Source organism: Cupressus sempervirens, chromosome 2 (assembly GCF_028749045.1).
Source record: "Cupressus sempervirens isolate cs-2001-9-10 chromosome 2, ASM2874904v1, whole genome shotgun sequence".
NCBI lineage: Eukaryota > Viridiplantae > Streptophyta > Pinopsida > Cupressales > Cupressaceae > Cupressus > Cupressus sempervirens.
The window spans coordinates 166,896,713-166,968,801 of NC_143119.1; positions in this window are offsets into that span (position 1 = coordinate 166,896,713).

A 72,089-nucleotide genomic window follows, 5' to 3' on the forward strand; every position below is an offset into this window, starting at 1 on the left:
GAGTTCTTATAGATAGTTGGATAGAGAGAAAAGAGTTTGACAAAATGTATATCAGTCCAGATCAAGAAAATGTAATATTTAGATTACTGGGTACATTAGAGAAGGGGCAACGGATGCAACAAGAGAAAAATAGGCGAATGGATATGATGCAATAGGAGCAGAATAGGCGAATAGATATGATGTTGCAACTTATGGCTAGAAAGATGGGCATCAATATTGACGATTTGTATGTTGCTCCAAAGTAGAAGGTTGTTGATTCCTCAGGTGGGATCAAGACATGTATAGAGCTAGCTAGCTATGAAGTTGGTGGTGATGTGGGCATTTCAACAGAGTTAGTAGAGACATGCGTGCAAAGTTAGGAGATCACATATGAAGCTTTGTCGAGAGATGGTATTGCAGTAATAGTGGGATTAGGAGAAAATGAGGATACTATCATATCAGCAGTTGCTTCTATGTCAGTTGAACCATCCAATGAGGAGTTTAATGGTATAAATGCAGTGGTTGATGTATTTTCTAATGAAGCCACACATGTTGATGATTATGAGTTTTCATCAACTACAAATTCAGTTCAGTTTTCTGTTGCAGAATTTAATGTTGTTCCTATGTCCATATATTTCGATGCGACAACACCTATTGTTGATACAGTTAGCATGAGTACATATGGTTCACCTGCAGCTACATCTTTTTCAATGCATGATAGTGATAATATGCATTCCAGTCTAATATATATTATTTGGATGGATACAGGGAAGAAGATGTTTCATAAATCTTCTATAGAGTTGCCTTATGGTGACATTCTAACTTCATCAGCACACGTTTTGAATGTTAGGCTACAGGGGTTGGTCCTGATGATGCAGGTTTGCAGTTGGTTTAACTTCCCTATGGATATCACATATTGGGATCCAGGTGGAGGTTGGAGTCCATTATGTTACTTAATTGCTTGAGGATAAGCAATTTCAGGGAGGGCGGATTTGTAATGATCCCATTTTTTGGCCTTCACGTTCTCCAAAGTCTAAGTGGAGGATAAGAAGAAATTAAATTAATTTCTTATAAAGTCATTCAATTAAAATTAAAAAGTGACTTTGTATTTAATTGATTTAATTATTAATTACAAGGGAGTAGTTTCTAAGGTATGTATTAATTATTGGAAGGATGGAAGCCTCCCGTGATTTAATCTATTATTGTCAGGGAGGAATTTCTGGGGTATGCATTAATTATTGGAAGGAGAAGCTTCTAGCTCTTGCAATTAATTAATGTTTAGTTCCTTCTAGAAGGATGAAAAAAAGGATAAATAGAGTTGAAAGTCCCATTGCTGATCATGGGATGATTATGACTTGCATTTGATAAGAGCTTGGATATGTGAATCACACTCATTTTTTTGGCAATAGAGAATGTTCATTCTCTATTGTAAAATTTTAAACGTCATTCCCTTAAGATTTGGCCTTTGAAATTATTCACAACATTAATATAATTTCAGCCTTGGTTCAGCTTTTGGGCATTCCTCGGTGTCCATTACAGTGGTATCACAGACTTGATAATCGACTAAAACTCCCCAGGATATGTGAACAAAATTTATGCATTCAAAATATTTGAAATTAAGAAGCAAAGGAGAAGTGCTAATGTTTTCCTACTGGTTTGCTGCAGCAAGAACATTGTCGTAAATACAAATCGTCGATATAAGGCTATTGATCTCTCTCCACCTTTATATCTGACTGTAACTAGAAAGAGTCTCCAAACTCTTGGGATCTGACGAGCTGATTATCTGTTGAGTCCATTTTGCAATGAAGTGAGACGAGTTATATAGAGTTAAATTGTTTAAAAATTGAAGGAAATGATAGAAGATGTTTGAAAGGCATTAAACTCCACAAACAGTTGTTAGCAGTTTAGATAATCAAAACCTTGTACATTAAGCGTAATAGAGAAACCAACAAACACTTCCGTCTTGAAGTTGAAACAAGAGAAAAACGACCTTGAGATAGTAACTGCCGCAAGTTTTTATGAGTGTAAACCAAAGGAAAAACAAATTGCTTACATTAGAAGTACATTGAGACAATTCACCACATCATTTTCGTCTTTATCATCACTCTTGAAATGTGTTGGGCGTGCCTTAACAAATCCATTTTATTTCGTACGGTGCATTTGGGAGGCACCTCCATTTTAGTTTTAAATCGTAAATTGCTAATCGTTTATAAATAATATATCTGCATGTTCTCACATACATTTGTACACATCTACAAGGTGTCAGACCTTGTTGGCGGACAATGATTACACATTGGAATTGGTAAACCGACAGCTTTGGGGATATTTTCTCGCTTCCAGATGGAGGGTGTTGGGATACGCGAATAAAAAGTCACTAGGACAAAACTCAAACTTCTTTTAATCGAGGTCTAGGAATTGTAATTGGTCCGTATCTTCATCGAAAATTATACCTAGGAGATTGAAATTGTATGGACGTGTTTAAATTTTTTTAATGTAGTATCATCTTAAATTCAATATTAAAATGCTATTTACTATATTATGTCTTTTTTGAAAATAATTATAAAATATATTGAGAGGCATTATTCTTAAGGTGTCTCTATCATAAATCATATTGATCTATAAAGAAATGATAGTTTTAAATTTCATGCTTATCAATATTCATATATAAATGGGAATGGACATAGTACAACATAACTAACTTTTGTTTTTAGTTGTTATGATTTCTATTATTTTGAGGGATGTGTCGTTATTCTAAATATATGCATAGATATAATTTTTTTTTACTAAAGATAGATATGCTAGTAACATTTGTAGGCACACCTATAAATAAAAACGACTTAGTATTCATCAATATTTTAGTGGTAACATGTTATTTTAAGATAATAATTATACATTTAATTAGTTAAAATGTCACATGTGTACCCTTAACACACAAGTCCTTGACACAAGTTCACAGTTAATTGTTTGATTAATAAGTTTTTGGTAAACCACCATCGATACATCACACAAAATAATTTTTTGACATAACTTTTCATTTTGATTGTTTGATTATTAAGCCATTGATAAGCCACCCTTATATACATGTTAACCCTTACCCCTGCAAAACACCATTGCAACTTTATATTAATGGGGTGAGCATTTAGAATATAAGCAACAAAGTAATAAAAATACAGTCGAATTTAAATGTTAAAGTTTAAAGTCGAAACATATATCCCTTAAAACTGTAAACAACCATTGCACCTTTATATTAATGAGATGACCACTTAAAAAATAATTAATGAAGCAAGAAACACATAATAAATAAGAGTATTAAAGATTAGGGTTGAAACATGTATCTCCTACACTTGTAAATCATCATTGTATCTTTACATTAATGGTATGACCACTTGCAATACAACCAATGAAGTGACAAATAACAAAATCAATGAAATCTTAAAGATTAGGGTTGAAATGTATACCTAATGAAATTAAGCTTCAAGATTTGATTCTTTATATTCTAGCTTATAAAATATTTATATATTATCTTAATCTTCTCCATATTTTATCATAAAAAATGTCAACATTTATGTTAAGATTGACTATACCAATAAAAAATATTCTACGAAAAATTGAATGTCTATATGTACTCGCACGTGTATGTGTGTGTGTGTGTGTGCGCGCGCGCGTGTGCGTGTGTGTGTGTGCATGCATGTGTGCGTGCATGCGTGCGTGCATGCATTTACACACACATGTGTATATGTGTGTGTCTGTACATACACATACATACATACATACATGCATATTATTTTAGAAATGAAATGTGTGTGCATGTGTCTGGGTGTGAGAGATTAATATTATTCTTATAATATGAGGGAAATATTATCAAGGCATATGTGATGTATATATAGATAATGGTTAAACATTTAGAAAATCTAATAATAATTTCATGATTATGGTATTAAATATATTGACACAAATCTACATTTTAAATTGTACAATTATAAATGATTTGAAAACATACTTTTACATATACGTCTTTGTATACATGTTTGAATATCCACTACCCCTCTATTTATATAAATAAGGTGGCCACTTACACTATAAATAAAGAAACAAGACAAATATAGTCAAACATAGATTTTTAAGGATTAAGGTTAAAATATGCATCCCTTACACTTATACATGATTTTGTACCTTTCTATTTAATTGGATAACCACTTGAAATATGGTTAACAAAGAAAGAAAACTATTTTAACTAAAAATTAAAAAATTATGGTTAAATAATATGTCTATTATAATTGATCTTTAAGATTTTTCTCTCTTTGTAACTTTAAAATATAGTTGTATATTCTCTTGATATCATCCATTTAAAAAATATATATATTCACCTCTTATGTTGTTCAAATTAGTTGTCCTAAAGTTTACTTACTTTCCCACCTTCTTTTAGGAGATTTATAATGCCTCGTTGCATTTCCCTTTAAGTTTATTAAAAACTTGCATTCATTCATTAGAAATAGTTTATATATATATATAAAATCTAGACCGATTCTTAGAAAGAGATGTTACACATAGAAAGAATTAGTAGATTAGTTGTACGACACTATTTATTAAAGGCAATAGTTATTCATAATAATTATATGAAATGAAATATTTCTTCCCTATTTTAACTTATTTGATGCACATTAGAAAATTAATGTAAAATTCCACCCTTTCATATAATATCAGAGTCAATGAAAAACTATGGGAGATGAAAATCATAATTGACGAAGATAATATTGAACATATTACGATTTGATGCAAGGAATATAGAGGGTCCTTTTTGGCTCAAATATCATATGTGGCTTCATTATGAGAAGTTATTTATATTGTTTAGTCAAGCCCAACTTTATAGTTGGTCATTCTGACATTTTTGAGAGTTGAAAAGTTTATTTGGGTATCCAAGATTAGCCAAGTAGAAGCAAGAGGTTGGGTCTCTTTCCACCGATTGAGATCACACTCTTTTAGAAAGAGGTGCCAATTTTTTAAAAATGGGCACCCATATTAGGCTCAGATGCCCAATTCAAATTTCATAAAATGGGCACCTATTTTATTAAAAATAGGCTACCCAATTTTATTTTTATGTTTGAGGGCTCATTTTTGAAAAAATGAAAAAAAAAGGGATTTTTTAAGAAATGGGAACCTATTTAAAAACATTTAAAAATAGGTACCCATTTTTAAAAAATCGAGTGCACATTTTTAGTTTTTAAAAAATTGGTGCCTAATTTTTTTAAAAATAAAAATTATTTTTTTGGGATTTAAATTGCGTTTTAAAAGTTGATTTTCCTTTTTTAAAATCAGCATGCACTTTTTGAATTTCAAATAATGGACACCTGTTTCTTACAGCATGGCGTGAGATTTGTTTTATCCCACCTCAGATTTTGACTTGGGATAGGCTTGGTGACACCAAGCCTATGTCTTGACCTCTCAAGGCATTGAACGAAAAAATTTAGACCTTCACATTATTTTTAAGAGGGTGTTCTTGATCAAATTTTTTCACAAAACAAAAACCCAATAGAGTTCTCAATGTCCTAATTTTAGAAATAATTTTTTTATAGTGTTATGATTTTATTGACTATTTTTGTATTATTTTTATTCAAAGGTGGTACCTAAATGTAAAATAGTGAGGTTCACTAAAACTTTAATAACTTTTTTATTTTATAGTTTTTCTTGAATTAATTTATATGTCATCAATCTACATAAAATTCTTTTTAAGTTAGAAAAAGAATATTTGAAAAAATTGAAATTTTGATTACATTATTATTATTACTTTGATTGGTAAATGACCAAAGCCTTTATATTATATTCAAATGATAAAAAGAAAGTTACATTGTTTTCCATTCAAACAGGGACTGGTAGGAAAGAACGGAGCATGAAAATCTCCAGTCTTGCCCAAGACCAAAATCTTGTATTATATAGATTTTAAAAGGTGCATTCCCCAATATATTCAAAATTAATGACATCTTACAATGTCCATTTATTAGATCTTATATTGACATGAATAACTTTTCTTGTAGTATTCAACTTTTCTTCCAAATTTAGACTTATGGTGCTAGTCAAAACTAAATATATCTCCTAAGATAGTACTTTTATACTAACCTGCATATCAAAGAAGACCTTTCCTTCCACAAGGGGTTAGTAGTATTAGTCCAAAAAGAGTAAATGAAGGGATTAAAAACAAGATTGGGTGAAAGAACCTTTTCTATAACAAATTTTAACACTTTTATTCTTATCTATATGTAGATTATTATGATTTTGTAAAATACCAAGTAATTTATCAATTTTTAATGTTAGTGTCCTTATGATGTTTATACGAGCCTAAACTATCTAGTTTAGTCAATAAACCAATCATACTATACTGTAATATATTGGGAAGGGTTAGGAGTGATTAAAAGTTTCCATAAAAAGATTTCATTGCCTCTTTGATATTGTTTACTATAGTTGATTGATTTATTTCCTTATATGTTTCTTTCAAATTTTGCACTTCTTAATTTAAATCTAATTGTTCCTAAATAAGTTGAAATATGTGAAATGCAAACTTGCAAAGCGATATTATCAGTTTCTGAAGGTGATAATCAAGATTCTGCAATTATTGATACATTTAGAAGAAAACAGATATGAAGAGCCTAAATGCATCATACAGTTGTTGACAAAACTAAAAGAAAAATTCATTAGGAACTATAATTCTATTCTGAAATGAGATGAATAAGGGTTACATTAATTGTGTGTGCCCAGGGAAAGAAGATTCTATCAGTACTTGATAACAATAGAAGCAAGGGGAAAAAGAAGGGCCCAAAAAAGAAATAGGACCAAAAAAATGAAGAAGGCAAAAACTTAAAGACATAATCTAATATCGTCTAAAATACATAGAAGCCAAAAAGCAGGAAAGGGGGAATAAAAAGAGAAAAACCTCCATCTAGCAACAAAGATGATGAAAATTTGGCATCCATAAAAAATCTATCAAGTAAGAGAAGCCAACAAACATAACCTCTCTTTTTCCCATACACCATGATAATTTTTGCTATGTCCTTAGGGTTCTCGGTTTGGAAGTTTGACAAAAATTTGAAGGAGCTTTTCTCCTTGTTGGACTTTTCCATATTTAGGGTAGAAAAATCCAAATCTTCTAGATTATCGAGCTCGACTCCTGGTTAAATATAGGAATTGAAGATGTTGAGATAGTGCTTGAACCATGCCTTGCTATGGTCTTCTATAATCCCTCTCCATCTGAGAAGAAAATGGATACTGGCTTCCATTTTTGGCCACTCTTGAAAAACTAAAGCATTCTCTAAAATTACTAGAGAGGGTCATCTAGGGACAATGGATAGCTTGAAGCTTCGAGGTGGATGCGTAATGTAAAGCTCTAGTAGAGGGATTCTAAGCTTCTCATCTATACTCTTAATAGCTTCTTCAAGACCTACACACTATATTGGATTGAAAAGCCTGATATTCACCCACTTCTCCACTTTTTCTTTGACCAGATGCCCTATAAAGGAACCTACAATGTTTGTTGGTTCTCGAAGAGAAGGTATAATTGAAAACACCTTCCCCTAAGACATGGTTAACAACAAACCTAGTCATGTCATCCACTAGATTTAAAAGATAGTTCCATCTTTCTGGTTTAAAGTTACCTCTAAGTGCCATGGTATGAACCTCTAAGGAATGAAATAAAATAACATTGGTCTCCATATTGATACTATAGCTAAATCAAGATTAATAGAGTCAAGGCAAAATAAGTAGCAAAAAAAAGATGAAGTTTAATAGAAAACTAAAAATCTCAAAGGAAGGATCTAGAAGAGTGGAGATTACTTGACGTCATCTACTGATACTAGCTAAAGGAAAACTGTATAGTGATGATAAAAGATGATACCTAGTGACAAGAAATGATGAAAAATAAAGGGGAATAATAAAGAGGTTACACAGGTTGGAAGTAGAAAAATAATTTTGCAAAAAGAGGCTGAGAGAAAGATTGGAGCTAGGGATAAAAACTTATAGGATTCAAAAATATGTTCCCAGATAAACTTACTAACTTCCTAATTCTTAAAATGATTTCCTTTTAGATATGGAAGTACTACTATCATAATTGTTTTTATTTTTAAATTAAAAACCCTTTATTATTATTATATTTGAATTTACAGTTTTAAATCTTTAGAAGTCTTGATTAGTAACTAATAATTCTTCTCCATCGACCCCTTTGTTTGCTAAATGATTGGCTTTTCAATTTCCTTCTCTAAATATGTATTGGATTTTGGTTTCCTCAAAGAGATAAAAACTCTTTAAAAATTCTTCTAATATTGAATTTAATAGGTACCCAAGTAGGGGTGTTTCATTTTTCTTAGAGAGTTAAGAACAATTTGAGAGTCTCCCTCAATAAGGAGTCTTTTGATACCTAAATTAAAGCATAGTTTGAGTCCTTCTTGGAGGAGTTCAATTTTAGCTAAATTATTCATCATGTTACCCATATATTTAGCTCTTTTGATAATCCATCTCCCTAAATCCTTATTTATTATACACCCTATCCCTACAATCTAGATGCCCCGTCAAAGTTTAGTTTTGACCAAACTAAGGGGGGAGGTTCCCATTTACATTTATCCCTTGCTTCTTGACTCCTTTTTTTCAAGCTTGTCAATTCTTTTTCATAGAATATCCTTCTATTTCTTTCTTTCCAGATTTCCCACAAAAGGATCAAGGGGAAAATGTTCCAAAGTTTATACATGCAGCTAAAAGTTATATTTGTTAGTATCCTTATTATCTAAATTATTTGGCAGGGATAATGTAGCTAATAAGAACGAGAGTTATATTATCGAGTTTCAGTGAAAAAGACTGTTGAATTTCTAGTTAAGTTACTTATAATTATAGATTAAGATATTTTCACCATCAACACCCTTATTTGCTAATTGATCTGCCACTTTATTACCTTCCTGGAAAATATGTAGAATCTGAATATCTTTGAAGAGGTCCAGGAGATTTAGAACTTCTTCTAGTTTAGAATTTAAAACCTAGTTTGGTGTCTTCCTTTTTCTAATGGCATTTAGGACAATCTGTAAATCTCCTTCAATAATAATTTTTGAGATACTTAGATTTAGGAAAATTTTGTGACCTTCTTGAAGGGCTTCTAATTCAGCGAGATTGTTAGTGTTTGATCCTATAGATTTGGCCCTTTTAGTGATCCAATTGCCAAAATCATTATTAATGATGCATCCTATTCTGGCATTACTAGGATTGTCTCTTGAGGCTCCATCAAAATTTAATTTTCTCCAACCACTAGGGGGTAGAATCCATCTACACTTGTCCCTAACCTCTTTATTCTTTTTTATATACATAAGTGGGGGATTAATTAGGTTTTTCAAACTATTTTTCATTAGACCATCCCACTTTGAAAAATGATCCTTCCTATTTTGGGATTTTCCTAAGGTGAGAGTTTAAGGTTTCAACAATATAGCCCTCATTTTTATTAGTAAGCTCACATACAGTCATATCCTGACCATGAAATATTCTTCTATTTCTTTCTTTCCATACTTCTCAAACAAGGATATATGGACAAATATTTTAGATTTTACCATAGATACAACTACTATTACAAGTTGGCCATCCCCTAAGAAGATCATCCAGAGATTCTAGAAAATGAGTAGTCCAACCCAACATATGCCAGAGCCATTCCAAATAATATTGTGTATATAGAAAATTATATAAGAGATGATCAATATATTCACTTTCATGCTTACATAGCATGCATCTTGAAGGACCCTCAATGCCCATCTTTCTGAGTCTATCAGCAGTTAGAATCCTATTCTGGGAGGCAGTCCATAGAAAGAAGCTTGCATTTGGCTGGTAGGAACAATCCCAACAAATTATATAAGGGGAGTATTAACTTCTTCCCACCTTTGCGAATGAGTGATTATTCTATATCCATTATTAATGTTATACCTACCATCTTTTGATTGTGCCCATATGAGTTTGTCATTTCTTACTAAATGCTTTATTTTCCTCCTATGAAAGATGTTTTCATAAACCTTTTTTTGCTGCTTGTTCCAAGTCAATATTATCCAAAGTTTTCCATTCCCAATTTATAATAGCATTAATATCTTTTTAAGTTTTATAATTGCTAACCTTACACACCTAGAGTTTGACCAATTGATCTTTAAGTATAGCTAGGATACCCTTGTTATCTACTGGGGGATGCCCATCCCAAGAGTCCTCCTAAAAGAGAGCTTTATCACCATTACCAATATCTCAAGTAAGATATTTACCAATCAGGGATCTTCTTTTTACCATAAAATTCAAGCTTTCAGATCCTTTAGGAAGGATCCTCATTCTAAACATGGAGTAAGGACTGGCTGTATTTTGGTATTTTTTATACAAAATTATTTCCCATTTTTTATTCCTTTCTATGAATAATCGCTAACTCAATTTGGCCCCTAATGCTTCATTTTGCTAACTTAAGTTTTTGATACCTAGACATCCTAATTCCTTTAGTTTACATAAGTTCTCCCATTTTATAAGAGCCAATTTTTTTTGTTCTTTAGTGTCATTCCAAAAGAAGCTTTTGAGTTTTGCCTCAAGATTCTTATTAATACTTTTAGGTAGAGGTAAGCATGGTAGGGGGTAGGTTGGGAGAGCAGATAAAACTACTTTGATCATTGTAACTTTATTGGCTTTTGTGAGGCATTTATTTTGCCAGCCTCCTATCTTTTTATCCATTCTATCAAGGATACTATGCCATCCCTTGTTAGTTTTACTGCCTTTTTCGAGCTCTATTCTTGAGTAATTTACATAGGAATGTACATCTTTTATGTCCCATAATATTACATATCAATTTTTCTATTTTAGGTTTGGTGTTAATGAATTTTTTTTCTAATTTTTCAACATTCACTCTTTGACCTGAAGTTTCCATATAATGTTCAATGATTGAATTGAGGTTTAGGGCCTCTTTTATTGAACATTCTCTTGGTAGAACGGTATCATTTGCATATTGTTAGCATGTTACATTAGGAACATTCTTAGTTATGGTAATTCCACTTATTTTTCTATTAGTGTGAGCTTTGGGAATTTCTCTATGAATGGTTTCTGCCATGATAATGTATAGGAAAGGAGATAGGGGATCTCCTTGTCTTATACCTCTTGATGTGTCAAAGAATTCTTTGAGAGTTCCATTAATAAGAACTAAAATTTTAGTTTTTGAGATGCATTGATAGATAAGATTAATCAATTGGTGCAAGAATTTGAAGGCTTCTAAGGTTTTGCATAGAAACCTCCACTCAACCATGTCATATGCTTTCTGAATATCTAGTTTCATGAAAATGCTTGCCATTTTATTCTTATTGGCCGAGTGTAGTGTTTCTTGCATAATGAGTATCCCATCTAGAATCAATCTTCCTGGTACAAAACCCATTTGTTCTTTTGATATAATCTTAGGGAGAATTGGTTTCATTCGATTTGCTAAAATTTTGGATATGATTTTATAAGTGGTTTTGTAGAGGGCTATAGGTCTAAACTCCCTTGGGTTTTTCAGGATTGTCTTTTTTGGGTATTAAGGTGAGAAAGGTATTATTAATTTCTGATAGTAATGATCCACCATTTCTTGATGCTTCAATGACTTTCCAGAGATCAATTATGATAATATCCTAATATTTTTGGTAGAAGAAAGCCTAAAATCCATCTAAACCTTGAGAACCATCAGGATTCATGTTCAATAGTACAAATCTGACTTCTTCCAGAGATATGGGTGTATTTAATGCTTTATTATCTTCTATAGACACCACCTTTGGTATGGCTTCAAGCATATTTTCTTGAGCTATCATATTTGAACTATCAAAATTATATAATAGATTATTGAATTGATCTACAAAAATCTTTACTATACTGTCAGGATTTTTAGTGATAGAGCTTAATAGTTCTTTAATTTTTGTAATTTTTCTTTTAGCTCTATTGTACAGAGTGCTATTATGAAAAAAAATTGTATTACGGTCTCCTTCTAGCCATTTTTCTCTTGACTTTTGCCTCCAAAAGAATTCTTTCTTTGTTAGAATGTTTTCCTGCTGGGCAAGTAGTTTTTTTCTAGAAAAAAGTTCTTATTATTCATACCTTTTTAAATTACTTTTGTGTTTAATTTTTTTAGGCTTTCTTTGTTATCTATTTTTTATTTAAATATATTTTTGAATTGTTCTTTATTCCACCTAATTATATTTTATTTAATCATTTTCATCTTAGATACAAATATATACATTTTGGAGCCTTCCAAATTGCCTTGATTCCACCATTCTCTTATGAGTTCCATAATTTTTTTTCTAAAAACCACATTTTTCACATTTAAAAGAATTTCTAAAAGGTTTAGTAGGTTTCATAAATTCAATTCTAATAGGATAGTGATCCAATCCTACTATAGGTAGAATTGAGGCTTGAATATCTAAATCTAATTCACTTAGTTCACCTTTGAGAAAGAACCTCTCAAGTTTCTCAGCGATAAAAGAAAAGTCTTTCCTTCTATTATTCCATGTGTACTTAATAGGAATACCAAATAGATTATTAAGGTCTATCCATTTTTGAAATTCCGTAGATGCTTGGGAAACTTGCTAGATGCCTCCAAAATTTTCACCTATATTCATGATAGTATTAAAATCTCCACTTATAAGAATGTGTTTATTGCTATTATTTTTTATAAATAGACTTATTTCTTCCCATAGAAGTTTTTTTTATCTATGTTATGGATCAATTCATATATGTTTATTAAAAATAGCTATAAGTTAGTCTTTATGCTTTTAATCTGCTACTCATCCATGAATTATTTGAATTTAGTACATGTAAAGTTACTTTCTTGGGATTCCAAAACATTCCTAATCCCCCTAAGGCTCCTCTTGATTCATGTAAGTTAATGTTCCAACTACCTAATATCTTTTCTAGGTTAATTCCTTCTTCCTTATTCAGTTTTGTTTCTTGTAACATAATAATTTTATAATCAAATTGTTTTAAATTATGTTTCCCTAAGCATTTCTTGCTAGGAACATTTAAGCCTCTAGCATTCTAGGTAGTGATCTTCATGTTGCCTTGGGAGGGTTCTTCCCCTTAGATTAAGTAACTAACTAATCTTTTGCTAATTTTTTGCCTACCCATATGCTTCACTGAGTTCTTTACGAGACCTCCTTCCTCTTTTAGCTTTCAATTCTTTTATATTTAGGGGTATTTATCCCTTCCTGATTCATCAGAATACCCAATTGCTCTATGTTCTCCTTTGCATTTAAAGAACTTTAAGATTGTTTTCCTTCTTTCTCAACTTTTCCTTCATTTTCTAATTGTTTCATTGTTTTTTCTACAAGGCTTATCTAATTATTTGTATGTATATTATCTTCTAAATCTGTTATACTCCATGTTCTTCCCAAATTAGTACCATCTCCTTGACTTGTTATTGTCCTAGATTTGATTGTCTGTAAAGCTTTACTGCTATTATCTTCATCCTCAATGATTAACATATCTCTTCTCAAATCTTTAAAAGTGTAATTATCTCTGCCTATTTTCAAAACTAGTTGTATTAAATCCTATTTCTATAAGTCACTACTTTTATCAATATTGTCAAAGTTAAAAACTTGGATCAATTCATCGATTAATACTTCCAAATTCTCTTTCTTTGCCTCATCTAAAATTATAATTTCCATATCTTCATTCTTTGATGAATTATTATTTAGGGAGTCATGAAAATCTTGTATTATAATTCCTTTTATCTTACTTTGATCCTTTTCCCTTGCATTGTGCCCACTGATGTTATAAATAGCTGATTCTTGTGTTGTGGGTGGTGTCTACCAAAATTTGGTGAATTGATTTATTACCTCTTTTCTTGAGTCTACATGGTCTCCTTCATAGGCTCTTCCATCTTTTGCAATGGAGTTTCTATTATTTCTTTTATACATTTAACATTTCTTTTCTTTGGAGATTCATTAGAGAAAAGACATTTGTTTTATATTTCTTCAAGAGTGCTATTGATATCAGCCAAGAGCTTTTTTTCTTGAGAGATGAATTCCTTTCCTTACAATTTTTCTTTCCCACTTATTGCTTTCATATTCTTAGCTTTCTATGCTTTCTATGCTTTCTTCTATTTCTTGTTTAGTCTTTTCCTATTGTTGACTGTCCTTAGCATCCTTATATTAGACGTATTATATTTTGTTATTTGTTCTTCTCTTCTATTGATTTCTTTCTATCTTTGATCTTCACTAGTAAGATCTAAATTCATTTGTAGACTAGTGCCTTTACACTCTTTCAAATCTAGCAAATGAATAATTTCTTTACTATTATTTGGAATTAAAAGCTTTTCCTTTTCTTCTCTTTGAGATTCTTTTTCCTTTGCATCTTGTAGTGTCTGTATTTCTCTCTTCCAATCTTCCTTGTAGATAGGTATGAAAATGTTTCTAATCCTTATAGTTGCAGTTGAAGATGTTGGTTTTTCTATTCTGATTTCACCATCCTCCAATTACGTAACTACTTTCTAGTTGTAACATAAAATAGCTATCTCATTTATGATCTTCCCTTGGTTTTCTTTTTTGGTTTCTTATGTTCATCATAGGGAATGTATCTTTATGATTTGAAGTAGGTTGAAAAGTTCTAAATGTGATCTTTCTATCATTATTTAATCTAATTTTTTTGGAGATTTTTCCTTCAAATCTATAATAGCTCAATTTATAGATAGATTTATTTGAAATTAACTTAATAGATTTGAGTTATATATTTTTATTCTCAAAGTTGATAAAAAAATTTAATAGTATTGCAATATTTATAAGAAGCATCTATTCCTATCAAATTACCAATTGAAAAGCCAATTTTCTTAAGAATCTCTACATGCATAAGTTCAGGAGGGAGGGATTGAATGGAAATCTAGGTTGGCATAGGGAAGTTTAATTGTTCTTAGTTACAATCTGGAATCCATTCAAAGAATTTAATGTTCAACATACCCTTTAAAATAACAATCAGAGATAGTGAGGAAAACTTTTTTAACATATTTATCACTGCAATTTATAGATAATATCAATCTATCATATTGATGAGATATACTTACTTGATTTTTATAGAATTCTTTTAACTAGTTAATGAGATTTATCATCTCTTATTTTGGCCCATTCCAAAATGTGAATACACTGACATTCTAGCAATCCTACTAGTGATCTTTGTTGTCTTGATTGCTAATAATCATGATTTATTCTTCAGTTTTATTATTAAAGGGGTGAGGAGCTATGTGGGTTGACTATAGGAATGTATAGGGGACTTGGGGATATGATTCCTATGGTGAGGGGGATATATGTATTAGAAGTGTTATCTGGTGATCCAGGATTTGAATTTGAACTATCCTTCAAAGATGTGCTTCACAAATATTGAGGGAAATCACATCAGGTTGAAATAGAAATCCTATTTGCTAGGAAATATAGGGCTAATCTATTTTGGGCTGCATATTTAGTAAGATTAGAGAAGATAATTTTCTTGTCTAAGGTTGTAGAGGAGCAAATGATATTAGGGCCAAAAACTTTCTTAGTAGAGGAGTTGCCTAATTTTGGGAAATTCTTTCTTTTAATGGTTTGAGGAATTAATAGAAGCTTACCTACCTTATTATGATATGATGAGACCTGGAGTGTAGTGGCCTAATTCATTTCCAATTTGACTCTAGCTCTATTGTTCCATTGAATTTTGCCACTAGCCAAAACCTTAACCTCTCAATAGATTTCATTAATATCTCTTGATTGCTAGCACCTGCCATTTTATTACTAATATGATTATTGTAATTTGCCTAAAGTGTAATAGGATTCTCAAATTCACTATGCCCAATTAGGGCCAAAAAGCAATTCGATGTCTGTACTACAAATTGTAAATCTATAGAATGAAAGGAAGGAGGATCAATGTCGTGATTCCCAAACTTATCTACTTTACTACTAGGGCCTCGTGGTGATGGCCATGGCTGGGGCAGTAGATGTTTACAAGGCACCTGAAAACTAGGGTTTGGACTAAACATGAAAAAATTTAATTTCTTGGAAGGTTGGGAGTGTCTACGGTGTTGCTTATTTTAATTCGCAAAGTTCACATGTTTCACATTTTAAAAATCTATTCTGATTTCCATTTTTTTTGATAGAGCTTATTTGTGAAAATAATTTTGAAATTTTAATCAAGTTATGGTATCCATAAATAAGAGGTTTTAAAATTTACCTTTATAGCCAATTAAAGATTAATAATAAAAACATCATTCAATGAAAAATCAAGGAAAAATATTTTCATCAAACTTTGGTGTGTTAGGTAACTTCCTTTCAAAGGATTTACAAAAATTCATCAATTTGTGTCAAATTATGGTGTTCATACACAAGTGTGGTATTGTTATGAAACATGCATTTTGAAAAAAAGGTTGTTAAAGATCCATACCAAAAAAAAATTTATCATATATGTATACAAATAAATTACATATTCAAAAAATAGATTTTGATTACTACAATTTTTATTTCTAATGTTTTTTAAACTCAATCTCTAAATGTCTCAAAATTTGAAATTAATTATCAAGAAATTTCAAAAGCAAGAAAAATACTTCCACTTTTTGCCCAAAAGTGAGACCCAACTTCTTGCACTTACCCATCCTTTTAGTATATTTTTTGAGTTTCTACAAAGTAATTTTTTAAATAACTTCTAAATCATATCTTAAGTTTAAATTTCATTTATTAATTAATAATATATATATTTTTAGGAAGATTTAGGGAAAAATCTAGGCTCATAGGAATAATGGGTCACAAATTAAGTCTAAAGTGACTCACACCAATCGCCACCTCCATGCCTCCTCTGATCACCACCTGAGCTAGAAACTAGGTATCCTAAAAATTATAGTCATTCAATGCTATTGCATTTGTGATGAGGAGAACCTTGACCAAGAGTTGGCCCATCAATGATTTGTGTTCTTACAAAATGGGTATAATAATAAGAAAATTTCTAGGGATTTCAACCTAGCCAAATGTCCTTTGGTCTCCTCTCCTAAACCTTCCCAACTTCTACCCCTCTCTATCACTTCCATTCCTTATATTGAGGGCATCTTGTATAAAATTACAAAGTTTTTTCTTTAAAAATCCCTTTAATATTCTTTCAAACCTTTCTCAATGTTAATGAAATGCATTCCTCCCCTTAAAGACCATAGGGACATCTTGCTAGACTCTAGGGTCTACAAGATTTTCCATTCATGTAATACTCCCTATACAAGTGAGATGGTTCACTCATTCATCAAAAGGCCTATACAACATAATGCTAAAATTAAATGTGAGATAACAAACAAATCGACCCTAGCTAAGCACTCCCTCCCTACCAAGAACCATATTTTCTTAGAGAGCACCTAGGTTGTTTTTAGAGAAGACAAGTTTATCAAGAGAAATCTTAAGGAAGATATCAATATTTTAAACCATCCCTCCAACCTCAATTGGAATGATGGGTGGATCATCAAATCTTCTTGACATATATTAAATTATCTAGGATTATATAGGCTCTCCCCATTGCCTCCCCCCCACACTCTTGGTTCTATTATTATGTAGAATTGCACCTGATCTCCATTCCTTCCTTTTCTTTCTCATGTCCTTTGGGGCCTCGTACTAGCTGCTCGATGGTGTTAATTTTTTCAGCTTGTTGGTCATTTTTTGTCTTCTTCTACTTTCTCTCTTTTTTTCCCCTTTGTTCTTATTTTTCCAATTTAGTAGCCTTGTGCTAGTGTGTGTGTGTACGTGTGTGGGTTTCCTTGCATGAGTGATTTCATATTTCTTTTCTTTTTGATATTTTGATGTCTTGTTAGTCATTTTTTATTTTGATGTTTTAATACATAACCATTTTTCTTCATTTTTACTTATTTTCTACATATATGTAAATTCATTTTCTCTAAGTCATTTTTTTGTTTTATTTTTTGTATATATGTAGATTCATTAATAATAAGTGTGTTTGTGTATATGTATATGTCCATATATATGTGTGTGTGTGCATACATACATACATACATACATACATACATACATACATACATATATATATATATATATATACATATATATGCACATGCATACATACATATACATATATATTCACATACATATATATACACACATATACATATACATATATAGATACATACATATATGCATATATAGATATATACATATATACACACACAAATATATGTATACATGTGTGGATATATATGTATATATATGTACATATGTGTATGTATGTATATATACATATACATACATATATACACACAAAAATATATGCATGTATATGTATATGTGTCCATGTATATATACATATACTTATATATTATATATACATATGCATATATAAATATGTACAAACACGCACATATAGACATATACATACACATATACATATGTATACACATACATATACATATATATACATACATACATACGTACATACATACATACATATACAAATACATATACATACATACACAAACATACATATGTACACAAACACAAATATGTGTGTGTGTGTGTGTGTGTGTGTGTGTGTGTGTGTATGTGTATATGTATGTATAAAAAAATATGTATGTTTATATATGTATGTATGTATACATATGTATATATGTATATGTGTGTGTATATATATATACATTTGCATACATAAATACATAAATACATATATAAATATACATATACATACATATAAATATACATATACATATACTTATACATACATACATGTTGTTCGAAAACATATTGATAAAAGTATGAATAGGTGTTTCAATCATTGTTTTTTCACTAATGTCAAACCTACTACTTGCTAGTAAGACAATTGCTTAGATGATTTGAGTACTATCATTTGTTTGATTGATGAAGAGGATTTGATCAAATGAGGTAACAATAGCACCTAGAGGAAAGGTAGAGTTATATATGGAAAATATGTTCAAGGATCAGTTAAGACAATGATGTTATAGTGCATTGATAATCTACTTAAGGTTGCAAACGGTGGTTGCACTGATTAAGTTTAGAAGAAGAAGTTAAAGGAATTGTGTCTGCCAAGATTAATAATCTGCACATTACGTGCTAAGAAAAGTTATTGTAAGCCAAGCAAAAAATTAGTTGTAGCCAAGAAAAATTCAATTTCAATGTAAGTCAAGTGATATAGTGTAAGCTGAGTAAAGTTTAGTTGATGCCAAGTACCAATAAACTTGAGTTCATACCAAGTGTTTTGATAGTGGATGTCAGGCAATGTAGTATGTGACTAGTGTCAGCATTAGAAAGATTTAGAATTTGATGAATCTAAGACGACAATTTTTATTTCTTGGATTGTGTGAACTGTGTGGAAGATAAGCTTGATGAGTCAGTGGCACTGAATTTAAGATAAAGCATTTTGAGGTAAATTCAAAGAGGATTGTAGGAGAAGCTTCTAGAAGAGGATAAAATGAAATGGTGGGTAGATTCATTGAATCCTACCTAATCCAACCAAATCCAACCTAACCCTAAAATGGACGATGGAGGATGAATGATAAAAGATATTAATTTTATATTTATAGTGATGGCTAGTTAGAAGAAAAGGTTGTCATGTGCAAGAACCTAAGGAAGACAAGGAGTCTAAGGTATTGCTTCATTTAGTGACCTAATAGAAGTATCTGCATAGGAAAGAAAAGAAAGAAGGCTTAAGGGTATCGATGCTTGAAGGGTAGAAAAGGTGTCATAGCTGAAGTGTTCGAATGCCAAGTAGAATGGAGGACTGAAATAGCAATCTGTAACCTACAAGTGTGTTGTAAGTTGTTATCAGATCAAGCCTTATTATTACATTCCAATCATTGTATTAGTCTAGGGTAAATCTTTTGGATTCAAGTTGACATAAAGGTCATTTGTAAATCCTTTAACTACATAAAATTCCAAGTGAATGATCTAAAGTCCTCTAAAAATGATCACTCCTAATAAGGTGATTTAAATCCTTTAACTAGGTCACATTTAACAATGTGCATGGTAACCTTTAATAGGTTTGGCCTTTCACAAGGTATCACTTCAAAAGAGTGAGAATTAGTACCATGTTACTAGTGGTTTTTCCCAAATTGGGTTTCCAAGTTGAATTAGTGTGTCAAATGTGTTATTGAATCTTGTATGCTTCATATTTACATTTCTGTAAAGTTGATTTCTGTAAGGCTGGTTACTTTTGGCCAACAATTTTTAAGGATAGTTATCACTTTGTCAGAAAATGTGAGGAATGTCAAAAATTCTCTGGAAAATTAAAATTTAATGGTAATTTACCCATGATACCTATGCAGTCAGAAGAACCATTTCAAATGTGGTGAATAACTTGATAGGTGAAATTATAGAGAACTTAAGTGGATGATATAGATGGATTCTAGTTGCACTAGACTATTTTTCAAAATGGGTTGAAGCTAGTATACTACGATAGTCCACTCATAAGGTAGTTATGAATTTTTTGATATAGAATATTATCTGTGGATTTGGAGTACCTCAAAAGATTATTCTTGGAAATGCTATGTATTTTATATCAAAATAACTTCTTGAATTATGTAATACTTATGCTATCACCATGTCTTATTATGCCACTAAAAGACCACAAGGGAATGGGCAGGGAGAATCTAGCAATAAAATCATATGTAAGATCATCAAGAGACTTTTGGATAAGAATGAAAACGGTGTGGAATTCTACGTTGAATATGGCTATATGGGAAGATAGAGTAACAGTTAAAAGGTCCATTGATTTTTCTCCTATTGAGTTAGTATATGGAAAACAAGTGCAAATGCCAATACATAATTTATTTCCTATTTATAATTTGATAAAGGATGAAGGTTACAATAACTAGATCAATTAGATAAAAGATTGAATGTATTAGTTGAGCTTGAATAGAATATGAGGGCAGCTCATGAGAAAAACATGAGGCAAAAATAGAAAGTAAAAGTATTACATGAAAAAGAGTAGAATGTAGAAATTTTTAGGAAGGAGATTGGGTTTTAAAATGGAATGCAAAGGACCAAGACAAGGGGAAACATGGAAAATATGAAGCTTTGTGGCTTAGGCCATATGTTATCACTAGTAAGAATGATGAGATTTCTTATTACTTGTAGGATATTAATGGGTGTGATCAAGAGTTATTTACTCATGGTCAATAGTTAAAAGTTTCTTCTTTCAAAATTGAAAATTAGGTGTAGTCCTAAATTTTTATCCCTTTTTTATTCATTTACTTATGTTATTATTATAATAGTCTTTTTAGATCTAATTATTGGTCTTCTTTTCCCAGAGATAACTGAATTCACATTGCACCCACAAGGTGTACATGTCCCCAATTTGAGCCACTAGTAGGACTCGATATTTTATAAATATTTTCTACCTATTATTGCTTTGATTATAGATTCAATCTTATTGACTTACTTTCATGTTGGAAATTATTTATCATTTCATGGATATTATTCATATCCTAAGTTAATTATGGTTGTGATCAAATAAAAGAATTACTTAGTGCATTTATTTTTGTTTGTAGGAAATCATGATTGGACATCTAAATTAAAGTTATCTATCTCAAGATACATTCCCAAGGCTTACTCATCACATGGCAGCAACAATATACGGATCTTGGTTAAGATTTTTTTGAAAGTCTATGAGATATATCATTTTTTCATATATCACTAGAGTTATAGTGATGAAGCATCAAGTATCGGTGTATACTTTTGTGATAGAAGTAGGGTCATCTTCAAAGTCAGGCAAGATATCACTACAAAATATAGTGATCAAGTTTATCACTATGCAGAGAAGACATATTCTCAAAATGGTGATGAGCGATAAAGACAAGTGTATCGTGATTACCTTAAGCGATCATTGGTAAGCTAGGAAATGAGGTTTTGGTTTTGGTGATCAATAATGAAATGAGTTGCATCGCTATATGATATGGTGATAAATTCTTTCGATGATTGAAGAAACAAAGTTTTTTTTACAATGATTAGCAATAAGATCGGTTGATCACCATTTGTTTCAGCAATAAAGTTGTGTGATTTTCAAAATAGGTCACTATTGCCTATAGTGATAGATCAAAGTTGATCATATATCACATTTGGAGAATAATGGACATAGTGATGAGAGATGATCATTTTTGTATTGCTATGTATTATAGCAATAAGATGAAAGCTATCAGTAAAGACTAAAATTTGTAATTTCTATAATCTATAGTGGCAACATCTATCTAAGGTTGTAGAAAGGGGATTTCCTATATAGTGATGAGTGATAGGGTTATTGCTATTTCTATAGTGATAAGTGTGAAAGGTAAAACAAAAGCTATTGAAGGAATGAGACATAGTGATCAAAGATGTGTAGTTATTTTTTGCCAGGAGCTACAGTGATAAAAGATTGAAAATATTTTATTGATCAGGAAAGCAATGACCAAAAGTGACTGCTGAAAATCTATGTTCTATTAAAATGATCAAAATATTTATGACATCAATTTATAATAGGAAATAAATGCATGATCATATAAGGAACATTACCAAATGAGTCATCATTTCACATTCCAATCTTAAAGAATTTCATACAAGCCATAAAGTTTTTCATTAGTGCACAAAGTTTGCAACAATTTGATTTAGAAAGGACTTTTAGAGAAGCATGGAAAGTTGTAGCTCAACACCAAAGGGGAAGGCTAAAAAAGAAAAGAAGGCAAAGACCAAGAAGAAGCAAAGAACAGTAGATGAAGTTCCTCCTAGAAAGTTGAATGAGGACTTGACCAAACACATGGATTTTACTGGGTCTAAATCCAAAAGGAGTAAATTCTCTTCTCTTGGTAAGTTGAAAGATAAATATAGTGAAGTAGGAGATGTCTGGACAAGGACAGGGGCTTATGATATTTTCTTATACCATTATTTAACAAGATATTGAACAAAGTATGTATATTTCATCCATGGGAAATGAATTTAGGAAAATTAATTGTGCCTAATGTATTTGTGAATGTTGAGTTGGTAAAAATTTCAATTGATTCCTTGAATGAGGTCTTTAAATTGATAGATAGGCTCATAAAGAGGTTGCAATTTATTGAGTTGAAGAATGAGTACAAGAGTTTAGATATAACATATATGGAATGGAAGCTAATGATACATATGACTATTAGGGAACCATTGACTAAGACAAATGGACCATCATTTAAAATTAATATGTTCCAGACATATCTTGATATGAAAAATCAATCCTATGGGAAAGTTGGAGGAGTAGGAATTCTAGACCTAATGGAAATTGGACCCATGGTATAGGCATCTAATGTTTAAATGTTTGAGCCTAGCCTACCCTATGACTATGTTGAGTATGTTGCTAATAATATTCATTCTTCTTTTGCTAATTTCAATGATACTGATTGTCATACTTTGAAACATTATTATTTATTCATGCACATGATTTTATATTATGGTCAATTGATAAATCTATGGAATGAAAATTTTAAAATAAATGTGCAGGAAACAAATGGGGACACAAAGCTAGTTCAAATGTGAACTTCCATATGAGATTTTAGTTGCAGTGCATCTTGTTACCTTACTTTTGAGGATGATTTTGTCCAACCCCTATATAATTTGTTTGGGTATCAAGCCTTTCCTCTATCAACCCTAACATAAATAATTTGTTTAGACCTCAGAATAATGGATTGGAGGAAAAGATCAAGCAAAATTGGGGTGAGTTGTATTCATATGATTATTTTACATGTTTTAGAGTATTTGAATTTGAGGGTATGTCATACAAATTTCTAGTTTTAGTACTTGGTAGGGTTTCTTATTAGGAGATTGTGAGGCAAATGCCAAAATCTAGCAAGCAACATTTTGGAGGGAAACAAAGGAAGTGAACCTTTGTTCCTACAAATTTAAATGTTTTGTGATTTTACAATTTGTGCAACTAAATCATATGATAAAATTGAAGAAAAATTTCAAATTGAATATCATATCTACACTATGAATCCATGGAATCATTATGATCATGAAGGTTACATCAATACTTGTAGAAAATCATAGAAATTGGGTGACTATGTCCATCACAATGTTGAAGATGAAGAAAAATTCAAGAATATGGAATGGCTAGAGATTCAACACATGATGCAAGAACATAACATAGAGCTAGAGGAGAAGAGGCAACATGAGTTGGAATAATTTAGAAATGATATAGAAAATCTACCATACTCCCTTGTTCCAATGACTAAAACTCTAGAAAGACCAAACATTCAAACATTAAAATATGATTTCCAGGTGGTTGATAGAGTAGATGCTGAGAAGGATCATAGAATCTTTGAGTTAAAAAAATTTGTGAGTGATGATGATTTTGTTAAATAAAAAATAATTTATTTATTGTTGGTACAATTAAAGAAGCAAGATATTAAGATAGAATGTTCAACATTCCACTCCAAAAAATGAAAATGAGTTGATGGCTAACCTAAAAGCTTGGATATCAAGAAAGAAGTGGAGAATATGACTCCAACAAGAGGGAGATAGTTTCTTAATGAAGTAGGAATCATGGTTTTACATGGATAAGATTTAAGTTCATCCTATATATTTGACAACATAATCGAAGCTGGAAAGAGATACATGAAATTGGATGTGCAAGGTGTAAAGGATGTAATTATTAATTCTAGATTTGTTGAAGATGAGAAGTCTATCTTGTTATGGGATCTCTATCCTCTATACAAGAGGCTTCAAATTATTGATCAAGCCTTTGGGCACTTGATGACATTAAAAGTGGGGGTAAGAGACCCTAATAAGTTAACTACCAAGCAAGTGGATATGACCTTGCTTAAACAAGCATAGATGAAACATGTCAAATTTGAATGAGATAACTGGAAAGCAATGTATTAAGGCATGTTAAAAATAGGAAAGCCACATAATCAACTTATAATTTAGTCTCTTGATGGTGCCTTGAAGATTAAGTTGAAGAAACTATAGCAGGAGAATAAAAGGTTGAAAGACATATATTTGGTAAGGAGGGAAATATCTAGCTCTATATTGAAAAATTGTTACAAAATGTTATTGACCAAGATAGGGAAAGTTTGGGACTTATAACATGCATACAAGCCCTTGACAATCTAGCATAATCAAATATATAGAAATCTTGTTAAGGAAAAGAATAAACCTATAGAGGATGAAGATATTCAAGAGGCAAACAAATTGATCCAAGATTAAAATTTTTACACCTAAGAATTTAAAGATACTTTTAAGTTATTTGAGAATTTGGTAGTAGAGCATGGAGTTCCAACATGAAAATATGCAAATGGATAGACAATCAATCGAGAGATGTGGATGGGGATTTTCAATGTGATGTAGGAATAGGCCCTGGGAGTAGCAATGAATGATGATCTAGAGATGAGAAGGACCAGGGAGCATATTGAACAAATGATTGAGATGGAGATCAAGGCTCATGAGGTGATCGTTCATGCAGACTTTCTTGAGGATGACAAATATCACAAACACATTAAATAGTGTGATGATTTTATTGAGGAATCAAAATCAGATTTATCTCAAGAGATCTACTTTCTCTTGTAAATTTATTTTCATTAATTAGCATATGATAGTTGGTTATTAGTTACCTGATTAAGATCAATTTTGTATACAAAGGGTCATACCTTTTTCATTTTGTAACCAATTTGTTGTCTATAATTATAAGGAATGAATTTGGAGATGAATCATCACCATATATTCTACGCATGTATTTTAGAGAAAGTCAATCCTTTTGTAGATTGTGTTATCTATATGCATCAGTAACACATACATTTTTGGTGAAAGATTCCAAAAATTCAATACAAGGGTTTCATGTGCTTGATTGATATTTTGGTGATATCATTTATGTCTCATACATTTTTTTTCCTCAGATCAAGTCTCAAGTTTTCTTAAATTCAATGATCAATTGATTCAATGCAGTAGGTCATTTCAATGCTTGTAAAATAGTAATATTGTATTGATTGATCAATCTATATTGTTTTCTTATTGGGATCTTTAGGAGAGTTAAAAATTCAATAAGACTTAATATTGAAATTTACTTAAGCATTCAACAATTTATACATCATTAAGGTGATAGAAATCTATCTTAAAGGAATTTATTGTATGTCTCCAGGGATTACTCTAAACACTTTGAGTGATTGATAGAGTAATGATAAAGACTCCATCAGTTAATGCACTGGTCTTTAATTATTATTTTCTGTTTTCATGTTGATTGTAGAAAGGACACGTATCCAAGTGAAAAAGATTGTTGATCCATTTATTTATATATCACACCAAAAAATATTTATCAACATTTTATTTAAATTCTTAAGACACCTAAGTGTCACAAATTATCTTCTCTAAAAACCCTCTAATGTGTGAGGTATAGGCCTACCAAGCTTGGTTCTATAGAGCCAGAAATGCAAAGGTTCACATTTAGTTGGAATGGAACCTATTACTTGGAAAATTACTAATAAGAATTCTTAGAATTGGATCATAATTCCATAGGAAACCCAATCTTCTAATTTGGGCACCAAACAACCACTAAGGAATGTTTGCATTGAAAGATAGCTTGTCTTGTATATAATGAGGCTAGTAATCTTGTTGATGGTGAAGAAGAGGTTGAGGAAACTCAACAAATTAACTCACCTTCTCATGTAGTTATTGGTATTGAATCCATTCAAGTGGATAGTATGCATATAACTATACATCCTAAAGAGAACACTTTTGTGTAATATGAGACCAACATTGTTGGCAATATTAGTGCTTATTCTAGATCAAATGAAGACGACGATGAAGAAGAAAAGAGAAGTGTAGTGAAGAAAAGATAGACTAAGAGGAAAGAAAGAAAGAAGATATGAGAAAATAAGGGAAAGAAATAAAAAGAACTGAATATGAGAAAAGAAAAGAGGAAAAGAAAATAATATAAGAAGAGAGAAAAAAGCCAAGGAAGAAGAGAAGGAGGAGAAGAGACATGAGGAAGATAAGGAAAGTACTAAACCAAACGAAGTCTCACTCATTCCCGTAGCTACCCCAATAGAAGCAACAATAGTTACTATATTGAGTAAAGTATTTGATGAGGATGATCATTAGAAAGGTCTAATGAGCTCCTTTAGTAAGCTACTTAAGAAGAATAAGTTTGTGAAGACTTTGGAGAGATCATTAGTAGAAGTTCTAAAAAGAATGCATAAGATAGTGCCGACCACTATTATAGAACATGATATTCAAAAAAAGGAAAAATAAATGGTTAGATAATTTGATGTAGAGTTCACTACCTTGTCTAACATTGCATCAATACAGGCACAAACTAAGCAAGATGCATCACTATTGTACACAGTATGCACTAATGTCAAGGAATGACCTATGGACTTTGAATGTTTTCATAAAAGAGCTAAGAAAGAGCTTAGACCAAGGGAAGAAATTGTACTAGCACAATTCATAGTATCATACAATTATTCAATGTCATAATTTGATATCCTGATCAAAGGAATATTGAATGAGCTTCAAACACTCACAATCAGTTTACAATAATTTGATACAAGTATTGAAGTCACTAAGCTGATATGGAGTCAATTGAAATTTCTATCAAAGGCATTGAATTTGAAAAGGCGAAGTTTATAAAGAGGTTTTCTATCTTTAGAGAATATTTATCTCCTAAAGTTATCATTTTGTAGTGGCAAATGGAGGATTGTCTTGTAGCTAAGACATCCTATGAAATTTTTTCCTATACTGACTTGAGCATAATTGAAGTGGAATCCTATGTAATTTTAACACTCATAAGTATTCTAGATATAGTTAAAGGGAACTGGAAGAAGGATCCAAAGGCTGAAAGTTAGTCTTGCAAATTGTGTATCCAAAATGTCAAGTTGATCAGTAGAAGGTAAAACAACACCCTTTTCATTGATATCAAAGGGAGAGAAGTATGTAAGGAAAATTGCATAGAACAATGAATATATATGTAAGGGGGCTCTTAATTATGTTTATAGGAAATAATTGTAAAAGAAGAGATAAGGAATGTAATGATCCATCAAAACATGAATAAAATTGTGTTGTTTTGAAGGCCCATTTTTTACTAGTACCTTTTTGTATTTTTGTAAGACATCATTTTGGAACTAAGATAATATTTCCCAAATTTTTTCATCAATGCCAAAGGGGGAGATTGTTGGAAATATGGATAGGTAGATATACAAGTGTTGAAATTTATGGAAACATACATGTTTTGACCAGTATTTCATTGTGAATTAGAGATAGAAATTTATCTAAGTACTGGATAATTTGCAACAACACATAGATAGATTTGATATGTATGGATGATAGATTTTGAGTTAGCACATGCACAGTTGAGGATTGATAGTTTATAGTGGCATGATTATGTATGTTAGTGCATAGATCTATATGGAAAATGCAACGTAAGTTACAAAAGAATCACAGATATAGCTAATTAATAGAGCATAATAGAGCATGAAAGTAAAATAAATTATATAGTTTAATGAATTATGTTGGTAAAAAAAAATTACTTAACCATGATGGGATGACTACCTAGATATTAATCTCAAAGCTATTTTATAATTACCCAATCATGTTGGAGATCCAAGGCCGATCGATCAAGAGTTTTGATAATTAGTAGGATATAAGTAAAGATCATATATTATGTAGCTAAGTGAAGATGATGTTGTGAAATGTGGTGTAAACTATTGTGAAGGAAACATATCCAATATGAAAGCCTTATGTGATGCTAAATATGATGCATGATTAGAGCTAGTGCAAAGTACAAGAGTGAGGTTCAATATTGTAAGTATATCTATACTTGTTGTAAGAACCCCAAATAGGCTCTACGCTGATCACTGTTTGTTTCCCTGGGTGTAATAATTGTTTTTGGTTTGTTTTTGAATTTTTTAAGCTGTTTTTGGGTTTTTGAGTTGATGAAAAGAAAATACAAATATTGAAAACTAATCTACCTCAAATTATAACTCAAATCTGATTATGATGCTAATCAAATTCATTTATTCAGATGGCTCCTAATGTTTGTACAATACTTATTTCTGGAAGCATACATTAAAAACATCATCATTAATAGTTAAAAAAAACTTGATTTTTGTCTCCGATACGCAACCATGCTGTTGGTTGCTTCCTCCTTGGGCAGAGCCTATCAAAAACCGCAATATTAAATCTCTGATTTTTAATTCACTGTACTGCTGTACTATTCACAGCACTGTAGCTGCTGTTATAACCCCTTCCAACCTGTAAACATATTCATCCACTTTTTCCCTACGAAAACACAATATTGATTCCAGAATGAAGTGAACTCACAGGAAAAATTCAAGTGATATTTCACACCCTCAAATTGCATCAACTCTGAAGATACTACGTTCTCCACAGTCTAAATTCTTCTTAAACTTGTAGAAACCCTTGTTGCCACAACTTCAAGAAATTTCACAAGGCAAAGTTTTTAAGCAATTCTCATAACCTTCTCTTGAAGGAAGACAAGGTTTGTTTATAAGGACTCCTCAACTCCAAAATGAGTCTCCACGCTCAATGTGGGATAAAAGATATAATAATAACATAAAAAATGTTATTACATTAAAACTTAGAAAACCCGTTTTAATTTTTCCATAAGCTTGGACCCACAATTGATTGAAACGATGGCCCCTTTTATGATATCATGACCCTCACTTAAGTTATATATTATAACTTAACAATATAGGCTCAAAACCAATAATGTTTATTTTAACTAAATAAACGTTAATATCTCCATTATTACTCAACATTTTTGAATGTCGTTTGGACTGGAAGCTAACATGATAGAACAGCATATGACCATACCCCTTTTCTAAAAATAGCAGGGGTCTATATTTATAACTCCAAAACTGCTAAAAATAGCCTGACCAAGCCAAACTCAAAGGAAAACTCATCATAAACAAACTCTGGCAACCCAGAAGAGTACTCTACTCTGGTCCTTGGAGGATCTCCACACCAAGGTGACCCTCTATCCAATCTTATTAGCCTACGAGGGTCTCTGATAGGCTAATCACCAGCTAAAGTGATGTCTCTAGCTAGAAGGGGACATCACACTTGTGAAGAATCTTATTTGTATATTGCACATTAGGATAGTGGGATCTTCTTGCATACATCATAATTGTTCTACCAACTCCTAATAGAGTTGAAGCAACACTTCATAGGGTTGAGGCTTTTATTAGGTCCTAGTCCTCTAACAAGGACTTGAGACACTATATTTATTTAATAGACTCCTAATAGGGTCAATATCTTTAATATGATTCTTTTTTCTAGTGGATCATCTTGTGAGCACCATCTCCATCAAGGTTTTCCCTAGTTAAAAAATAATGGTGTTATGAGTTCTCTATATGTATGGTTTTCTTTTGTGTTCAACATTATTGGTTTACTTATGTATTCATGTTGTATTTCAACAATTAATGATATCTAGTTGTGGGAAAAATTTCATAGAATATTAATTCACTCCCCACCTCTCTCAGTATTATCTATTTCTAACACTAATATCTTTGGAGAATCTAGAATCTAAGTTTTAGCTCCCTCAATCTCAAAAGATAACATATGTAGTGATTAAGGAAGCCTGGACAAATGAAAAACTTTCCCAAGTTTGTGGCAATGAGATTGAAAATCTTTCCCTTTTGGCTTGATCCGATGACAGTAAACTTTTTTCCATGAGAGATAATTACCTCTATTGTATGCTTTCAAATAAGGATGATATATTTGAGTAACTCAATACCAAGTGGTACTACGATTTATAATGCAAAACTTGGACCAAAAATCTTTCCTCTATTTGGCACAACAGAGTGGAACCTAAGGTGCAATATTTTGTATGAGAAGCTCTTCTTCATAAATTCCCTTTGAAGAATGTTGATGGTCTACCATTTTCTTGTTCCTTCTATTCCAAACCTGAGACCATATCCCACCTATTATTAGAATCTATTTTCACCAAAGAAATCTAGAACTAGTTCAACATTCCTAGTAATATTGACCTCCTTCTTTTCTTTGCTATCTATGGAAATATACCTAGTTTTCCCAAACCATTGAATGTTTTCTAGGATATTTTTTTCTCTTATTTATTTGGCCTATTTGGTTGATTAGGAATGATGATGTATTTAAGGATAGGGGTTACAATCCTTAATGAGTCTCTGAGGAGACTCATTTTTCATAAAATATGTGTACAAGTGATCTATAAACTAGGATTTACAAGATTTATAACTTTGATCCAAATACAAATTTAATCCCTAATCCAGGTAGTAATTACATGGCTATGTATTCTTAAAAATTGAAATTACAAGAATTATACTTTAAACACTTAATTTAATTATGTAATTAATTACATAATAGAGAAAATAATAGAATTGAAAGAATAGAAAGAATTAGAAAGTGTTGTGATTTGGAGCCTAATCAAACTCGAAGGTTTATTGGGAATGGTTTTCTAGTAGATGGTCTCTACCTTGGCTAATGGATTGTAATGGCCTTGTAGATGTTGATGTAGTGGCTCTAATGGTTATGGCTATGGTTGACTAGGCTACTCCACCTGATACTCTACCCATGGAATCAATGCTCCCAATCCTTTTCTTCCTTGCTTGGTTCCACTCCACCCATTTGTTTATTCTCTTGATTATCCCCTACATGAAAAAATCGATTATGTCAATGAATAAATTTTCAGGTGGCACGGACAAGATTGGCATTCCCTTGATCTTCTCATAAGATGTGGGGTATATGCAAGCTACATCATTTGCAAGGTCATAAACATCAACAAAATTATTATATAATTTTATCTTATCAATGGTTAGCCATTATCAAAATCTCTCCAAAGTTTGGTACTTATTGAGACACATAGACTGAAAGTCCTTAATGTCTAGAACATGCTTGTAGGCATTGCATAACTTCAAATGTCCCTTACAAAGTTAACTGGATCATATTGAGGCATGAACACTTCATAGTCTAGAAACTTAATATTTCTCTCAAAGCTCTATACCAAAATATAAACATGTAATTTGGAGGCACATGAATATAGTCCAACCACTATACAGAAGGGAAAATCAATTATCTTTTTTACATTGGAGCATAGGGTATTCACTTCCAGGATTTGTTGACATAGTTTGACTAGGACAACCTTGTCTTTAGGGTACCTTAGAAACCTCTTAGAAATTCCATCATAAGCTCCTATTCACAAATTGGAGTAGATGAGAAACTGGATGAATGAAAACCCAAATTGTCTTATGGCCAAAATTGTCTTCAACGAGAATCTCCTTTCAAGGCATCCTTGCAATTCTCAACATACCCTCATTATGAACAAATCATTGATAGCTACATACTCCTCATAGATTCAATGAAGCTACAAATGTGGGTAAAATTCATAGAATTTGGTGTGCTCATCATAATTTGGGATGCTAGGGAGGTCAAGCCAAAAGTGGTGTTTTTCCAAAGCGTAGATTAGGTAAGAGGATATGTAGAATTTCTTGGATCCTCTAGCTGAATTCAACTAGGAGGCGAGCTCATCATAGATTATTAGTGCTGATTCAATCTTCATATCCATAGTATAGATTACTTGTACTAGGAATAAATGGTTCTTGATGAACTCCAAAATCCCCTCTTTTGATTTAAGTCTAAGGAGGAGTGTGAGGATATCCATAATCTCTTCTTTTAGATTTGTGCCAATTATAGTCTTCTTCATTTTTCTCTTCTTTGAGTGTATAGTCTAGAACCAGGTCCTCTACATATCTTCCCCTCTGAGGGTTTTCTTTTCATTGAACATGAATGGGGAAGACTTAAAATATACATCACAATACTGCTCCTTCACAAGAATGCCAAATGCCAACTACATCAATGCCTTGTTGATTGATATGAGAATATACTAGTTAGGAAACAATTTTTTTTTTTTTTTCGGGTTATATATTTATATCCATTCCCTTATGAGCTTAGGTGCATGCACTATCATAGGAAAATAAGTTGCTGCAACCAATCTACTCTCTTTCAAGTTCTGAGTGATTGGGTTGACAATTAAGTCTTCTATGAAGATCACCAAAATCATAGAATTTGAAGGATGTGTTTGTAAGCTCTTTTAAATCACTCTCCAGGCCAATTAGATTGTCATAAATAAAAACTTTGATTACCATTCACTATGATTTCATAGGATGTAGCTCTCAATAAAGAGTCATTTAAATATACTTGAAGAAACCAATTGCATGAAATTTTGATGAAATAGCTTTAAGAATTAGAACATTGGTTCCACACACAAAAAATTAAGTTTAGGCAACAACTATAATTGCATGATTTGTATTTAATTCCATGAGTAATGACTATTTAAACTTTCCATTCATTTGCACATGAAATACTAAGTTCTTGAAACCTCTCTAACCTTACCTAAAGTAAAGTGATATGACTAGGAATCACTAAACAACATAAACATACTTGATAATGTAAACATAAGCTTGAGAGAGAGAAGCTTAGCTTTTCAGCAAATCCATTTTGCTTTTATCTAGAATTGCAACATGAGGAGCAATCCTTTTCCTTTCTTACACTATCTGTTCTTCCACTTTTCACCTAAGGCTTTTAATACTGCATTACCATTATATCAAGGTCACACTTTCATCACTAACTTCTCTTGAAGTACCTTTTAGGTGTCTGCAAATAAGTTTGTATTTTTTGAGTGACTTGACTTTCTATTCTTGAAGTATGTAGACAAGTGACCTTTTTTTTTGCCTTGGGCTAGAAAAACCCTCTCTCAATAATATTTCTCAGATTGAAGCACAACAAACAATATTCAACCTTTCACTTCAATCTAATGGCCTCGATGCTAAAACTTGAGCATGCCTTACTAGTTATGAGCCTTTAAATGGTTCTTTCAATATTGTGCTCACACTATTTGATCATTGGGGTTGAGATTTTGTTTAAGTTCAAACATCTTCATAAATATAACTAAAAAAATTCATTTCCATGAATATGTAGTAGAAAAACCATAGACACATGTTCCCTCATAGAACTTGATCTTATCTCCACAAATTTGAATGACACACACTTTGGCCTCCATACACAACTTTGTAGGCTTTGGGCATTAGGAAAAAAATATTCATATCGTATTAATCACTATAATGGCTTCATCCTTTAGATTCACACTTGATGTAGATTTTTCAAGGGGAAAATCAACTCGAAAGCCCAAAATCTATGGGACTTGGAATGTTAGGCCAAGATAAATGATAATGAGGTGTGGAAAAAATCACTTCTCATCTGGAGGAAAATGTAACACATCCAGACCATGCCTAGATCACGTAGACCCTCCATACACCAAAAAAATAGGAAACCCACTTAGGTGATGGGTAAAGGTAATGTAAAGGGAAATTGACAAACAAAGAAAGTAGAGCTCTTCAGGAAAGATGAGAAGTAAGTTGCCTATGAACACTTAGACACCACACTTGGACACACACTCACTTCCATACCATAGACTTCAAGCTTTTAAAGGGGTAAGACTAAAAATTGGCAACAATTGACTCTAACTGGGGACTTAGACATTGCAAATGTTTGAGAAAGGACACAAAATCTTTGGTTTCACTTAGCCGAAACATAAAATTACTGTGGGAAATTAAACTAAGCACATAACAGAAAGGAAAAGCAATCTAGGAAAGAAAGAAAACAAAGAAATGAAATTTGCAAAGAAACCTACCTAGACTCAAACTAATTAGAGGGGTTACCTAATTTCAATCATGAATTTGATACAAATTTAGATCCTAGCCTTTCTAAGAAAATGGCAGAAACTCCCTAGAAGGACATGCCAAAATGAAAGAGTTGTTCTAGTTTTCTTGCATAACCTTGAAAGGGCCCTTCCAAAGGGAGTCAAACTTGTGATGCATACCATTGGGCTTGTTCCTTCTATCCCATAGTAGGACCAAGTCATCCTCCCTAAACTTCCTCTATCTGGCCTTCTTATTAAAGAATGTCTTTATGGGTTTCTAGTGTTTTGTAATATGATCAACCATCCTTTCACATTCTTATTCCATCTTAGTTAGATATATAATGTGCTTCTCTAGTCCATATTGTAATTTTGGATCCTATATCACTTGTTGTAGTCTACAAATGGATAACTCTAGTGGAAGAGGAAGACTAGCTTCAATTATATATACTAGCTCAAACAGGGAAATCCTGATTGCCTTCTTAGGTGTAACTCTTTCCGCCCAAAGTGCTTCATACAGTTTCTTGAGCTAGTTCTTAGAGACCAATTTCTTCATGATATTGATCAAGTTTGTATTGCTTAAATTTTCTTGTTTATTTCCCTAAGGGAAGTAATCTGATGAATGACTTAGGTGTATACTATTATCATAACAGAAATTTATAATTTTCGTAGAAGAGAAATAAGAAGTTTTATCGATGACAAGTTTCGTTGGCACTCCAAACCTTATCAAGATGTTATCTTTGATGAACTTGAAAATGTCCTTAGAATTAGTCTTCTTAGTGGGCTTGGTCTCCACCCATTTTGTGAAGTAGTCCATAGAAGCACGATGACATAAAAATGACTAGCAAATGAGGGAAAACTAATTGGTCCAATGAAATTAATTCCTCATTGCTAAAAGGGGCATTCAATTACAAATGTCTTTAAGGGTAGAGAAGCTAATTAGGGCTTTCTAGAGAACATCCTACACTTATCACATTTGGATACCCACTTATAAGTGTCCTTGAACATGCTAGGCCAGTATTAGCATTGCCTAAAAATCTTGTATGTTATAACTATTGATGGAAAATGACCACCACAAGCCTCATTATGAAAACTATAAGGCAAGCTCTCTTAATGAGGTTTATCTGCACATCTCAAGAAGGTTCCATTTATCACTCTCTTGTACAATTGGTTGTCATATATGACATACGTAGATGATTTGATTCTAAGCCCTCTTTTCTTCTTGTATGTTAGTCCATTAGGAAAATCCTTGTAATTTAGAAAATAGGCAATATTTGAGAACCAGGGATCTTGGAGATTGACCATTAGTGCCCTTGAAGGTTCATCCTTCTTGTTCTAGTTCCTGATTGTCTACAATTATCTTGCACAAGCCATTTATTTGAACTAATTCTATTGGCTTCAAGTCAATTTCATACTCTTGAACCTTTTATATCCATGTACCTCTATTGTTGCAACCTATCTCTTGTTGGGTCAATATGCTTTTGATACCCAAATTATGTACAAGCACAATAGAATGAGAGTGCAATACATAGAATCTAAACTTTTTGAGTGACCTTACCATTGCATTGGCATGCTTTTCCTTTTGAGAGTATCTCAACTCATGCTCCTTAAGGGGGATACTCATGAAAGAAACAAGTGCTTGCATATCTTCCTTGTTCTCCTGCATGAGTATGGTAGATAGCGTATGAGTTGAGGCATAGCAACTTACAATATGAACTCCATGGTGTAATCTAGATGGACCAACACAAGTTCTTTGGATATGACATCTTTAATTTAATCAAAAGCCTTTCTTCTAAAATCATTCCAATTGAAATCTTGACTCCCTTTCGTCATATCAACAATGCACTTAGTGATTTCATAAAAATCATGGATGAAACATCTTAGAAAGTTTAGCTATCCAAAGAATGATTTGACCGCAAATTTTCTTATTGAAAAATTCAGTTGCATGATGGCTTTGAAATGTTCTATGTCAATCCTAATCCCTTCCTAGGAAACTATGTGACCCAGTAGTTTTCCTTGTGTAACACACAAGGTTGATTTCTTGGGATTGAGTGAAATCCCATGCTCACTGCATCTTTTCAACACTTTCTCCAACTCTCATAGATGATTTTCTCTTTTCTTGGAGAAGACTATTTGATCATTCAAGTAGATAATGATGATCTTATCCTTTAGATCAGCGAAGGAGTAAATCATAGCCCATTGGAAGGTGGCACCAACATTAATGAGCCCAAAGGGCATTTTTCTATATGAAAACATTCCCCAAGGAGTGGTGAACATAGTCTTGAACTAATCTTCCAAGTTTACCTCAATTTGGTTGAAACCGAAAAAATCATCTAGCATGGACATTGTTTTGGAGCAAAAAACTGTCTGTAGTAGATTATCCATATTAGGAAAGCTATAGTTGTCCTTTAGTGATGCTTGATTCAAATTGCTAAAATCCACACAAATTTTGATCTCCCCACTCTTTTTCTACCATGGGACAATGTTAGCTATCCATGTCAAATGATGTATAGGGTAGATAGTTCTAGCTTCCAGCATCTTGGGAATCTCACTAAAGATGGCATTTGAGAGCATAGGGTTGTTGTTACACTACTTTTGCCTAAAGGGAGTAGCCTCAGCCTTGAAGGGAATTTGTGATTGAATTCACCATTCCTAAAGGTCTTTAGGTCCTCATATCCCCAAGAAAATACATCTTGCTATTGTGTCAACAAAAATTTTCCTTTTTCCCTTTCTTCTTTTGAGCAACTACTATTGATATTAACCATCTTGGGTTTATATTTGATGCCAGTATTCATCCCTTTATATTCTTTAGAAGTTCAACCTTTTCTTCCCCTCTCCCTTCTGATAAATCCATTATGCCTATCAAATATTTTCTTAAGTAAAATAAGGTGTCAAGGGATCTTGTTACATTTGTGTTGTTCAACTCCAAGCTCCAACTCTTTCTTGGTGCTAAGGGAGAAATCATTGTAGGCTTTTCACTCCCTTCAAAGTATTGGTCACTGAATGGTTCAAATCCTTCTAGGAAAGACAAGAATTTCTTATCATCATTGAACACTTTCCAAGTCACAATGTTTTCAAGTATGTTAAACCTAAACAAGACTTCAACCTTGTATTGATTGTCTATGAAACTTTGATGTGGGAGTAGTAGTGAGAAGGATGCATCTAACAAGTCCTCCCTTACATTTTTTTCTATTAGAATAGCTTGAATTGAGAAATTTTCAAGGAGCTCAATCTCATCCGAGACCCTCTTTCTTTAATTCTTGAGTCTAGCATTCTTTATAGTGTACTAAGCTCTAACTTTCTTCACTATAAGCTCTATGTCTCCTTGAGTTCTTAAGATCCTAACTCATCTCTACTTTACAATAGTGATACCCAAAAACAAGGCTTCATACACTATTGTGATGTTGGTGTTTTTGAATTAGAGCTTGTATGCAAGTTGAGTCACATCTCCATTTGGAGATACAAGCCCTACATTAGCTCTGAACCCGATAGTAGCACAACTGCCATTGAACTCAATGTCTAGATCCCCATATCACTAGGAAAATCTGCTTGTTCTTCTAAATAATCAAAGTTAGAAAACATCATGTAATTTATGAACTCCATTTCTTGATATAGGATATGTGACTTAGGATCATCATACTTTCATTAAAACTATGAATTTGGCCTTTTCCTTAGGTTTTATCTTGATTTTCTTATTTCCCACGAGAATAATAGCATGAGATAAATGGGTATGTGCAGGATCATGGTGTGCCAAAAATCGCCGATCTGAAAAATATGTAGTTCTAAAATGCCTAAAAGAATTTCAAAATCTATTCCAACTTTTTTACCACCCATCCTGATACTAAATGAAAAAAATTAATACCTTTATAATTCCTACTATATCTTTTGATAGCAACCTTATATGGTCATCTTTAAAACATCCCAAAAATGTGTTTTTCGCATGTTCTTATGTGTTTTTTACTTCAAGCATGTAGCTGATGACTTTTTTAAAACCAAAATTTAATGTAATGAAAAGGGTTTCTTAAGAATGTTCATAGCTTTTCATAAATGTAAGGTTTGTCAAATTATGAGTTCAATAAGGAAATATTACTTATTTTCTAATGGAGTTAGCTACAAAGTGCTGATTGACATACTGGTTGAAACATAGCTATAACTTTCAAACCGTATAAGATTTGTGAAATCCAAGAGACGCATCACATTCTATGCTTCGACTAGTATAAGAAAAAAAGACACGAGAGTTTTTTAATTCTGAAAATAGTATAGTAGAAAATTCAGAATTAATTATTTATTTGGAATAAAAATTCATAAAAATATGCGTCACATCCAGGCATGACTCTACTTTTTATATATAAAATTATATTTAAAAATATTGTCATTTAATTATGATTAAGGTGGTCAGACATACACTTACTTTTTATTTTTGCCTTGAAATTTTTGTACTACTGCATTAAAATTCAAAGTTTTGACCAATCAAATAATGTTTTCTCTAGATAAGGCCTTGAAGTTTAGAAACTAGATTCAGTTTCCTACAGATTATATTCTTACAAATTTTTGATATAAAGTCTAGAACCACTCTAAAATTATGTGTCAAGTTTACATAACCCTGATTTTCTGGTTTTTCACTGCCACTTAAGGCCATAGTTTGGTACAGCATGATCCTGCACATACCCAAATCCATCTTGATTTTTCCTCCAATGTCTCTACAAAATATTCTACTCAAATGTATCCCATAGCTGGCCAAAATACCTACTACTAGGATGGTTAGTTTTGTTCTCTTTGTAGAGTGAGCATCTAATGCTACTTGTGTATCTTTCACTTGACCTATTAGACAGACCTTCTTGGCATACATGGAATAGCAATGTCCAAAGGTTTTTAAAAGGGTCAATCCAAGGGAATGAGAAAATGAAGAAGGCATGACATTACTAAAGGCTCCAGGTTCAACAATGTAGTTCTTAAGCTTATGGTAGTTTACGTATAAGGACACATAGAATGGGTTTGACTTCTAACCAGGGGAGGTAGCCAAAACTAGCACTTCTTCTTTGAAGAGAAGAGGCAAAATAAACTCTTCATTAGCTAGTGGGCCACTATCCAACTAGGGCAGGTCATTGCTAATGGTAGAGTTGACATTGGGCTAGATTTTGTCATTGGTGTCACTTTTACAATAATCTACTAGCTTTTTTAATTTAGTAGGATGAGTTTTAAGATAGTCAAGGGGAGACACCTAGATATAAGCATCCTTACAATCTTTTATAATATCAAATTTGTAATGAGCGTTGCCATTTGGATCGAACCTTGATTGCTCTTTCCTCTAGAATATGGAAGTGGATGCTCCAACTATAGCTAGTGAAGGGCTAGTGGCTATGTTCCAAGAAGGAACAAATTTCACTACATTTTTCTCTCTCTAATTTCTTGAAGCCATAGTCATCGAAATCCTGTCTAAGATGGAAAAGATGTTCTCTCCAAGCTCTGAATTTGATTCATACTATAAATGGAATATTCTAGAGTCACCATGGGAAGCATAATCATATTCACTTTCAAGATACTCGATGGTTAGCTCATTAGTAGTAGTGAGCTACTTATATATGTTCTTTTCTAGGTAGAAATCACCATCATGATTAGGTCACAAATGAAAAATGCATATTTTTTTGTCTTAGGAGGTGCCTCAATAGAAAATTTTTTCTAAGAAAAAGGAAATTATAATGGTCTTCCTTCATGTTTCCTTCAAGGAATGTCTTGATATGGTTGTTGGAGCAAAGAGCCAAGTTTTCGGATTTGTCTCTTCATGGAGATCATTTCATTACAGAGATTCTAAAGCATTGCTTTATTTTTTTTAGCTACGCCAAGGGCAAGGCTTGTAGATGCTCCACTCTAAATCTCTCTTTTGCACTTCCTAGGTGCTACTAGGTCACCCTCCAATATGATTTCCAAGGTCTAAGAAGCTAGTGGTCAGCCACAAGAACATGTCTTATTTGAAAAGTAATGTTAGGGGGCATGAAGCTAATAAAGAAAATCTCCTAGCTATCAATAGTAGGCCTTCTTGCAGCAAAGATCCTATTGACCAACTTATTGAATTTGGAAATAAAGTCTCTAATAGGATCATTGGGTTCCTTCTTTATCTAGGTAAGTTGAGTCAAAAGAGTATGCTCATCCTTTGTACTCTTACAGCATGATTCAAATCAATTTTGCATGTCATCCGAAGTTGTGATACATCCTATTGAAAGGTGTTAAGACTAGTCAACTACATTTCAAATGAAGGTTTCCATAGATATCCTCACTATTACATCCTCATGCTAAGGACAAATGATATTTTATGCAATGAACAAAGTCATAATGTGCTCATCAATAGTGACCTTCCCATCACCATTGAATTTTGGGAAATTCTTTCTAGAAGCTTTAGGAGAGTCATTGTTGGTAGCAAGGAATAGAGGACCAATAGCATTGCCCCAAGGAAAGGCCATTTAGGTAGGGAGGATTATTGGTACAACCTGAAAAATGATAGTAGTAGGGGTAATGACTCCATGAAGAGTGAGGGCATTGCATAACGATGGGATTTGAGTGCAGAAAATAGGAGGTGAAGATGAATAGCTACGTATCCAAGCAATAGGGTGAGGTAGAAAAAAAAGAGAACCACTAATACCTTGATATGATGGATCTGGAGAGCATGTTCTCCCTCTTCCTATAGGATCTTACAATATAGGGAGCTTAGCTTTCTACAATTCTTTGAATATAGGGTTTACTTTCCCTTTACCACAAGTGCTACAAGTATATGTAGAATCCTTGGTGAACTATCTTATCTTACAATGAACGTGGTTGTCTTAATCTTCTTTCTTGTAAAACTTCCTCCCAATATTCAACACTAGCTTCTTCTTTTTCAAGGGTGAATCTTACACTTCTATACTAGTCAAGGGACCTTTGGCTTTTCTAGGTGAGGGTATTCAACTAATTTATGATATCCTCTTGTTCATCTTTGAAACTAAGGTTAGGTTGCACTAATGGGATTTTTACCTCATGAGGTAACACCATTTCTCCTTAAGAGTTGTTATACAAGACTCAACTATTTGAGTTCCAAAGAGATAATCACTAAGTTTCTTAGTAAAGATACACAAACTTAATTATGAAAACTTAGGACATATAAGTAATACCTCAACAGAGTTGCCAAAAAATGTTGGTTAATAGTTTTTCTTCCTTGATATTTTGGTTTATACCTTGACTCTTTGATTTCCCAATGATTATGGAAAACAAAGAAGATAACAATAGAATGGGTCAGTGTAGTAATCTATCAAAGACCCATGAATTGAAGGTACAACTCCCTTATGAATGTAATATATGCAATGCATTTTGTCTTGTAGGTTTTTAGGGTATTCTCTTAACCAAAGAGTAGAAGAGGAAAATCCCAAGTTGCTCACCACTGTAAACAACCTAGGGAAATGAAGGGGGATTAACTCACAAATTTCAACCTATTCTGACCTACAATGAAATGAATGGAAATATTCATAACTAGCTAAGACATCAAGAAGAAAAGAAGAGATGGTGAAATAAATAATTCCCTAATTATACAGTTAGCTAGTGATTTGACAATACCCAAAATCTCTATCTTACATCTACTCCACACACTAGTTTTCAAATTCCTTATGCATTTAAACAAATGAACAAAGGCATACAAGAGAAAGAAGAAAAGACATTCTTATGTTGTAGAAAGTAAGACATACAATCTATCAAATTAAGGAAACAAAACCAAGTTCATTCACATTCATTCAACTTTCAACATGAATACATTCATTCCATATACTCTACTTTAAACAAAATGAACAACAAAGCTTGCACTTTTGTTGCAGTAGGAGTCTGAGTCACAAACATACTAGAAATAGTTGCTAGTGGAGTGACTAGCTATGTAACAAAATTATTCAATTCTTCTATTTCTACTTTCATCTTGATCTTTGACAATTTGAGACTCTCTAATTGTCCTTCTATCACTTCATTACTTGATCTCCACAAGCCAACCTTTGTATCATGCCTGGCTTCCCCAAGGTTGATTAAATGGAAAGTAAAATCATTAGGAGTCATATCCTCAATTCTCCCTCCTTTTTTTAGCTTTTCTATCTCCATTGTCAAGTACCCTATTTTTGGATCTTGCCCAAGTATGTAAAGAGTCTTCTACTTCTTGACCTTTGCCAATGCAGTCCTGAAACAAACTGTGACGAATACATTATCTTTTGCAGAAACACTCTCATCCTTTTTTTTCCTTTCCAAAGTATCTTCTAGCCAAGAATTAGTTCCTATCACCTTGGAAGCTATTTTGAGTGATTCGATGCTAAACATCTTCTTCTTCACTAGAGTCATGGCTAGAACAATTGAAGAGAAATGATTCTTTGAGTCCTTGGAGATGATTCTAGAAGGAGCTTGACCCTTCTCCATCTTTAAAGTCTTCTTCATCTCTTCATCTAATTTAGTTGACTCACTGTTGCTACTTTTTCCATCCCCTAAGTCTACTATCTATATGTGGGAGCCACTTGGTCTCAAAAGGGAAGCAATTGCTGATGGCACAGGGTTATGATGAGGGGATGGGATTGGAGTGGTATGCGAAGAAGGAATAGGGGTGGTGTGAGGAGATGGAATGGGAGTAGTATGTGGGGAAGGTACTAGAGTAGGAGCACTATCCTTTGGTTCTTCTACTTTCTTCTCTTCAGCGCCAGTCTAGGTTCCTATAACTAGCAAGGAACCATCATGCCATGTTGGGGCTATAGGAACCCACAAGTTGAGTTGGTCCTTGGGTGGAAGCTATGGTCACACCCATTGTAGCACTTTGAGATGAATTAGGCATTATAGTTGCTAGAGAGGCTTGAGTGGCTGCACCCCTACTTCGACTCTTTCTAGTTGTCCACTCGACCCATTTCCCAGTTCTCTTGATTATCCTTGCCATCATAATATCGAGACTCTCCTGAACATCCACATATAGCTTGAAACTAATAGGAATTCCCATTAATTAAGTTAGATATCATTATCCCATTATCAACATATCATTTTAGGCATAGGGCCAACTATAAGGCATGACCCTTCTTCTTCTTCAGGCTCTGCAAGACCTAGGCGGGTAGACCTATAAATTCTTTATATGGTACTAGTTGTCAAAGCATACACTGAATCTATTCAAAGCAGATAAAACCCTTAAATCTCTTGATAACTCATGAAATAACATCAATCTACCGTAGCTAAATACAGATCTAGGAATCTCAAAAGCTGAGTGAGGGCATTCTATTATAGCTCTTCAACATGAAAAGGGAAAAGTGTTGATTATTGATGTTGATCTCAGCAAAACATGACATGAACAACACAACCTTATCATCCTTCAAAATGATCAGTGCCTTATCTATTGGGCAATTCACACAAAACCCTAACACACATCCCTGAAAGTCACTAACATATGCCATACATCAGGACTTCTTGATCTATCTATCCACTTTGTGAATTAGACATCTGCATCCTTCTGAACCTCATACTCGACTTATCCCTTCATGAAATCTGCAATCCTATGATAATGAATCAAGCATTTACATAACTCTTTGAGTCATAAGCAAAATAAATCAACATATACAACCAATAGGTTGCAACTGAGTTTCATATTCTTTGTTTATAAAACACAGAAGATCACAAACAACATGAATGGGAGACAAGATATCAGAATGAAGATTGACTTGTTGCTACCTTATCATTCATTTCCTTGAAACAAATTACAATAAGATGCAATGAAAATTGAAATGCAATGCTACGTAACAAATCAGAACTATCTATATTCTTATTTCTTACTGTTCATATAAGAGAATTCTGCTGAAAAATATGTGGTATCATAGTATGGGAACATATCAAAACTGGATCCAAAACCTGGTATCTTAGTAGTGACTAGTTTTTCTCCAAAGATTGGAACCTTTACAATGAAGGAAAGAATGAAAGATATAGGAGAGGATGAAAATCCCGGATCTGATATGGAACTTCCATCTATCCACCTAGAAAAACCCTCTCAAACAATTCAAAACACCTTTTAGATCTTTTCCCTCAAATGCTGAATCAAATCCCTTTCAGTTATTGCTCTAAAAGTATCAAATATTTGAAACTATGATGAACAAATTTTTGATTTGATTCTTGATCTTTACCTATGGTAAAAGTGAAAATCAGTTTAAAATTTGACTTCTAAAAGCCAAGAAAATCTTCTAGAACTAATTTTCTTCACATTCAGACTTTACCAAACCTTCCAAACAGCTCTCTAACAAACTTTGATGCTTCATGATGAAAATCATTCATTGCATTAAGAATGCCTCTAAAAATTGAAAATCCACTTATAGCCTGAAATGGTTAAGACTTGTGCATAATCTAATCCCAAATTCAGAAAATTCACTTCCTCTCGGTTCCAACAGTATACTGCACTGCCCATTTTTGATAAAAAATGCCCCTCCTAGAGCAATTTGAAAAATAAGCCCCTAGACTAAGAATAGAACATTAAAATGAAATTTTTTTAAAATTTTATGGTTTGGACTATATAACAATTCAAAATATTTTCATTTTTCATTTTAATCCACTCATGTGTTGATCCTCTTTGAAAAATCATTTTACTTTCAAAACCCTTATCCCCCAATCTGCTATCGCCACATGTCACACGCTGATTGGCCATGACCTTTTGAGAATTAATTTAATTAATTAATCCTTTAATTCCTTAAAATTTTCATTTCCTATAGAACCAGAAGCCTCCAAATTCTTCTTTATGTTCTCACGTTGGGACTCATATTAATATTTTATTAATATTTTCAATATCCTCGTAGCCTCGGGAATCTCCAAATTTTGCTTCCCGTCCATATGCCCAAACGTAGCATCGAAGGTCTGAAAAAATTTGTTTACGTCCATATGGGATGATTGCTTTCCTATAGCATTGGGAAGCCTTCATACATTAACTTCCGCTCTTACGCATGAGCGTAGGCCCGTAGACCCTTCGCAATTGCCTTACGCTCATACACATGAGCTTGGTATTTCGCGAGTCAAAATATGTATGACCGTTGACCCGTAAGCCCCACACACTAGGCTGTGGCCTTTTTAAAGGCATGTCTTTTAAGACAATTTTAATACGCTTAGAATAGCATTTAAACCAGTAAAAAGATCGTCCACATGCAATGTGGGATTATTACCTCCTCTAATGTGAAGCTCTCTTCAACGTGCAGGCTGCATCTTTTAATTTCGGCTTCTTCATTGTATGGACTACAGCTTGTTATTATTTAAAATGTCTACTGCCTCACTCATTTCAAAAATGTGGCTCTCTCTAGCCTAGGCGTCTTCCTTTGTGGCTAACTCTTTCGTTGTGTGGAATGCCTGCTACTTTGATTGGGTGGCTCTTTAATCAGTTTCATTGCCTCTTTTAATGCGTGAGCAATGTCTTTTATTCATTGCAAATTGTTCCTTTAAAATGGCATGGGCTGCAGATGCTGCTACTTGCTTGCCACTCACTTTAAATTGGTTCCTCTGCTGCTTCAGGTGTAGGTTCTCCCTTGTTAATGTGGATGGTTCATCCTTGTCTTAACATGCTGGCATCTCTACTTTTTCTTGTTGTAGCCGCTCCATTTGCATGTGAGGCCAAACTTGTTGTTTATATATTCCTTTCAGCGTGGAATCTACTCTTTTAATTGCATGGGTTTCTACTTCCATGGTGTGGAGAGGGTTGTGCTTTAGAAACTGGCTATGGACATTTTTACTCATCTGCTGAGGCTTCAAAACGTGGGCTCCTTTACCTTTCTTCAATGCGGAGCTCTCTTCAAAAATTTCAAACTTCTACACTTCCTAGTAAATGGACTTTTGCACTCATGCTCTAATACTGCGAATTATTAATGGAAAATAGACTTGATTTTTAGTAAACCTTCAATAATAAACACTATACTAGAGTTTATTATCGGTTGTTCCATTCCTACAAATATATTTCCATCCACTTCATCATTCTTTATTGACTTTTCTTCTATGAAGTGATCCGCTTATGTAATAGTTATTAATGTAAGAGATGAAGGTTCTTCTTTGAGATCTTCAAAAAATAATTTTTTGAAGCAAAAGTCTTCATGTTGATCCTTTATGTTGTTCTCAATGAAAATCCTCTTTGTAATGATTTTAAAACATTACAATTTCTCTTCTCCTTTTAAACATTTTTAAAATCCCAATGCATTATCAATTGATAGAATTAGTCGGGTCCAGCTAAATTTTTTAATTTCGTTTCCAAACAACTGACCTTGCAAAACATTCCAATGATCATTCCAACTTGATTTAAAACAAACTTGAGCACCGAATCACCATTAAAACTTATTTTAAATCACTTCCGCACCACTGTGAAATTTGTGTTAGGAGGCCTGCCAGCTGGCCTTAAAAACTGATTCAGTCAAGTAACCAAGCCACGAGAATCGGCATGAGTGTTCAATCCTACACGCTCTACCATACTGCAAATTTTCAGCCCATGACGAATTCCTAGTCAAGAGATTTTAATTGCCGAACATCCATACTTCAATTAACCTGTAGGAAAACAATGTCAAAAAACATAAACTGGGCTCGGGTTCAGCATTATAAAATTGGGTTATTGATCACTTGGGATTTTGAAAACTAGGATATAAGTTCTTTTCCATGATGAGAATATAATTCTATGGTTTGGGGTCATGAAAAATCACTTGGCACATTTGGCGAATTTCTAAAAATAGGCACCTAGAAATTTTAACTGAGAAATGTGTCAAAAAGTAATTTTTGGCAAATGTACGGACATATGAAAATATGCAAATGGATTTGTCACGACTTAAGAACTGGCATATTTCAAGGATTTCTAGGACACAACACAATGGTACAATCCATTTAAGCTATCCAATCATAGGATTAAAGTTATAATGTGCCGAACAGGGGTACGGATCAATCTAGATATCTTAGTCATAACAAAATAATATAAACTAGGTTTTTGACCATGTTAGCAGACTGATCAAATGGATTCATTATGATCTCAAAGTTTGAACATGTGAAGTATCTAACCCCTAGAACACAATGCAAACATAATTTTTTCATTTGGGTCAACTGGGTCAAAGATATGATTGGTCAAACAGGGCTTCCCAGAATTGTGAACAACTAGTCAAATGCACAAAATAGTAAATTGCTAAATTTGAGGGGTTCGAAACCTATTCAAACAGATTCAAAATGATTTGAAAATTGAAACATAGGTTCTTTGTTATGGACACTAAATATCCTCAAAGTTTCAGGTCATGAAACATTTCTGGGTAAAATATATTCAAATGCAAACTGGGCCTCTGATCGCTATTTGACACTTAGGCAAAACTACAAATTTTGACACTAGCTCAAAATGTGACTTCACCGAATGATTCGGGATGGAAAAATAACATTGTGGATCACATGTATATGTCAAATGAAAGGTGTTAAGCCACTCAAACACCATCTAGGCCTCAAAATGACAATTGACTACATATCCACAAAAAGCACTTTAGGGCATTGATTCTTCAAATGTTTCAAAATGTGATTGAAAATGGACCATGCAATTTTCAGTCCCAATAGTCGCTCTATCTGCGGATGCATGTCCCTTGCGGGCATGGCAAGGATTCAGATCTTTGGAGGAAGCAGACCACACATCTGAACTTCAAAACTTCTCTCGAACAGCTTTATTGAAAGAAGGGAAACTACTCTAACTATGTGCAATGATAGCCCCGGGCCACCAAACCGTCAATTTTTTTTACCTCTGTCAAAAACCTGATTCTCATTTACATCTCCCTGAGGTAAGCTGAAATTCTCATTATCATTTGTTTCACCCAACATATCAACATTTGCAATCAGCTCAATAGGCAAAACAAAACTACTGTCATCATCTTCATAGTGCATATAAAAATCATACATATTATCTACACCTTGCTCACTATGAAAAAATGGATCAGCATGACTATAAAAACTAATATCAAACTAAAACTGATCACTACTAACTGAATCATGGATTCTTTCAATTGGAAACACGAATTGCTCATATTCAACTTCATTCAACAAGTTACATGGAGAAGATTGTAACTCACCTTGTGCCTCCATAAATGAAGAGTATTTGGAATCTGATTGATGCCTACTTGCAGTCGTATCATTTACTAAATTAGATTCATCTTTCACTAAAACCTCTTCACACTCAAAACATTGATTAGTCACCATACATGAAAATTCATTCTGAACGTGTTGATCTAAACTATGCTGATCACTATCATTTTCTTCATCAAACTGAATGTTGGAATACACCTTGAACTCATCTTTATAAGTCTTATCAGCACATGAAGAAAATCTATAATCTGATTGACAACCTTCACTGTTTTCCTCCTCATCATATGAAAAATAAAAACAATGTTCAGCAAGATCAACATGAAAAGAATCTAAAATAGCATTAACCTTCCCGTCATTAACATTCCCTACATCCAGCAAATCGTCATGTGCAAAAACATTTGAGCTTCTGTTATATACAGCTCCAAAGTCTAACAAAGATTGTTCGGATTCTACCTCTTTTTCCACATTAAACTTTGGAGAATTGATTTGACTGAATGAAGAAATATCATGACGAAAAATATGAAGATCCTTAGAAATACTTACGTGCTTTTCAAACTCACAAGCCAACAATTCTGAAATTTCATCGAAGCTCAAGAAGATTGCCTCACAAATCCTCTCCTAGCTATGGTTATCATCTAGATAACATGAAGAACTTACAATAGCAGGATCCTTAGTGTAACAATCTGCAAAATCAGTATTATTACAACATTCATTCTTATCATGGCAATCACTAGATCTACTATTGTTACAACTATGTTCAACTTCATATGTACTATAACAAAATTTATCTTCTCTTTTATATCCATCTTTTTCATGCTGATCGCTATTACCTGATTCATTAACATTTGAATCCACCTCTTCACATTCAGAAGACAGATTATCTTGCTCTATGGACTCATTGTATTCGTTACTACCTTGGCTTTTAGCATACTCATTATCATCAAGAGACATAACATGAAATCTGTTAGAGTAATTATTTGTTCTAACTTATTAATTAAATCACTTTTATTTAATTAATTAAGTTGCCTATTACTCTAGTTTTCTTAAGCTATCTTGTAGGTGCATATAATTAATATTTTATTAATTATATTATGCAACCCTAGCTTTTTTAGGCTATAATTTCCCTTTTTGGGTTTTGTGATTCCTTTATAAGGATTCACCTCTTTGTATTTATGGATTCACTTATTGGATTATATGAGATATTTCTCTTTGCATGTCCATAAGATGGATCTAGCTTTTTGGCCTCCTTGATTTTTCCTTGCCTCTATTCTTTGCTTCATCCATGTGACAGGTTTATGCATGCAGGTGTTCTTGGGAGATTAGTTTTTCACCTAACCATAACATGGTATCAAAGCAAGCTTGCTACTCAATGTTCGTGGTTTGTTGAAGCATTTCAGAAGCTATAGTTTTCAGAGTAGTGGGAGGCCATATGGAAAAATGGATGCTTCCATTAGATCCAGAAGGCTGTTTGCAGTCAGAATCTATACAAAATTTGTCCATTTTGGACACCGTTGGTCTAGGAGGCAAATTATTTTTGTCCGACAGGGCTATACAGCCCCTTACACATAGTACGAGGTGTCAAAAACCAAAAAAAGTTGCAAAAAAATCTTTTTTCGGCTGTTTTAGCCACCGGCAGTTAATTAACCATAGCGGAGCCGCTAGCGGTCATCGCTGAGGGCCATCGCTAGCGGTTACCGCTGGCGGTCCGCAAGTGGCTCGCAGCGGCTCCACTGACGGCCACCACCGCTACTCCGCCCCACAGCGACACTCCACCCTCCCGCTGCCCGGTTGCTGCTCCACCGGCGGTGGAGGGATTTTTTTAAAAGATTTTTGTTTTTTGTTATTTTTTTGCATTTTCAAAGGCCCTGGAGGTTTTTTCTCCGTAACTTGAGCATACGGACATATTTTTTCAATCCAAAAAATGTGCCAAAAAGTTGGTTTTGATACGGAGATGTTGGTATAGGTGTTTTTGGATTTTGATGTAGTTTGGTTGCCTCTTTTGGTAGTCAAAGCCGGATGTTCTATTTTGCACTCCGGGAGGCGTAACCTGAGCATCCGATCTCTGTTTTTAGACTTCTTTATATCGTTAGAAAGCTCTTTCTATGCTCTTTCCAGTAATGCTAGTTGTTGTTCTAGATTCTATTCCAAGATCATCCTATTCAATCTTTTGCATTTTAGCATTTTGGTGGATATCCTGTTTGTTTCAGGTCCGAAGATCGATTTTGTTACTTCAGTTGCTTTGTTTTGGGCTTTACCTTCTGTTGTTTCAGCCTTTTTTTTTTTTATCATTCTTGATATTCATTGTAAGAATCTTTATGTAACGCACTGAGATAAAGTGCCACTCTTGCATTTCAGGATCCTTTTCATCATTGTGATTCGTTGTACTCGCACTATTTTATAAAGTGCCATGGGGGGGATAGTTGTTTGCTGCTTATAGGCCCTCTTTCTCTAATTCCTCATGTAGTGTCGATGACACGTGCCTTTATTGGTGTTTTGTACCTCACTCTCGATGTGTTTTGCTCCTGTGTTGTAGGAGATTCTTGGCCCATCTTTTCAGCTGCCTGTCACCTCACCTACCTTAAGGGGAGGTTATATTGTTGTTCTATGCTTCTTTGGTTGATGGTTCGTGCCTTCTATTTCCATGGAGGTTCCTTTGGTTGATGGTTTGTGCCTTCTATTTCCATGGAGGTTCTACAGATCAACATTTTGACAGAGTTTTGCAATTCTTCATGCTTCAATGATTCTCTTTTGATCTCTTTGTTCCTTCGTCTGGAATATTCTTTGCTATCTCTTTTTGGAGTAGGGTTTTTCCCATGTGGTTTTCTCTATTTCTCCTCTTTATAGAGATTTTCCCACCAGATTTCGTTGGAAAGCTAGTTCTGTGAGTTATTCAGTTGCAAGGGTCTTTTATCCAGATTTTGCTCCATGTTCTTTCTCCTCTGAGTTTTGCACTTTCGCACTCTGGCAGACTACTTGGATTCTACAGGTCCTGGATCTCTTCTTCTATTCTTTTGGCTCTTCTTTCTAACTTCTGAGCATTGTATGATTCTATTCTGTTGCATTCTTTTTTCTGTAAATGCACTGAGATAAAGTGCCTACTTTTGCATATCTGGGATCTTGTACACCTTGTTTTTTTTTGTACTCGCACTATTTTATAAAGTGCCATGGGGGGTCATGATGTTTTTCCATTTTTTTCTCATCCACCTTTGTCAAATGAATTTTTCTTCCACGACATTAGCCCATGCAGTGTGTTGATGACACCACCCTTTATCATGTGCTTGTATTTCTATTGCACTGTTGGTATTCTTGATTCTTCTTCTTGCAGATGTTTTTGGCATTGCATTTTAGTGTTCCTGTCACCCCTCTCCCTGTTCAGCATTATGGGGGGTTTCACTTGTTGGCTCTTTTGCTTCCTTGGTTTGGTTGAGTGATCTACGTATTCAATTTTTGTTCCTATGTACTAGGCAGATGCAGTGGTTAGGCACCTATGCATTTTAGTGAGATGGTTGATCTACTATATAGACACTCATTCATTCCTACTTTTGGAGGTCACCTCTTCGATTGATCAACTCTTCAGACTTTGTCTTCTCTACCTGGTCATGCACTATTTCAATGGGGGTTCCAACAGTTTCTTCTGATAGTGTTTGCAGCTTCATGCTTCAAAGATGCTTCATGTTCTTTCTTGTTCCTTTCTTTGGGACATTTCCTAGATTGGAGGCTTAGTTTCCTTCATCTATTTCTTTTTCTTGTATTTGGGTACCTGTTCAGGCCTTGTTGCCGGGACCTAATTCTTCTTTCATAGTTGTGCTAGGTTAGCTTCCTCCCAAGCTTCGCTTAAGGGGGGGGGGGGGTGTTAGAGTAATTATTTGTTCTAACTTATTAATTAAATCACTTTTATTTAATTAATTAAGTTTCCTATTACTCTATTTTGCTTAAGCTATCTTGTAGGTGCATATAATTAATATTTTATTAATTATATTGTGCAACCCTAGCTTTTTTAGGCTATAGTTTCCCTTTTTAGGTTTTGTGATTCCTTTATAAAGATTCACCTCTTTGTATTTATGGATTCACTTATTGGATTATATGAGATATTTCTCTTTGCATGTCCATTAGATGGATCTAGCTTTTTGGCCTCCTTGATTTTTCCTTGCCTCTGTTCTTTGCTTCATCCATGTGATAGGTTTATGCATGCAGGTGTTCTTGGGAGATTAGTTTTTCACCTAATCTAACATATAGTCATCATCTTCCATCTCCTAAATGAATCTTTCAATTTGTAAAGACCTTTGTAATCTTATAGGTGCTAGCTAATTGACTGAAACAGGTACTAGAACATCAAGGAAAACGCTTGGTAGGGAAGATTCCTTAGGTCTACAATGAAAAGGCATTGTATTGATTACTGACTTAAGCCTTAAAAAACTTTGTTTGGTAGTTAAACCTTGAATACTTCCTACTTGAATTCTCATAAGACTGACAATCCTTTTGTAGACCAGTCTATTCAACATAGAAATGTTATTATTCACAATTTCCAAACTCTCAGAATTTGGCAAACTAATCTTAGATCTGAGATCTGACTTCATTATAAAACAAAATTTCTACCTCTTCTTTCTAGTGCTGAAAATCACTTAATAGAGGAACCTTCTTTAAACACCTGACTTCCATGAAAAGAAACATGAAAATCAAAATACCTCAATTGCTGATACTAAACCTCGATATGCTGATTTGGCATAGGTGCAAGAGTGAAAATCCTTTACACCACTGATCAAACTTAGTAGAGCCACCACCTCTTTGCAAGAGGAAAATAATAATCACTATTGTGATTCATTTTTTACATTTTAATTCCTAATAATAGTAGATTGCAAATAGCACTATAAAACTTATCAAGAATTTAAAACTCCTTTTCAAGAAACTACCAAAAGCTTTAGACCTGCACATTCAACTGAAAGTCCTTGAAAATTTTGCAATGAGAATCAAACTAGGAACAACTAGTACAAAGATTTGAGAGTCGCCACTCACACTTTGTGAGAAATAAAACATAATTTGTCACTTGACAACTCTGAACCAGACCTTCAATGTAGGTGAAACTTGCATATCACTACCATCTTGAAAAGAAACTACACTTTATAAATGAATTCTTGACTCTGAAACTTTCTCAACAACACTTACAAAAACTGAACTGATTGAAGAAAGACCTATGACAATCATAGAACACAATTTTCATCCAATTTTACAACATACTGCTGATTATGAATAAAGCTTATTGGGGTGAATGAATTTCAGCAAGGATATGGAAAATACTTCACAACCCTACTGCTGTAGCAACACGTTTCTGATGTATTGAACATTTGTTAAATTCTCAAGGTTTATCTACCATTCAAATTCAATACAACTCCCTAGTAGAGTTGCCATTTTGTTGGTGTTTAAAAACATTACTGATTTTTAATTATCCCCATGAGAATACGACACATGTAGGGGCAACTAACTCCCATTATCAACATATCATTTCAGCCACAAGGCCAACTATAAGGCATGACCCTTCTTCTTCTTCAGGCTCTGCAAGACCTAGGCAGGTAGACCTATAAATTCTTTATATGGTACCAGTTGTCATAGCATACACTGAATCTATTTAAAGTAGATAAAACCCTTAAATCTCCTGATAACTCATGAAATAACATCAATCTACAATAGCAAAATGCAGATCTAGGAATCTCATAAGCTGAGTGAGGGCATTCTATTATAGCTCTTCAACATGAAAAGGGAAAAGCATTGATTATTGATGTTGATCTCAGCAAAAAATGACATGAACAACACAACCTTATGATCCTTCAAAATGATCAGTGCCTTATATATTGGGAAATTCACACAAAACCCTAATACACATCCATGAAAGTCACTAACATATGCCATACATCAGGACTTCCTGATCTATCTATCCACTTTGTGAATTAGACATCTGCATCCTTCTGAACCTCATACTCGACTTATCCCTTCATAAAATCTACAATCCTATGATGATGAATCAAGCATTTACATAACTCTTTGAGTCATAAGCAAAATAAATCAACATATACAACCAATAGGTTGCAACTAAGTTTCATATTCTTTGTTCATAAAACACAAAAGATCACAAACAACATGAATGGGAGACAAGATATCAGAATGAAGGTTGACTTGTTGCTGCATTATCATTCATTTCCTTGAAACAAATTACAATAAGATGCAATGAAAATCAAAATGCAATGCTACCTAATAGATCCAAACTATTTGTATTCTTATTTCTTACAGTTCATACAAGAGAATTTTGCTGAAAAATATGTGGTATCACAGTATGGGAACATATCAAAACTGGATCCAAAACCTGGTACCTCAGTAGTGACTAGTTTTTCTTCAAAGACTGGAACTTTTACAATGAAGGAAAGAATGAAAGATATAGGAGAAGATGAAAATCCCTGATCTGATATGCAACTATCATATATCGACCTTGAAAAACCCTCTCAACAGATTCAAAACACATTTAAGATCTTTTCCCTAAAATGCTAAATCAAATCCCTTTTAGTTATGACTCTAAAAGCATCAAATATCTGAAAATATGACTGAACAAATTTCTGATTTGATTCTTGATCTTTACCTATTTTAAAAGTGAAAATCAATTTAAAATTTGACTTCTAAAAGCCAAAAAAATCTTTTGGAACTAATTTTCTTCACATTCAGACTTTACCAAACCTTCCAAATGGCTTTGTAACAAACTTTGATGCTTCATGATGAAAATCAGTCATTTCACTGAGAATGCCTCTAAAAATTGAAAATCCTCTTATAGCATGAACTGGTGAAGACCTGTGCATAATCTGATCCCAAATTTGGAAAATTTGCTTCCTCCCGGTTCCAATGGTATACTACACTGCTCATTTCTAATAAAAAATGCCCCTGTTAGAGCAATTTGAAAAACAAGCCCCTAGACTAAGAAAAGAACATTAAAATGAAAATTTTTTAAAATTATATAGTTTGGACTATATAAAAATTCAAAATATTTTAATTTTTCATTTTAATCCACTCATTCGTTGACCCTCTTTGAAAAATCATTTTACTTTCAAAATCCTTATCCCCCAATCTGCTAGCGCCACATGTTACACGTTGATTGGCCATGACCTTTTGAGAATTAATTTAATTAATTAATCCTTTAATTCCTTCAAATTTTCATTTCCCGTAGAACCAGAGGCGTCCAAATTTTGCTTTACGTTCTCACGCTGGGATTCATATTAATATTTTATTAATATTTTCAATATCCCCGTAGCCCCGAGAATCTCCAAATTTTGCTTCTCGTCCATATGCCCAAACGTAGCACCAGAGGTTTGAAAAAATTTGTTTACGTCCATATGGGATGCCTGCTTTCCGGTAGCATTGGGAAGCCTTCATACATTAACTTTCGCTCTTATGCATCAGCGTAGGCCCGTAGACCCTTCACAATTGCCTTAGCTCATACGCATGAGCTTGGTATTTTGCAAGTCAAAATATGTATGACCGTTGACCCGTAGGCCCCACACACTAGGTCATGGCCTTTTTAAAGGCGTGTCTTTTAAGACAATTGTAATACGCTTAGAATAGAATTTAAACCAGTAAAAACATCTCCCACACGCAATGTGGGATTATTACCTCCTCTAATGTGAAGCTCTCTTCAACGTGCAGGATGCATCTTTTAATTTCAGCTTCTTCATTGTATGGATTACAGCTTGTTATTATTTAAAATGCTTGCTGCGTCACTCATTTCAAAAACGTGGCTCTCTCCCACCTGGGCATCTTCCTTTGTGGCTAGCTCTTTCGTTGTGAATATAAGTTCTTTGCCATGATGAGAATATAATTCTATGGTTTGGGGTCATGATGAATCACATGGCACATTTGGCGAATTTCTAAAAACAGGCACTTAGAAATTTTAACTGAGAAATGTGTCAAAAAGTAATTTTTGGCAAATGTACGGACATATGAAAATATGAAAATGGATTCGTCACGACTTAAGAACTGGCATATTTCAAGAATTTCTAGGACACAACACAATGGTACAATCCATTTAGGCTAGCCAATCATAGGATTAAAGTTATAACATGCTGAACAAGGGTATGGATCAATCTGGATATCTTAGTCATAACAAAACAATATAAACTAGGTTTTTGACCATGTTAGCAGGATGATCAAATGGATTCGTTATGATCTCAAAGTTTGAACATGTGAAGTATCTGACCCCTAGAACACAATGAAAAAAGAATTTTTTCATTTGGTTCAACTGGGTCAAAGATATGATTGGTCAAACAAGGCTTCCCAGAATTATGAACTAGTCAAATGCACAAAACAGTAAATTAGCAACTTTGAGGGGTTCGAAACCTATTCAAACGGATTCAAAATGATTTGAAAATTGAAACATAGGTTCTCTGTTATAGACACTAAATATCCTCAAAGTTTCAGGTCATGAAACATTTCTGGGTAAAAGATATTCAAATGCAAACTGGGCCTCTGATCGCTATTTGACACTTAGGCAGAACTGCAAATTTTGACACTAGCTCAAAATGTGACTTCACCGAATGATTCGGGATGGCAAAATAACATTGTGGATCACATTTATATTTCAAATGAAAGGTGTTAAGCCACTCAAACACCATCTAGGCCTCAAAATGACAATTGACTACATATCCACAAAAAGCACTTTAGGGCATTGATTCTTCAAAATTTTCAAAATGTGATTGAAAATGGACCATGCAATTTTCAGTCCCAACATCTCCAACCCATCTTTGTAATCTATTTTATAATCATCTAGAGTGGTGACATGTTTGATCACACTCTCGATTTGGAGCACCTCCCTTGCTTATCCATTTGAGTTGAACATGCACCTCACAACTTCATATTCCTCCAATTTGTACTTATTCTCGAATGCCTTGAGCATGTTTTTAGCATCAAACCAAGAATCACAACTGTAAGCCCCAACCTTCATGGGGAACTCATATCCCTTCTTCCTTAGATTGGTACTCAGCACATTCACTTGGATAGCTTGTCTTATGATCTCTATGAGCATGATCATGTTGCTTGGGTATCTGGACAACTTTAGAGGAAATTCGTCGAAAGCTGCAAGACACAAATATGAGAGGGGTGAGAATTGAATGAAGTAGCTTCCAAATTGATTGATGGCCACCATCGCTTCTTGGATGAACCTCCTCTCTAGGCATCCTTGTAGCTCCCTGTAAATCCTCATTGTACAAGATTCATTAACCCTGACATACTTTGCATAACTATTCTATAACTGCAAGCATGGATAAAATTCATAACTTTTTACATCATTAGGAAAATCATCTATTCTAGGAAGGCCCAACCACAATTGTAAAGAAGCCAACATATAAATTAGGAAAGAAGACATGTAGAAGGTATTGTATAGCTTTGTAGCACTAAGAGCTTTGGACAGATGTTCACTCACCTCATACGCCCAATCAACATAATTTGTGTCTAAATAGATGATTTGCACTAAAAAGAAATGTTTTTTAATGAAATTGAGTGCTTCTACCTCACCTTTCAACCAATGCAAAAGATCCAAGATGTCCACAATTTTGGGCTTGAGATCAGTGCCAAAAAGGGTCTTACAAACCTTACTCTTAGGTCCTTGTGGCTTTTGGAATGAAGACCTCATGATCTCCTTCTGCCACACTATCTTCTTGAAGGAGAACTTGGACATGGCTCCTCCCATGGTCAATTTAGAAAATTCTTCCAGCTCTGGAATCCAAAGGCAATTGACTATATTTCATTGGTCATTTGAGATCAAAACTAGATGATCTGACAACATAATTTGTTTAGTATCTAGATTGTAATGGTTAATGCATTCAATGATCAACTTAGGGGCTTGAATTGCTACTAGAAACTTGGCTACTTTCACTAGCCTAATTCCTCAAAGTTTATTTGTTATTGGGTAGATTGGCTTCATCTTCAAGCTTCCTTGGAAATCTTGCATATCAAAGAAGTAAAGTGAAGTATCTGTAACATTCTGCAATGTCGACTTAATCCCATTTAGTCCATCCAAAGCAATGAATCTTGTTGCCATCTTAACTAAGACAAAGATAAACTGGAAATCTTAAAATTGAAAATAATTTAGAGAGTAGAGCTTTGCAGCTGTGACGATTCTAAAATCACTATTCAATTCAATAGCATAATAGTTGAAATAAGAAAGGGGTAGTTTGAAAATCTATTATGTTCATCTCTATATAGAAATCCCAATCCACTCGTTAATCTTCAAGATCGGCACCACATGAGTGAATTAAAGGATAAATCCATTAGATTAGTAAATGTAGGGGTTTCTAATGGATTTTTACATGTCATTTCACTATTCTTGTTCGCCCAACAGTTACTTTCCTTTATTACAAACATACTTTCCCATTTTTCACCAAGTTGTGGAGAATTAAGATTGGAGTACTCCATGGGGAAAAAATTGCCTAGCTAGATTTTGTTCAAGATACCTTCCCAAATGTGATCAACTAGCTTCCATTATCCTTTTTAAGTATCCTATGATTGATATATGAGCCCAACATGCTTGCAAAAGTGATTTTTCAGTGGATGCAGAAAATGACTTCAAAGGGTTGAAAATCCACCAATGAGAAGCCAACCTCTATTCTTTCGCCTTTATTCTTATTTTCACTTAGCCCTTTAAGTCAAGGTGCCTCTAAGCTTCAAAAAATCTTAAAAGGGTCACAAAAATGAGAAAGGAACCCACTTACTTGCCTTTCTCCTTTATAAATAAGTTTGTTGGAAAATTGACTTCTTGGGTCGAAAACTTGCCATGGAGAAGCTACTTCAGAGTTTTCTATCAAATGCTATTATGATCATTATGACGATTTCTGAGTAACTCCTGAGGTAGAATACTAGAATGTAGGAACAATTTATCCATAAAACAACTTATTTCCTCCTTTTTTTAGCTTGTATACCTCTTTTGTTGACCTCTACAAAAAATCACCCTCACAGTTCAAAATTTTGCCAAGGAGAAACCAATGCTAGGTTTTCCATAGACTTCATCTTCTTTATATGCGAACTATAATAAGTTGCAAGAAAGTTCATTCTTGGAAATGACTTTGGAAAGATCATGATATGACCCAATAATCTCCATTAGAATGTTCCTATACTACCCATAAAACTCACGAAAATAAGGGAAACCCACCAAGTTATGTAATGTGAGAGAAGAAGGAAGATGAAAACCCGATGGAGAGACTTTGCACTCAGGGAAAAATAATAGACTTAGACATACCTAAACCTAATTGAGACACAAGACCATTTTCCACTTTGCATAATGGGTACAGGATGAAAAGTGGGGCAACAACTGGCTTTGATTGGGGACTTGGGTTGAGTTAACGTAAGCAAGGAACTCTAAATCTCTAGTTTTGCAAAAGAAGGTAAAAAGGTGGCAACAGAAAAAAAATACAATGAGACAAAGAATAGGAAAAAAAATGCAAAGAAAAAAAAGACTAAGTAGAAAATAAAGAAAGATACTAAGCCTAAATATAATACAAATACAAGGGTTACCTATTTTTAGTTAGCAACTTGATAAAGCTTCAAATCCTAACCATTATACATCAGGGGTAGTACTTCACCATCTACATATGCCAATTTGAAAGAATTATTTTCAAATGACTGATGAGTTTTGAATGGGCCTTTTCGTAAAGTATCAAACTTCTTATGCATTCCTTTTGGAGAATTTTTCTTATCCTCGAGCAACACACTGTCTCCTACCATGAATTTTTGGGGTCTTGTTTTCTTATCAAATAGATCCTTCACTCGCATCTAGTGTTGTGTGATGTGATCTATGATTTCCTCCCTTTCTTCCTCAAGTTTGCTCAAGTACAGGATCCTTTTTCTAAAGCATCTTTAAAAACATCATCTTCAATTATTGTTCTTAGTTTATTTGTGGCTAATTCTAGAGGTAAGGGGAGGTTAGCTTTAGTTATGTAATCTAATTCATAAGGAGATATACCAATTACCCTTTTAGGTGTCACTCTATCCACCCAAAGTGCTTCATGAATCTTTTTATGCCAAGTCTTTTGGTTATCTGAGACCAATTTCTTCACAATATTCATCAAATTCTTATTACTGGACTCAGCTTGACCATTTCCTTGAGGGAAGTAATCAAATGAATGTCCCAGGGTGATCCCATATTCAAAGTAGAAATTGGCAATTTCAATTGAAGGAAAATAAGATGCATTATCTATCACCAATTTAGTAGGAACACCGAATTTGACCAATATGTTCTCCTTTATGAATTCACACACCACTTCAGAAGTAGTTTTCTTAGTAGCTTTACCTTCTACCCACTTGGTGAAGTAGTTAGTCATAGTTATCATATATTGGTGACCAGCACTAGATGTAGGACTAATTAGACCAATGAAGTAAAGACCCCATTTTTGAAAAGGTCCTTCGATCATAATAGGTCTCAATGGCAGAGAAACTAATTGAGGCTCTCTAGAGAACATCTTGCACTTCTCACATTTTTTCTACCCAGGCATATGCATCTTTAAACATCCTAGGCTAGTAATAACGCTACCTTAGTATCTTAAAAGGTATAACTAAAGATGAGAAATTTCCTCCATAAGCTTCATCATCAAATGTTTTCAACAACTTTTCTCTCTGTTGTTTGTCTGCGCACCTAAGGAAAGTGCCATCAATAGCATTTTTGAATAGTTTACCATCATAAATCACATACTTAGCTACTTTTAGTTTGAGATCCCTCCTTTTTTTTGTAGTCAAACCCTTTGGAAATTCACCATATGTCAGTAGATAATAGATATTTTCAAACCATGAATCATAGAGGTCTACACCCAACACCAACTAATTCACTCCTAATTCTTCCAATTCTTCAGTTATCTTTTTTTTTGCAATCACCTTGCACAAAGAATTTCCCCTTATCACCTTGGTAGGTTTTATTTCTATATCATACTCCTGTATCTTTGCCATCCATGCTCCTTTGACATTATAACCCACATCTTGTTGTGTTAATACACTCTTCACTACTACATCCAAGACAAAGACCATAGAATGTGAATGTAAGATATAAAATCAAAAAATTTTAAGGGCTTTAACCACTGCAAAGGCGTGTTTTTCAATCAGTGAATATTTCAATTCATGATTCTTCAAAAGTATGCTAATGAAAGCTATTGGGGCTTGTACCCCCTCATCATTTTCTTGCATAAGTATGGCCGATAGGGTGTGTTCGAAAGAAAAACAATAAATGATGAAATCTCATTTATAATTCAGATAACATAACACTGGTACATTAGTAATAGCAGTTTTTATATCTTGAAAGGGTCACTTTCCCACCTCATTCCATTTGAAACTTGAATTTCCTTTCATCATATCCGCTATATGTTTAGTTATTTCTATGAAATCAGGCACAAACCTTTTGATGAAATTCACTTGCCCAAAGAAATATTTAACTCCTATTTTATTCAAAGGCAAGCTAAATCTTTGAATTGCCTCTAACCATTCAAGATCGATCCTAATGCCTTCCTAGTACACTATATGACCTAGGAGTTTCCCCTCTGTTACATAGAAAATTGGCTTCTTAGGATTGAGAGAAATCCCATGCTCTTTGCATCTTTGCAAAACATTCCTCAAATCTTCCATATGATCTTTCCATTTTCTCGAGAACATAGTGAGATCATCCAGGTATATGACTATGATTTGGTCTTTCAAATTAGTGAATGTCTTACTCATGCATCTTTGGAATGTAGCACCAATCTTGATAAGTCCAAAAGGCATTCTGCAATAAGAAAATGTACCCCAAGAAGTAGTGAACGTTGTCTTATGCTGGTCTTTCTCCTCTACTTCGACTGGATTATTACCTAAGAAGCCATCGAGCATAGACATCATTTTAGATCCTACCACTATTTGCAATAAATAATCCATATTAGGAAGAGTAAAATTATCTTTTAGAGATGCTTAGTTGAGATTGCAAAAATCAACACAAATTCTTATTTCTTCGTTCTTCTTTCTGATGGGTACTCTATTGGCTATCTAGGTGGAATGATGAATGGGATAAATGATTCTCACTTTTAACATCTTATCTACTTCCTAGAAGATGGCATCTGTGACTTTAGTATTGTAGTTCCTTTGTTTCTGCCAGAAAGGGACTGCATCAGGCTTTAGTAGCATTTGGTGTTCTACCTTCCCATATATATAACTTTTCAAATCTTCATAGCTCCACACAAAAACATCTCTATATGAATAGATTTCTCCCAACTTATTTCTCTTCAGGAAAAAAAAACTTCTTGATGTTAATCATTCTAGGATTATGAATATCTCCAATATTAACTCCTTCATATTCACCCATTGTTGGCCCCTTTTCTTCTCTCTTCTGTCTATTAAATAGTTTTTCTAAAGCCACAAAATATGAAGGAATAATGTTACCTCTTAGCTGAACTTCTTCATTTTGATTTCATTCCCCACTTGCACCAGAGCTTTCATGATTACTTCCACTAGATTCATGCTCAAAACTAGACTTGTCATTTTCAAGGAACATCTGCAAACTCTTATCATCATTGAAAACTTGCCATGATTCTGTGTTATTTGGAATGGTAGATCAATACACAATTTCACTCTGATACATTTTGTCTTTGAAATCTGGGTGAAGAAGTAATAGGGAGGCTGAGACTGCTAAGGAATCAGCTTTGGTATTCATCTCTCTCTGAACTGCTTCAATAGAGAAGGCATCTAGACCTTCAATCTCATCCTAGACTCCATTTCTATAATTCTTTAGCTTGTGATTTTTAACAAAATACTGTCCTTTTACCTGCTTTACAATAAGCTCTACATAAACTTGAGCTTTAAAAATATTTATCCCTCTTTCTTTTTCTATTATTATCACTAGTAATAAGCCCTCATACTCTATAGTGTTATTTGTATTCCCAAATTCTAATTTGAAAGCCATAGGTTCAAGTTCTCCTTCTGGGGATATCAATACTACACCTGCTCTAGATCCTTGAGGTGGCACAACTTCCATCAAATTCAAGTGTCCATATACTTGATGCATCTTTATTTCCTTTAAAAACTTACTTGCTTTGACTCTCATCTATTTTTTCATCCAAGCCTTTTTTCAGTAAACAACATATAATTTCCAAAGTCTAGATCTTGGTAGAATTTGAGCTTTAGGGTCATGTAATTTCAACACTATGAACTTTTCCTTCTCCTCAAGTTCTAATTTGACTTTTTTTTATTCCCAATAGGTATCACTGTCTGAGACTAGTCTAGCTTTATTTGTCCTCTTATGTCTCGACAAAAACCTCTACTTAAAAGGAGTCCATAACTGGCTGGAATATTAGCTACTAGAATAGTCAATAGGAGCTTCTTTTTTGGGTGAGAAGCTAAGGCTACCTGAGCGTCTTTAATTTTCCCAAGTAAGGGAACTTTTTTAACATCCATCAACTAGCACCTTCAATGTACTTTACTGAGATTGGGACCCAAGGCTTTGGCTATGGAATAAGGCATAACATTGTCTAATACACCTAAATCTATTATACGATTATTGAGTTTACATCCATTAATATACAATGAAATATAAAAAGGCTCAGGTTTTTTCCCTAGGGATGTTGCTAAGATTATAGATTCTTCTTGGCTAAACAAACCAAATGTCAAGGTTTCATCCTCTTTCTCAACCATTACATTACAATTCACATCTAAAGTACTTCCTTTACACCGGTCTACCAATCTTTTTAACTCAAAAGGATGTGACTTTAAATAATCAATAATGGAAATTTGAATTTTTGACTCTTCACAAAATCGAATGAAATCAAAAGATGCCTTGTCCTTACCCATTTGTGAAGTAGTTGTTCCTTGATCAGAATGTGTATTACTTGTGATAGGATTGGAGTCATTTTTGTGTGTTTGACTAGAGGATTGATTCTTCAACCTTTGCCCATAGGTAAGCATTGTGTATGAAGTTCCATCGATGGTTGCACAACACTCACCTTTTGAGTCAGAATCCAATTTGTATTCCAAAAATAAATTTCTAGAGTCACCATTTGGATAGGAATTAGGTTTTGAACAAGGAGTCACAACGTTTAATTCATTAGTACATAACAATTGCATCATGCAGGTAGTCTTTAGACAACTCTCACTATCATGATCTATAGTCAAATGGAAGACACACGTATTTCCTTTTTCTGCACCACCTCAATTCGCAACATGGGTTGTGAACTTGTAAGCTATAGAAACCTACTTTCATTGCTTCTTCTTGGTGAATTTTTATAATTCTGTTGATAGGGACTATTGAATCCAGGTAACTGCTTCTTCATTACTACCAACTCATTTGACAATTTCTTAATCATCTCCTCTGATGATGTGATATTACTAGAACTTCCTTTAGTTTGAAGTTCTTGTTTTTATTTTCCCATGGAAATCAAATCATCCTCACACTCAATCACCTTCTTTTGTATGTCAGCTTGATCCGTGGGATGTGCTCTCCTTAAATCATAATTAACATCTAGAGGCATTGCAATAATAAAGAAGGTTTTCAAATTACCAAGTGTGGGTCTATTAGCAACTGGAATTTTGCTAATAATCTTATTGAATTTGGAAAATAAATCCTTGATGCTCATAGTTGGTTTCTTTTTAATTGAAGTCAACTATGTTAGCAGGGCATGTTCATCTTCCATGGTCTTAAATCTTTTCTCAAAGGTTGTCCTCAATGTATCCCAATCAGTTATTGAGCTGTCAGCTAGATGATAAAACTAGTCCACTGCATTATCTATGAGGGTCTCTACAAACAACCTTACAACAACATCTTCATGTCCCACCCCTAAGATATGATTGGCTACAAAGAAAGCTTCAATGTGTTGAATTGTAGTGACTTTCCCATCACCTAAGAATTTAGGGAAATTCTTCCTCGAACTAGCTAGAGGTGGACGATAAGTGTTTAACATTAAGGGTCATGTTGTCACAGCCCATGGAGTAGCCATGATTGCTTTGGTAGTATATCACAGAAAATTAACAACTGGAGTAGTAACTCCATGAAGTACTAACACCTAACAAGTGGAATGTGAAGTGTTGGCTTCTTAATTTCTCACAAGGGAATGTGATCTACTCCAGCTATTACCTTCACTTTTCCACTTTGTGACATCTAAAATAGGAAAGCCGAGCTTTGCAAGTTTATCAAAGATAGGGTCTTTCCCACCCTGTTCCTTGGTACTTTTCAGGAACCTAAATTGTTCCAAGATGCTAGGTCTAGTTTATCTTTGAGCTTCTAGTCTCACTTTTCTTTCTACTCTATGAATATCTCTCCTTTGAATAGCTCTCTCCAAGGCTTCAACTCTTCTTTCTTCTTCCTCTAATACTTGGCTAGCATTCCTGTAATGTTCAGTGTTCCTTGTATGTCTCCAAATGAATGTGTTAAGGGATGAAATTATGTTCTCTTGGTCATCTTGAAAACCAAGGTTAGGTTGGAGCATTGGAATTATGTTTTCATGAGGTAGTACCATTTTCCCTCATGAAATATGCTTTTTGATCAAGTGATTGTTCATCTCCCCAGTAAATTTTCCAAACATCTATTGGTAAATAGATTTGTTCTTTCAGATTATTGCTCTTTAATGTCCAATACAAAGGAAAGCTAAAATATCAATTAAGATATTTCCAACTGATTTTGATTAAATATTATTCTGAATTGGGCATTAAAGAGTAATAATCTGAAAGAAAAAATCTATTTACCAACAAAATTTACTCAGAGACATGCTTCCAAGTGTAGACATATATTCCACTAACTCCTTGTTTGAGGCTTTCAGTATCTTCTTCTTTGCTCTAAGCTCTTCCAACTAATCCTTGATTTTCTCATTAGTTAACTTCCACATGTTCACCATGGAGTCATGAATTGGGATGCCAAGATCAACTATCCTAATATTGAAATCATCCTTTGAGAGATCATGAAATCTACCCTCTTTCTGTAGCTCAATAATCTCAACTAGCATGTGGCTAGTTGTTGAATCCATAGCTAGTGCAACAATAGTCTTCTCTTTCTTTGTCTTCTTGGATGGCTGAGAGGAGATGACTTGTGTGATCAATTCCTTTGGCAAGGCTACATCTTCATATCTCCTTTTATTCTTATCAATGGTCTGTTTGAGACATGAATCTATAAAGATCACATTGATAGTAGATTGCAATGTAATGGGGTTAGAAAACTTCCTTGGGATTAATGAAGTTGGCTTGCTCTAGGAACAACATGGAAGATTACTACCTTGGTTATTGAAAGGGATAAAATATTCCCTTGCTAAGATGCTTCATGTTCATGGCCATCCATGGGGTTAGTATCATCATCCAAATTAATGACTTAAATAGGGGAGGATGGCTTGGCCACTAAGTTTTCTTGTCCCTTCCCCTTGTCCTTGTCATCTTCCTTCTCCCTAGTCTTTCTAATGTTCAAAAGAGGGCCAGCTCCATAGGTAGGGGTGACTGGTATATTCTTTTCTTGAGGCTGGTCCCCACTTTGGCTAATGGACTATAATGGCCCTATAGATGTAGTGGCTATAGTGATTGTCTCTATGGGGTACTAGGCTACTTTGGCTGATACTACACCCATGAAAATAGTGCTCTCGGTCCTTGTCTTCCTTTTTTGGGTCCACTCCACCAATTTTTTTGTTCTTTTGATTATCCCTTGCATGAAAACCCCCATAGTGTCAATGACTAGATTTGTAGGTGGGGTAGACAAGTTTTGTGCTCCCTTGTTCTTCTAGTAAGATGTGGTGTTCCCTTGATCATCTGCAAGTTTAGAAACATCAACACAATCATTATATAATTTAATCTCATTATATGATCAAAGCCTCTCCTGAGTTTGGTACTCATTAGGACACCCAGACCAAAAGTCATCAATTTTTTGAGCATGTTTGTAGGCATATCCCAACTTCAAATGATTCATTACAAAGTTAACTAGATTGTATTAAGGCCTAAGCACCTCATAGTCTAACAACTTAATCTTTCTCTCAAATCTCTTCACCAAATTTTGTGCATCTGATCTAGTGGTACATGAATATAGGCCAACTACTATAGGGAAGAAAATCTCTATTATCTTGTTTACATTGGAGCACAAGTTATTCACTTCTATGATTTGTTGACATAGTTTTAATAGGACCACCATGTATCCAAGATACCTCAACAACCTCTTACGAAATCCATCATAAGATCCTATTTGCAAATAGGAGACAATAATAAACTGGATGAGTGAGCACTTGAATTGGCTTATGGTTGAAATTTCCTTCAGTGAGAATCTCCTTTAACAGAATCCTTGCAATTCTTGGCATAGCCTCATTATGAAAGCATCATTAAAAACTGTGTACTCCTCATAGATTCTTTTCAGCTATAGATGTGGGTAGCATTCATAGGCTTTTATGTACTCATCATAATTTGGGATTCTATAGAGGCTGGGCCACAAGTTGTGGGTTGCCAAAGCATAGATTAGATAAGAGGACATGTAGAATTGTATGAATCCTCTATTTAAATTCAACCAAAAGGTGACCTCATCAAAGATTATCTGTACCTGGTTGATCTATATATCCTCAACATAGATTTCTTGTACTAGGGAGAAATGGTGCTTGATGAACTCCAAAATCTCAAGTCTAAGGAAGAGTGCATTGATATCCACATTCTATTGTTTTAGATTTGTGCCTAATAGAGTCCTTGGAATTTTTCTCTTCTTTATGTGGGAAATCTGGAACCAGGTACTTTGCATGTCATCCTATCTGAGGGTCTTATTTTCATTGAAATGGACACAAAAGTCCTAAAATCTACATCACAATGTTGCTTCTTCACAAGAATGCCAAATGTGGACTACATTAGTGCATTTTTGATTGATATGAGAATAAATTAGTTAGGAAATATAATCTTCTTTATTTGTGGTTTGTATCTTTCTAGTTAGGAAAACTAGCTACTTCAACTGGTCTGCTCTCTTTGGGTTTCTAAATAATTGAGTGAATGGGTTGAGAATTAAGTCTCTACAAAGATCACCCAAATTATAGAATTTAAAGGATATGTCTATAAGCTCTTTTAACTCACTTTCTAGGCCAATTACACTATCATAACTAGTAGCTCTGATTTCCAGCCACTATGATTGCTCATGATGTAGTTCTTGATAAATACATATTTAAATATACTTGAAGAAACCAATTGCATGCAATTCTGATGAAATAACTTTAAGAATTAGAACATTGGTGCCAAATGGACAAAATTAAGTTTGGTCAATGATTATAATTATAAGATTTTTATTTAATTCCATGATTAATGGCTATTTAAAATTTTCATTGATTTGCACATAAAATACTAAGTTCCTAAAAGCTCTGTTACTTTAACTAAAGTAAAGTTATATGACCAAGAATCACTAAACAACATAAATGCTTAGCATTACGGCAAGTGCCTTATTTTGCTTCAAAATTTGGAATGTTGATATACATGATAATGTGAACATAAGTGGGAGACAAAAGCTTATATTTTCCACAAATACATTTTCCTTCTATTTGGAATCACAGCATGGGGAGTAATCCTTTTGGTAGCTTGCACACTTCATTCTTCCACTTTCTGCCAAAGGTTTTTAATATAGTGTTTCCATTATATCAGGGTTGCACTTTCATCACTAACATCTCTATAAGTATCTTCCAGGCATCTCCAAAGAATATTCATATTTTAGAGTGACTTGACTTTCTATTCTTGAAGCATCCAAAGAAGTGACCATTTTCATTGCCTTGGGATAGAAAACCCCTCTCAAAAATATTTACTAGACTAAACCACAACAAAAAAAATTTAACCTTTCACTTCAATCTAATAGCCTTAATTTTAAAACTCAAGCATGCCTTATTGGTTATGAGCCTTTAAATGGTTCTTTCAATATCGTGCTCACACTATTTGATCATTGGGGATAAGATTTGGGTTACATCCACACAACTTTGGAAATAGAACTAAACAACTTCATTTCCATAAATATGTAGTAGAAAAACCATAGACCCATGTTCCCTCATAGTAATTTATCTTATCTCCACAAATTTGAATGAGACAGACTCTAGCTTCTACCCACAACTTCATAGGCCATTGGGCATTTGGAAAACTATATTCACAACCTACTAATCATTGTAATGGCTTCATCTTTCAAATTTACACTTGATGTAGTTCACTCAAGGGGAAAATCAACTCAAAATTTTAGAATCTATGGGACATGAAATATTAGGGAAATATAATAGATAATGAGGTGCATAAAAACTCACTTCTCATTTGGAGGACACTAGAACACATCCTAGCCATGCCTAGATCACCTAGCTGTTGCACACACCGAAAAAACAAGAAACCCACTTAAGTGATGGGTAAAGGTAATGCAAAGGGAAACTGACAAAAAAAGAAAGTAGAGTCCTTTGGGAAAGATGAGAAGTAAGTTATGGATAGTTAGAGACCACACTTGGACAAAAACTCAATTCCATACCAAAGGTTTCAAGCTTTTAAAGGGGTAAGACTAAAACATGGCAATAGAAGATAATCGATGCATGCTCTAAAATACTAAAATATGGAGGAATACAATTTGATGTAAAGGCTAAGACTTATGATCCAGACACCTTTAAAGAAATGATGGAGAAAATCAAGTTAAGGAAGCTTATTGAAAATCTAGAAGGAGGTGGAGATAGTGGAGGTCAAGCAAGCAAAAACGATGATGGGACTGGTCCAATCAATAAAAAAATTGAGTTACACAAAATGATAAAAAGAATTGTTGGATGTTGTGATGCCCTAAACATGTTCATTTTTATAGAAAACAAAGATGAGTTCAATGAGGGAATAAATCCACACCTCTTGATTAGTGCATTTCCCTATGCACTAGCATTTCCTTGGAAATAGATTATGAGAGATTCAAATATAATGACCAGTAATGGAGCTATGAGGCTTAGGTAGTTAGATGTGTTTTTACCTTGGATGGATTGGATGAAGAGTTAGAGTTGATAGGCTATAGAAAGAAAGTTTTTTAACTCGTATTCGATAAGCATTAAGTAATTTTTTAATTTTTTATAAATTGGTCTGATGCTTAATGAATGTATGTACATACCATAGATTTATTACTATATGATTTAGTAGTTTTTAACTCTTGGGTTTCTCCCACATCATTGTAACAATGAATGTCTAAGAATAGAAGCTTGAAGTTATTTACATGGCCTAAGTTCTTGTTGGGTCCCCTAAATGTTCAAAATTTTACCTTGGATTACCTTTGAATACTTATAGTATGAAAGCACAATTATTTGTATAAGAAAAGTTGATTTGATTTTAGGTGGCACATGTGCATGTAGTCCTTTTAGAGGATAGAAATGCAATGAATTGCCACAGTAAATGATAAAAATGCTTGGGAACAAGGAAAGTAACATTTATGTGATCTCTTAATTACACAAAATATAAATTTAGGTGAAATTGTGTCTTTAAATAACCAAAATGATCAAAAGTGGGCTCGATTAATTATGATCCTAATATGAGTGAAATAAAAAAAAATGTTGTCTTTTGTAATTGTGTGAATTTGCAAATAAAAAGGAAATTGTTTCAAACTTGAAACCTAATTTCTTTTTCTCTAAACTATTCATACTTACTAAAGTAAATTTTAAAAACATAATGTAAATTCTTATTAAAAATACACCAGATAATTATTTAAAATATTTTAATATTATTAAATTAATACATAAATAAACAATATATATAAAAATTCTAGAATGATAGATTTTAATTTAATACAATTATTTCCCTGATAAAAATCTAGATGACATCAACTTTTTTAAAGTCAGCTAGTATTTATAAAAGAAAAATAGTATAGAAGAATGAACATTAATGTTTCTTTTTAACACCTTTCCCTCTTAATTTTGTTTAAAATTTACTCTATTCAATAGTTAAATCTCTGTCCAATAATAATAAGAAAAGATAGATAAAAGGAAAATTGTGAAACCACATATATCTACACAAAATTTAAAAAAAAAGGATTAATAAAGTAGATATGGTAAAATGGACATTGTCTCAATATTGAGAAAAATCATGGAAGCCACACAGTTTAAAAGTGGTCCTTTCTACAAGAAAATGTTAAAGCCCATATATATGATTACAATGTTATTTCAATTTTTCTCTTCTAAAATATTCAGATAATGAAATTAGATGAAATCCCCATACACGTTGACTTTCCTTCAGAGAAATGTGGTTCTTTATTGCCAACTCCTACTCGAAACAATGTCGAGAACTAGAATTATGGGTTTGAATGAGATTCCCTTTCATTTAATAAACAAGACTAATCACTTGAAGATGTAACTATGATTCATTAATTGAAAGGCAAGGAAGGATTGTTGACATCATCATTATTTCCTTCTAACATTTGAACCACTCTTCTCATGCTTGTTCTATCTCATGAGTTG